The sequence below is a fragment of the Centruroides vittatus genome, unplaced genomic scaffold (assembly GCF_030686945.1).
Source record: "Centruroides vittatus isolate TY-2023 unplaced genomic scaffold, ASM3068694v2 contig_426, whole genome shotgun sequence".
NCBI classification, from domain to species: Eukaryota; Metazoa; Arthropoda; class Arachnida; order Scorpiones; family Buthidae; genus Centruroides; species Centruroides vittatus.
This window is the reverse complement of record NW_027122232.1, coordinates 1395363-1467451: the sequence shown is the minus strand read 5'-3', so window position 1 is coordinate 1467451 and position 72089 is coordinate 1395363. Positions and strand designations below refer to the sequence as shown.

At 28.4% G+C, this 72089-nt stretch overlaps 1 protein-coding gene across 1 annotated transcript; it reads right to left on the bottom strand.

Moving 5' to 3' along the window:
* Positions 1-33654: 33654 nt before the first annotated feature.
* LOC136976900 (annexin-B12-like) lies at positions 33655-54718 on the bottom strand. The gene is made up of 11 exons (XM_067272271.1): positions 54653-54718; positions 53160-53235; positions 52222-52316; positions 51942-52055; positions 47823-47879; positions 47693-47726; positions 42881-43029; positions 42539-42719; positions 37350-37462; positions 37089-37280; positions 33655-33898 (listed from the first exon to the last, which is right to left on the bottom strand). Exons 1-10 carry the CDS (start codon positions 54671-54673, stop codon positions 37158-37160), a joined length of 963 nt encoding a protein of 320 aa, XP_067128372.1. The 5' UTR covers positions 54674-54718; the 3' UTR covers positions 33655-33898; positions 37089-37157.
* Between the last annotated feature and the right edge of the window lie 17371 nt (positions 54719-72089).

Genomic DNA, 72089 nt, shown 5'->3' with positions numbered 1-72089 from the left:
CATTAATTTATTTACTCTCAGATAGAGTGGAAATACCATATTTTTCCCTAATCTCTGTACAGCCTCTGCATGAACATATATGGAAGATCGAAATTTGCTCTTGACATATTTTGCATGTTTCGTTTCTGATCTTTATATAATTCTGATCCACTAATATATAAAAACTGTTTAGTCGGAGCTGCATATAAAATTTTTTATCATAAACGGTAGGTGAAAATTAATATATTCGTTTGAAGGAGGAAAGTTTAAGTTCTCCATATACCAGGGATGAAATTTTGAACTCTGTAATTTAACTATTTCTTGATGGATAGAGTTGTTAAACAAATTTTCTATTAATGTACAGTTACCAAATTGCCAATCTTCTTCTGTGTTTCCAAATAAATGGGAGAAATTCCGTATTTAGCCAACAGTTGACTAAATTTAGTGAACCAATTGTTGACATAATTTTTCTTTGTTTCTGTTAGACTTTTCAGATTATTTAATATGGTATTAATCCAAGGGTTTTCACTAGTAATCAGTCTTTTATAAAATTTTTGTATTCTTAATACCAAATAGGGCTCTAATTGTAGTCGGTTTGTGTCGTGACGTATGGCATATCCAGGGACCGCTCTGTCTAACCCATATATTTTCATTATATATTGTAATTGTATTATTTCAAAACGAGTTATCCAATCAATTCCCCATATTGGAAAAGCATAACATATTGAGTTCATCACTATTGCCGAAAAAAGTTGCATTTGTTTTTGAATTGAATTAGTTTTTATTTTGACCAATAGATATATAAGGTTATTGATTAGTTTATTAGCTTTATTTCGCATATTTTTAACGTGGGCTTCGAAGGATAGTGTTGAAGTTATGTTAAGCCCCAAGTAAGAGGTCTCCTCTGTTAGCTTCAATTTCTCATTTAAAAGGAAAAAATTATGGTCTTGTTTCGCCAGTCTTCCTCCTCTTCTGAAAATTTGAATATAGGTTTTGCTTGGGTTAATTTTCAGTCCAAGTTGTGTAAAGTACTTCTACATTAAATTAAATTTTTCTCTGGAGACCAAGTTTTGTATTTGAAAGTAAAACAATATCATCTGCATATTGTATTGAGTGAATTATAGAATTTCTAATCCTTATTCCGTCCTCTGCTTTATCAAATTGTTTATTTATGTCAAATATGAAAAAGTTAAACAAAAATGGCGATAATGGGTCACCTTGTAAAAGACCCCCAAAAATATCAAAGGGGGAGAAGACAGTTTTGCCAGATTTAATAGTAACATGATAATGACCAAATAAAAATTTTATAGCATTTATGTAAAAGATATCTGCTCCATTTTTTCCTAGTTTTTCACACATTAATTCTATTGAAATTGAGTCAAAAGCCTTCTCCAGATCTAAAAAAGCTGCATAAACTTTATGCCTTTTCCTAGATTAATGTATTTGAATAATTGAAATCAATATAAAAATGGCTATTTCTGTACCACCGTTTTTAGAGAAGGCAAATTGGGTATCGGATGTCAACTGTGTTTCTTCTAGCCATTAAATCTTTTTGCGAGGATACTACTAACAACATTATGTAATACAGTACTGTAACAACAATAACGTTATTACTGATAATTATTAGCAAAATATTTTTCATAAATTCATATAGACTACTTAATTTATGCCAACAGCTTACAAATAATTATAGTCACGACATTATAAAATTAAATATTACGTAATATTAATTATATTATATGTGTTATATTTAGCTTCTTCACTTTTGAAACCGTGTCTTCCTTCTTGTTTGTTTATTCGACAACAAAAAAGTTGTATTTAGGTTTAAAAAATAATTTTTGCTGTTAGATTATAATGAGGATATTTACTCTCTTGTTATACAATTATTAAAGGGAAATGCTGCTATGGTAATAGCCTCCCCGTTAATATCGGTATTATCTCAATACTGTAAAGAATAAAGAATTATACTATATAAAACGATATAAACTAAACACTACTATAATTTAATAATTTTACATCAGATTATAAATATATTAATGTCATAAATTTATATTTTAAATTAGCCTATGCATAGTTAAGTTTTATTATGATGGAGACTGCTTAAAATTATTCTATACTTTAAAATTAAAATATAAATTTGTATTTAATTTAATAACGAAAGAAAGCGTTTAATTACAAATGCTTTTTTTTGTTGTTGTTATTGTCGTCTAGGCCAGTGGTATTTAAACTTTTCGATTGGCAAGCCAAATTGCGCAAAGTCGTAAGTAGACGGGGAGCAAATATTTTGTATATTCCATATACAGTAAAAGTAGTCACTAAAAGTCAGAAAATCACTTATGAATGATAAAAATAGTTATATCATTTATAAATGAAGTGCTAATTATGTTCGCGGGCCGGATTTGGCCCGGGACATCAGGTTTAGAGTACAAAATACTCAAAATAAAAAATACAAAATGTAAGCCTACTTTTTAATATAACAGTTTAGGAATTTCGATCCTTTATTCCGATTAAATTAAAGTGTATATACTATATATTAGAGCATAAACATATTTTTGATTTTGATTATTGTATCAAATATTACTGTATAAACACCTTACATATATTAAAAGTATTTATAAACAAGCCTAAAATTTATATAAATAATTATCAATTCATCCATTTTTTTTTTGTTTTTTTTTCAGATTGTACTTGCCGGAAGAAAGATTTATCAATTATTGCATTTATCTTTAAATCTAAGTGATCAAATTAAAGTGAGTATAAAATATAATTGTGGAGATAATAATATTTTCTTAATGAAATATATTTTTCTTTTTTATTTAGATTTTAACATTTATTCAAAACCATTGCAAAACCCAAAGTGGAGTTAAATTATTTTTTTATTTTCCGATAACCAGAACCTTTGTATCCAAGGTACTTAAATCCCATAATAGAAATAAATTTGATTAATGTTTTAATGCTTATTTATTAATATTACTAATTTATTTATTTAGATATATAGTTTTGCAATATCCACTATTATAATTCTCATCCAAGTTTATCAAGTTAGAAATCAGAGAAGAAAGATGCACGATTGAAAGATCAACTTATGAAACGTTATTTTTTAAATAAATTGTTTGAAACTATTATTTATTCTTTTTCGTTAACGTAACATATATAATTATATATTATTTTTTCTGGATTTTTGGTTCTTTGTATCCTCGCAGATTTAATTAATTATTAAGATTTAATAACCTCTATTACATAAATTCGAATTTTTTTAATATAATCTATAACTTACTGTGGATTCTTTGTATATACTTTAAATTTTATTTAAATAAATTTGATTTTAAACCTGCAAAATGTTGTTATTATTATCTACTCGTACTAAATGATGCGCTTGAAATATTAACCATAAAAACTTCAGACGCTTTATTTTGGAATTTTAATGCTTTAGTCGAGTGTGAAAATCACGATTTAGCAACGTAATATAATTCCTTTGCTAATATTCATTTTTGTTAATTTTTTTACAAGTTTGATGCCCTTCAGCCGTTGAGATTGTGATAAACTATGCAAGATTAATATGTACAAAGTATAAAGTATTTAATGTATAAAGATTAATGTGATAAAGTAAAGATGAATAAAGCCTAATATAAAATTTAAAATATATTAAAATTAAATGTATATATACATAACTCAAAAATGTCCGTATAATGACAAAAAGGTTAGAGAAAACTTGCATTAACTGGCAACATATTTGTCTTTATAGATTGTACTGTTAATTTCACAGTGTAGACCTATATATTTATAACTTTAATAATTAGGCTAAAACGTGACTGAGACGAAGGTCAGTTTTGCTGTTATGAAAACATATTTTAATTTAAAAAATTATGTTAAATTTACAGTGTTAAATTGTCATTGTTGAGTTTATTTTTAACCGAATACCACAAATATAAAATTTATTATTGCAGAATATGTAAACAATGAACTTTTAAAACTTGTTGCACTAAATCGACATTTTCTTCTAAATTCAGATAGCTTTGCGTAGATTTAGATAACATTTACAAAATATATTTTAAAAAATTTTAAATATAAACTTATAAAATTTAAGAACTTATGTATACCTCTTAATCGTAATTAATAATAATAATAATAATAAAATTGCTTACGCAATGTTTGTAAATCTTTAATGTTAAATTTCTTTGTTTTGAGACTAGAATTATTTTTTGTGAATATTCAACTTAAATTTTTATTAATATTCTTGTATAGTGTTAATTGTTTCTTTCCTGAGTTATTTTTACTGTAATTATCTGTACAGTCTAAAACTATTATTATTATTTATTAGTCTACAATATTCTTTTAATAAGACTTTTGATTAATATATTGAGAATTCAGATATTTTTAAATGTTTTGCAAACGTTTTATAATAAAACTTTTTACATTTGCAGAGCATTAGTAACAAGGCCAGATTTGCACACAAACTAAATAACCTGTAGCTTAAGACTTCACATTTTCAAATGTATTATTTGATGAAAGGGATGAAAGGGAACGTTTTATATGTTATAGCTTAGAATCACAACGAGTCTAAGCCGAGTTCTGATTGACAGTTAACTTATATGTTTTAACACATTAGTTATTTATTGACATTACTTGTTAAAAATATAGTCTACTAATAATTTCGTTATATATTAATATACTATTTCACAATATAATATATTAATTTCATAATATAATCATTAGAATTGTTAATTTATTGATTGAATTTTCATTATATTAAAACAAAAATATACACTCATAGGAGTATTTAGTGGTCCATTTTCACCAATCCACCAAAATAACTCAAAAAATATTCATTCTACAAAAAGAAAGAAAAGAAAAAAATATCAGAGACCATGTGTCAAATTTCATTTCTTTTAAAAAACTTATTTATTTATTTATTATAAAGCTATTTTACCAAGACATAATAATACGTAACTTTCAGAAAAACATTATCATTTCAAATATTTAAAACTACGTTTATATTTATTAATTCACAGCGTAAAAAATCAGTCTTGTAAATCTTTTGGAGAAGAATTACTATTACTATAGTCAATAGTATAACACTTTAACAGTTAAGATTTGATCATATCATGATAACTGATTGTCTCATAATCAATCGTTTGTAAACTTGTTAATCTTTCATTGATCAAGATTAACATTCCATATCAACTATATGAGATTTATATCGTATGATAACATGGAAGAGTAGATTCGTGCACAGGATTTTTAAAAGGGTGGAGTTTTAAAAGAAACATATTTTTCATTATGTAGTTTATTAATTTTTGCAATATAATATATCACAATGCGATAAACTATCAATAAGAAGGAACTGAGCTGGTATAAACTAAATAGAAGTTATATACAATATACTGTTTAAATTTAATTTTTTACTTCTCCCAAATGGGAGGTTGAAACCCCAAAACCAATGTGTGCACGGCCTTTGGAGAAGAATAAAATCGGTAAGTGCATAATATGCTGTGAGTTAAAGAAACTCATTTCTAATGGTTATGAATCTCAGAGTTGCTTGTTATGAAAGTTGCCATATTTTAATTTAAAAAATTTTGTATACATATAACCTGTTTAATGGCCTTAATATGTTTTATACAAGACGAAAGATCTTGAAGATTTTGAGTTCGAATACCATCTGAACAGTCGCGATATGTTATGAATATTTCATGCTAGAATATCATAATCCATCTCATTTATGCTTTCAATTCAATGAGAACCAAACTCTCCACATTTGACAAATATTGAAAAGGGCACAGATTGATTGTGAGCAGATAACTTTTGTAACGAATCCAAGACAATAATTTGAAATAATTTTTCCATTATAATTCATATTCTAGAGACTATCATAATTGTATTGTTACGATCCTTTTTGTTACAATCTATAGAGAGTGGCTTACCGGGTAGGCTCAACGGGTGCAAAGGCACAGAACCGAGGACTAAGGAGGCTTTAAAATGGGGTAAAAGTGATCAGTATTATATTTTTAATTTAATTTATTTTATTTTTTATTTTCAAATTTTAAATTTTGCCACTCTGGAGGCCGATTCAGCAACGTTTTAGTTAAAATAAAAGAATAATCTACCGAATTTGTTTCTTCATACTTGTTCCAAAGAAAAGAGATCCAAAAATAAAATTTTGCTCAGAGTGCATAAAAGGCTAGTTATGGCACTGAGGGGATAATTGGAAATAGTATGCAAACAACATTTTTTCAGTTTCACCGTTATGCATAGCGCTAATTTCTCCCTGGTGGTCCACCATTTTAATATTTCTGTTTTTGTCACTCATTGAATTCCGTTTGCATAATCAGATTAAGAAGTTTAATCACTTGTTATTTTGATAAATATTTAATAGAATAATTTGAATTTTACATATTTATGCCGTAATAAAATTTTGAAACAATAATTGAAAACAATGAAACAAATGTGTTTTAACATAATTGGTCAAAATAAGTTTTTCTATTAAAGTTTATAAAATCAACATTTCATTAAACTCTGCTTAAATTGTTAAAATTTATATTTTAAAAACATATTTACCTATCAAATCGTCAAAATTTAAAAATAATCGACAACATTTTAAAGCTAAACACTTTGGCAAACAAAATTTGCTTAATTAAATGTTAACTAATTAAGAATAAATTTTAACAAATTATTCCTTCTAATTCTTCACCAGTTAACTGCTCTTAATTATTAATAATTAGAATATTTATTTTGAAATCCGAAGTTCGTAACACAATAGATTTGTAACAAAAACTATTTAAAAAAAAAAACAGATAAAATACAGCCTAAATATAATGCATATTATTTATTAAATAAATACATTTATTTTACTTGGCTGTTATACGGTAATTATATCACAGAAGGAAAGTATGGCGATCGGTCAAAAAATGAACCCCCCAAAAAAAATTTTTACATTTTTGGACTTAGGACACCTTGAAACGTCGAGAAACGCAGAAGAATTCGAAGGTAATTTCTGTATGTAATGAATGTTAGTGTGTGGGGGGATACGATTTTTTCACCCTGTTTGAAGATTAATAACTCCTGTGCTTTCTGTCAAAAATTTCTGAAAATTTGCAGGGAGATTTGTTTATTAGGGGGTTGATGCTATTAAATTTTTGTGTTTATAGGCCGAGGAGGTGGGGAGATAATGGAAGTCGTGTGTTTCCAGTAGGGTCGGCTTAATTACGATTTTTACTGGTTATTACCATTATAAATTTCTTATAAAATTCATGCCTCTCTTAAAATTAAGCATCTTGTCATTTTATAATAGTCAAAAATATAAAATTTTTTAAAATAAAATATAACAGATGGCATCACAAAAATTTTAAATGTTGCCGGGAAAGTTGAGCAACTCGTTGCTGGTTTATTTTAATTTGTACTAAATATTTTCTATTATTTCCGGAATCTAAAAAAAATAATATCTCCAATATTCATCATAATTTTGTATTATTTTAAACATTTATGATATTAATAATAATAATCTTAAGAATGTACAAATGTAACATTATTAGAATTCACTTATTTATTCTTAAATTTTAATATTTAATTTTATTGTCAAATAATCAGCAAAATATAAGCTTAAATATATATTATAGTACTTCATATTATGGTTGTAGAAATTAATATTTAATAAATAACCACTTTCGATATATTATATGATAATTTTAATCAGTTTATAAAATTTATTTGCAAAATGCACAATGCTCTGGCGATTTCTGGGTATAAAACTGCCCATGGTATATGGAATATTCGCCGTTACTATTACGGCAGATCAGCAGCGATGGTGATCTGCTGTAATAGGTATGTGGCTTTTCTGGTGAAGTTGATTATAAAGATGCATGTTTCTTGGTGTTCCAAAATCTTTTATCGTTATCCGTGATCTGCTTACAGTTTTCACTTTTTTTTAGCGCTTGCGGCACCAAAAGTTCTGCAGTGATGAGTTTTAGAACTGAATTTCCCCGAGAAAATCTGCATATTCTGCACTGTCAGCTTACAATCCTTCAAGCCAGCGTTGAATAGGAATATTTTAATTTTATTAGAATCACCCTGCATAAGAATTCTACCCTAAATCACGAATTTTATCGTACTACATGCTACAGCCTGCTTTTTCTTAATACAATATATTTATTTATTTAAATTGCTGTTTATGCGACTCTCAAAAATCTTGGATCGATCTCAAAAAATCGATTAATAATGGATTAATCATTGGATCGATTAATAATGTTATATCATATGGCATGTTAAAAATGACATTCAAAATATCGATATTTTAACTAGCATCAAGTAATTTATTACAGTAGATTAAAACTATTTTACTAGGTTAATATCCTCAGTAAATCAAATTATTCTAATCTGATTTACTTAAGCTACACCATTTTGCTTACTTTACTAAAATTAATAACCAAAGAAAACTAAACAAAGTAAACCTAATTACTATTTTGTTGTGATTATTAATCATAACAAAGTATTAATTAACGTTACTTCATTTTCTTATTTTGTGTAAATTAATAAATAAATCAGTTAACTGATTTATTATAATGTTGCATGCTGTTACTGCTTTATTGTGAACCATAGCAAATATCATCAACAAATTGTTTCTTGCTTGTAAATAAGTAATCATATTTATACAAAAGAACGTTTTAAAGACGTTTGTCTTATAAAAATTTATCATGTAATATTAAATGGTAATTAGAATAAATATATCGATACGTCTAAATATACTGTATTAAGAAACTACAGTCAAACCTCTGAACAAACGGCCACTGACGAAAACATAAAAAGTAGCCATTGTTTGTAGGTTATTTTGTGTGCATTTCAAAAAGAAACGTTCTTGAAAAAATGGCCGCCATTTAGAGGTGGCAGCTGTTGGAAAATGGCCATTATTAGAGGTTCAACTGTAGTTAATACATTTTCTATTCAAAGCAATTTATATAGGTGTTGTATAAATAGGCCTACACATATTTTACAAATATTTTGTTTTAAAATAATAACTCATCTAAAACTGTTATAAAATAATTTTAATTATGATAAATTTGTCCGGTATTTATTGATTTTTATTACCTACTTAAACTGTTGCATATAACAAGGATGCATTTACTTGAATAGTTTAATTAATTAGAGTAAATGAGGGTTTGATGGTAAAAGAGTTCTGAAAGCCGTGATTGTAAAAATAAATTTTATTTTAAAAAATTGACCAAACTTGATGTTTATTTATCATACCAAACAACATAATAACGAGCAAAATAATAGGTTTTTCCGAAAAAAACAGATTCAAAAACAAAATATAATTTTTTGCTAATTTACTATCTCATCCTTAAAGGTATGGGTTAGTTGATAAACAGTATATTTATAAGTCCTAAACCAGAGTCTATTCTGTTATTTTTGACCGATTGCAAGTTAGATTCATTATTCAAGCTTCTGTAGTATTATTCTGTAGTATACAAAAAACAAAAGTCGCCTCTATTCTTAAGATTTTCGAGGCTACAGTAGACATGAGCTTGATTTATTCAAGCCTATGTTTACATGTTATGTTATATGTTTTACATTCTGCAATTCAGAAACAGAAGCATTTGATTTTTCACTAATTTTTACAGCAGTTGCGTGTAAACAGCACACATAGTAAGCACGACTTTCGACTAACACAATATATTAATGCGAGGCGCTACTTTTTAGTTATTACAATAATTACACGTGTTTACCATTTAACCCTTATTTATCCTAATTAATTTTTTTTCGTCACTTATTAAATAAATATTTTAAATTATATTTAAGTTTATTATTAATTAACATTGATCTATACAGTTTGTGAGATTTGTTCCTTGATAATTCATGGTAGGCACAAAAAATGAATGCAGTTTTCTATCATGCAATTTTCCCACAATGATAGAAACATTTCAAATTTTTTCCATACATTTAGAATAAAATCTTATGTAACCTTTTAATACCCACCAATATTATCCAGAGAAGATTAGGCCTATATAATATGTTTAAGAAGGGACATAAGAAAGCAAAAAATTGAATGGTTTGAAAGTACAATGACAAAATGGATAAATTTCGAAAACAATGCGTTTAATTTCTTTTTATAGAGAATTGATTTCAAAACTATTTTTGAATATTTACTACAAAATTCTATAAGTTAAGACGAGCCTGGAAATCCACTTTTTGTATTTCTATTTGGAGCACTTTCCTGATAACCTTTATGCACCGAATATGCGAGAATAGAATGCAAGATTTCACTAAGAAATAAAGGTAAAAATAAAATAAAAAGGAACGAACCCTAGCTGAATTTTTTAAACTTTTATTTTAATATTATCATGTATTTTCAGTGTTGTTTTTTTCTTTCTTATTTTTATTTAACATTCTAATGTCCAGAAATATAATATATATAATATAGGGCCTATATATTATATATAATATATATAAGAAATTCATATTTTAGTTGACAAATTCCATTCAACAATTTGTTATTTTATACTATTTTATTAATAAATTAAATAAATATATTTTATCTTAAATATTGAGATTTTGAAATATTTTTGTTTAATCTAATAATAGGAATTATCTCGAAGAAATAATATAAATTACATAATTAAATTATCCATAAAATTTTATTTTTATTGTTGTTTTTTATTTTTTAATTCAATAGTTTTATATCTTACAAACGTATATTTTTAAATTTTTAAAATTTAATTACGTTCAATAATAGTTTATTGATATATTTATTGACTTTATTAATGTTTTATTTATTTATCAATTAACAAGATTGAAAAGCTGTTTCTAGAAGGTTCAACAGACTGTCTGTATGTATCTCATTTATCTAGTGGAATGATTTGCGTGACGCTTTCTTCTTATGTGAAAGAAGTTGATATAAAATACATAAACATATACATAGCCAATGATTATTTTTATTTAAATATTTAATTTTTTTATCATACATTATCATAATTTAATATTTTATCAATTTCTTTTTTATACAAGAATTTAAACTAAATCTAAATATTATTAGCGAAAATGTATCGAATAATAAATATACTTTATATTAAGTGCTGTCATATATTATATGAAGAAGAACGTTTGTGTGTCTGTTCTTTGTTTATTAGAAAACTGGATCAGCAAATCTAAGCAAACTTTTCAAAAGTTATCCTCTCATCTAGAAAAGGGTAAACGAATAATTTTGGTCTGAAAATATCGGTTGTCCGTCTATAACAGGTGGCCTAGGTACTCTGATCAATAAAACTGACATTCTGTAATAATATTAGAGCAGTGCTGAACATCATACTGGGAGCAACGTTTTCCTCATGAGAAAACTAAAAACATGTATATCAATTTCTTTATAATTTTTGAATTTAAATTATCTTTTAAAAAGTTTCCTACAATGTTAAGGATGCAACATCAAATTTTCTCGGGCAAAGGCAGGTCTTTCCGACAGTTATTTTCTATAAATATTAGTAAATTTATCAATTTTAGTTGAAGAAAAGTTAAACAGTAAAATGTAAATCCAATCAGAAGAGATTGCAAGAAAGGAGAGCAAAAATTTCTTTAAAAATATGTCTTCTTATAAAGTTGTATATAATGAGTTTAGTGAAATTTTATACAAGAAAAATATATAAGCTGTTTAGATTTTTGCGAGGAAAAAAAATTAAGTGGAATAGGAAAAAAAAGTGAAACTTTTTAATGGAACGAACATCGAAATTACTGGGTAATAATTTCGATAATGTAGATTATCACGCAAATAACAGGAAGTTTGAGAAATTATTTAAAACATTAAGTAAAAAGTTTTCGACAAAGATGGACGTGAATTTCGCGATAATATACTCACGTATGCCGGAAGTATCAGAGGAAAAAAAGATGATAAATTTTCGATATAAGGAAGATAACGTCTTCTATCCATAAATGATAAAATATTATGAAAAACAAAACGTTTTAACTTTAATTTCATGCATAAGTTAAATCTAAATCTCAGTTAAATGAACTTATATAGGCCTAATATATCTGTATATATTCATAAATACTAAACGAATTTAAATTATTTTTTAATAAAATAAACTATAAACTATGAATGAAAGACATTTACTTTGGAAAATATGCTAGTAGCAGTAACTGTTCGAACAATTAACTTTAAAATGAAATTTTAAATTTTTATTTTAAAGTAGCTTTTATTTGCTTTTGATTTTGATAAATGAATAGCATTAATGATTTTTTTGTAATGAGGTATAATAGATAAATAATTATGGGCAGATTTAGATATTTATGCTAAAATAATGAATAAGATTGTAAAATAATTGGTATATATTTCCAATTTATTGAATTTATGAATGTCTCAATCATTATTAATTTTTCTTATTAAAGAACTTTATATAGATTTTATATAAAAATGAATTTTTGTCTATAATTTATGAACTTTTTTTATTTTTCACATATTCATGTATTTTTTAACTTCGTGTTTTTAATTTTTTATGATAATTTTATGAATTTTTTATGATAACATCTGTTGATGGCCTAAGGATCGATTTAATAATACATTTAGTTAAACGATTCGTTGGACAGATATAAATATCTAAACATTTTTTAACATTAATTAGTGGTTATTTTAATAACACGCGATTTTTGATTTCCTGTTTTTGAAAAACGATTTGAAAAAAATAAAAGTTTTAATCTGAGAATAATTCTGCGATGACAAAGTAATTGGAAACAATTAATGGCGTTAAGTTTGATCGGGGTCGAAAACCTTTATGAGGAATATAAGTCTTTCTTAATTAAAAATTTTAAAAGAAAAAATTAAAATATTTATTTAAATGACATTTCAGAATCAATTCTCTTAATTTTTTGCAATTTTTCATGGTTTATAGCTATAGAAAAGTAAGAAAATCCTGTCAAAAATGATATTTAGTACATTAAATCAAAAAATATAGCGTATAAAATTTACTTTAAATATTATAATGAAAATTTTTATTGCATTATTATAATTAAGTATCATGTCACGTACAATTTTTTAATGTTGTTATAGTCGATAAAATAAAATGTTATTAAATAAATTGAAGAGTTGAGAATAAAACATTAACAAGTAGATTCTTCACTTGAATAATTACTAATCTGATAAAGTCAGTAATTAAGAAACAAAACATAGAAACAAACTAAATTTTATTTAATTATAATAAATCTTATAAGATTGGATAGCATGAAATAGTCGCCGGTTTACTTCATAAAACAGAAAAAAACTCATGTAAATTTCAAATAAAAAAATGGTTGCCATTTTGTTTTATTGCAATAACACGAAATATTTAATTATATAAAATGCTAAAATTTTATTTGCATCAATTAAAAAAAAAATTAAATGACCGTTTAATTCTTACAGAATTACAAAATTTCTATACTACGTATGTTGTATAAATTTGTATAGTCATAAATACAACTAGGACCGACGAGAGGGAGAGAAGTCGGGTCTTATGTCTACATAGAAGCCCAGGCTAGAATTTGTAAAATAAAATTTTAATCTAGAAAATCAATTTATGTAGTTTCGAATGCATAAAGTAACGTGAAATGTGTTAGAAGAACTAAATACCCAAACATTTAAAAATGCAGAAAGAATTCGGACATGGCCAAAGTTCAAAGGTCCTGGCCAAAAGTCCCAGGCCTATTATCGTTCTTTACAGTCTTGCATATAATTTGAAGAGACGTAAAAATTAAAAAAATGTATGACATTTTGATTAAATCTCTTCAATATTTATATGTTTATATAATAATTAACTGATTGTTTATTTGTTTAATTTTAGTTTTAGAAAAACATATAAACAGGATTACAACATTATATTGCTATTCAGAATGGTAAATAAGAACTCAAAATAATATATTTATATGAATAACTATATATTTTTTACTTGTCACAGATGTAATTGGATCAAAATAGGCAAAACAGAACTAATTAAAATATTTTATATTCTACTAGAAAGTCATAAACATTTTTTTTTAAAAAAAACTATAACAGTAGAATACACATTCCATTTAAATGTTATGAATTGAATAATAATAACAAAATCACGTCAGGATTTTCTGTGTTTTGAATGCAATTTACTGACAATTTTACACTTGACAGTTGCTTATTTCCTGAATATCTAACTTGAATCAATGTGCATCAAAAATAATGAGCGTAGTTCAGACAAGAAAATAATGAGCGAAGCAACATAAATTAATGACGAGAAATTAATTCCATTAAAAAAGTTCAAAATATAAAATTGCAGAAGAAATTTTGTAGTTTGATAAAGTGGTATTTATTTTAGTTAGGAATTAACTAAGAAAATAAATGCATAAATAAAGTATATAGAACTAACAAGTGATTCGTTAAGAGAGATGTTTTATAACACTTTACAATACTTTTTTAATACAGTAATTATGAAAATTTAAAATAATGAGTTTTTAAAAAATCTATAAAAATAATCGAGAACATAAAAATGGCCGTTGTTAGAAGGTTATTTTGTATGCATTTTTGTTCGATGTTCCTGAAAAAATGACCGCTGTTTAGAGTAGTCGCTATTGGAGGTTTGACTGTGTTTAAAAATAACATCTCCTCTTATAATAAAAATACTATATAAAAACTTTTTGACAATTAAATACTTAAATGTAAAGATAAACCTTGAAATTCCAATGATTCCTTTCTGTTTATATTTTATATCATTTAAAAGAAAATAATATCATTGTTGTCGAGAAACTACTTTTGTGGAATTACAAACATGTTCTCAATAAACTCGTTAGAAATATTTCCGCCTAAATTGCCATACAAATAAACCACACCTAAATGTCGGCGCCTGTTGTGCTTCATATTTATTATAAGAATACTTTCATGTGTTTAACCTTTTGGCTTTCGGTTATGAACTTTTTTACATTTTGTTTTACATAAAAAAATTCCACGAAAGTAAGATCATAACATGATTGCACACAGACATACACACGCATATGATATTATTAATATTATGCTTATAAATATATTACAGTAATATTTAAATAAATGTAGACCTTGTGCGTAACTCAATGCTATTTTATTTTATTTACAAGAGAATATATATATTATTTCAAAAGTAATATGATGTACAGTACATATCACTTTAAAATTATGCACAATTATGGGATTTACTTTAAAACTTCTGACATTTTTTAAATATTTAAATAAAGAGATTTACTAATGTTCATAAATTTTACGAATTTTAATGGAATTTTAAATACATTAACATTTAAAGGTTAATCCATATGCATGGTCAAGAATATCAAGTTTCTTTTTGATGTAAGACTTTTCTGACGTAGGTCCGGGGCTGTCGACAGCTTGTGTGGGGGTAGAGATAGAACGTGCCTCTTTTTCCACTTTCTTTTGAACCAATGGTATGCAGAATATTTCTTTATTAATAAAAAGTAGTCTTGAAAATTTTTCTATTACCGAAAATAACATTAATTTATACAAGTAGGAATCACTACACTAGAGACCCTAGTTTTCTCCGAGCCAGGGGGAACCCTCCTCTGACGGCCCGGATAGGTCCTTAGATACCCTTGAACAAAAACTATTTATCTATAATTCCTTCTTTCTCATATTTTAGTCAAATTATCTGTCAAAATCTCACGTAGAAGTTTCAATAACAGGGTCAATAATCCTTATCTCACTTCTATTAAAAAAGTGGAGAATCCCGTGAGTATTTTCAAACTTCTATTCCTCTATAAAATCTTGTCCCCAATCTGAGAATTTCCTTTCTAAAATTTAATATTTTGCTAATTTACAGATACATGCTATAAATGATATAAATATCTATAAACCTAGATGAATCTGTTTAAAAACAAAAATTTTTACATATTCAAAATTTTTATTTTATATATAAATTAAAAGAAACTAAGTTACCGAATTCATTTATTAAAATTTAAAATTACTATTATTATTTTTTTTTAAACTTAATTCACGAATACTTGTTACATAATTAAATTATTTAAAACAGCATTATAAAGTATTCATTTACGAAATATTTTAACAATATTACATCATGCAAAACTCGACATATTTTCCATTCGGTTTACGTTTTATTTTATCATACTTAATTACAAACGTCAACTCATGATTAAAGACATAATTATTGGGCTTTATGCAAAAATTTTACATCATCTCATGCATTTATATTATTTAAAAAGTTGCAAAATCTCTGTTTTTTTTTTTTTTTTTTATAATAAGTTGTTTACCCGATGGAAGATCGTTAAGATATGACAAATTAAGGAACTTTCTAGTAATTAAATTTAATTTTCGAAAGTAGAAAACAATTTTTCGGCACTTGAAAGCGTCTGGACTTAAGCGCTTCGCCTTAGACCTTGGATTATATTTATACATCAGATTCCCGGAAATGTAAATTTTTTAAAGCGCTCGGTCACGGGTCTTTAGGTGCTAATTATAGCGAGATGCAAGAAGAGTTAGGGTGTAACCGAACGTGACCACAAATAACCCTTTGGCTAACCCTAGTACGACGCCACTTTGTAATTTGCCTACCTTTTACCACGCTGACTTAACTCGTGACGTCATTTTCACACCCATCCGGAGATCATATTTTATGTTTGTTAAGTGAGCCAATAACAGATTTGAAAAGGTGAGAAAGAGCGAATATGTTATTAAAAATTTCTCCGAAAAATTCATTGTTTTTTTAAAATATTATTTTAAAAAAACTTATGCCATCCTCTTCATTTACATTACGTAACAACAGATTAATTTACTAATTAATTAAGTTTAGGAGTAATTAATTATAATTATTATGGCTTTTTAGTATTTTATATGAAATTTAGAAAGTTATTAACAGTTAGAATTAATAGTGATTACGTTATGATGTGAAAATATTACATTTTACGGTTAATAAAATTGTTAAAATAAGCAATTATTCATTTGAAAATTAAGTTATAACTGATAAAATATTAAGTTGTTATATTATAAAAAGTATTAAAGTTGTATCTAAAAGAACGAGTTGCTGAAAATATCAGAAAACATCGTGGAATTTTAATAAGAAAATTATTAAAATAGTAAATTTATTCATACATTACCTTAAGTTATCCTCATTTCTGGAGATTTTCTGGTCACATACGAGGAAAAGTATTAGGAATTAATGTTGACAAGATAAAAGCCTACTTAAAGAAAGAATAAGGTTATTAAAAAATTATTCATTCGTATTAAGGTAATTTGATATACTTTCATATTAAGGTAATATTGCAGTGGGAGGTAGCTCTAGTTTAAAGATAATATTCAGATTAATCTAATAAAACGTCGAGAGCATGCACTAAATTAGAGCGAACTCGATTTTTCATCAATCAAATTGAAGAGAAAAGTGAAGATATTTTTCAGTTAAGAGCAGCGTGAGGAATTTTTATTGTTTACTACTACAAAAGACTTTTATATTGAACATTTTTCTGCTAAATTGACAAAGAAAGAGCCCGAAGGACGACTCGCCAAATTTCTTTTTCTATTTCGTTTTGCCATAACTACTTATACAACGTCATTACACTCGACCGCCATCACTTGCCAAAAGGTCAAAGTTTAAGGGCGTGTACCGGTATTCGGAGTTAAGCCGGTCTAGTAACCGGGTGGTAAGTTTGTAGCGGAACAAATGGGAATCGCGGCACCCATCACGTGATGTGCAAACATCGACCAAGAAAATTTTTCTTGAATCTCATCATTAAGATGCCAAATCTTTGAATGGAGCCAATTTCTCGATACTATTGTAAATGTTTGGGACGCTTTCTATTGTTAATATTCTTCTCTTAAAATTTCCTAACTGCAAAATAGGGATGCCAGATGCAAAAATTTCATCGTCGGGATGGAGAAATTAATCTTTCTTTGTAATTGTGTCGTGATAAATAAGATTTGTACACGAATGCTCGATGGTTGAATAACGAGTTTCCGTATCGACTTTATCTATAGTAGACAGCACTTTAAATAAATGACCTTTATCACTGAGGTTTGCCGTCAGTTGCAACATTTATTTAAATCAACCGTCACGTTTGTCTGTCGGACGAGAGGCACCACAGTCAAAATTTCCTAGTTGGTTTGATAAATGAATGAAGGTCCTCCTATTGAAAGCATGGCGAATGTCATCAAGAATCTGAAAAATGTCCTTTCGTGTAATTTCCATCCTTGTAACTCTATCTAGAACATGTAGGATTTAGTTACAACGTGCTTAAGAATAGAAAGCTTCGAGCGATCGTAGTTTAATTTTCTTATATAGTTTCGTTTCTGACGTCGAAATTCATACGACATTTTAATGGATATGTTAACAACTCACGAAATTTAATAACAGTCGTGATGGATATTAAAAATCTTTGGAAATTATCTTTTGTTTATCGTATAATAAAAATCTACTCGTGACTTTTTCCTGTTTGTAAAGTTACGTGATCGAAACTCTTTGATTGTTTTCCCTTTTATAGTATTTAACATTATATCTATATTAAATGTTGTGCGGTAGGTTTTTTTTTTATATTATGAAAATTAAAAACCATTAAGTTCTTTTCTTATCATCGACATAATTGTAGACAAATTACCGTTTTTGTCGACTGCGTGGAGTTTGTGTATAAAGGAATTAACCCATAAAAAGTGGAAGAAAGATAAATAAATTTGAATAAAATTAAGAATTTGTAACGTTTTAATCAGATTTTGAACGATTTTAATGTGGATTATATCAACTTTTATATGTTTCTCTAAGAGCAACACGATGTTTAATTGAGGCACTTAGTACGACCAGGAGAATTTTAATCCAAATCCAACCAAACCCCTGATTTTTCTTGAGTAATTTGGATCGGAACAGCATATTCCAGAGTAAAGTTTGTAAATTCGATTAATTTTTAACGAGGAAAATTAAATCTGTATGCTAAAGTATAATCTTATTTGAAGCCTCCGAGTTTGATGCCCCAACAGAAATAACTGTCTACGAATAAAAAATATTCAAGAGGTCTCGAAAATAACTGTCGCTTGATCTCCAGGTTGCATTCATCCTCCTTTTGGGTGCCTCGCGTTAACAAATCAATCAATCAATCAATCATTTTAACGTATCTTTAGTTTGTTTAATACATTTATCTATATTTTAGGTAGGGATTGAGCCAATATATTGTTAGATGTAATTTATATAACCAATTTCTGCTGCCTGCAGCCATTTGTCTGACTTTTGTTTCTCCAATGATGTATAACTGGAAGTAAATAAAACTTGATTGAGTGTTTTAAGTCCCGTTGGCTCCAAATCTCCTTCTAAACGATGATACTTATAAATTATCCATTCGATAATACTTTATTTTTCTAGTTTGTTTTCTCTTAAATTTACTTAATAATGACACTTCTATACATTCTAGAAGAATTAATTACAACACAAGAATAAGAGAAAGCAAAGATTAGAAGTTATGTGACTTTTCTATAATTATTTAACGGTGTTTCCGTGTTATTAAAGACAAAATTTGATGGAAAAAATGAATTTTCTACCGATTAAAAAATCTTATTAAATTATAATAATACCATAAAATAGAACATTCAACTAATTATACGCTTCAAAATTGTAGTTAAATGAGATTAACATTAATCGTCAAAGCATAAAATTGATTTTTAGGTTTTATTAAAATATATTTTAAAAAATATAGGCCTATATATAAAAATATCCACAACAAAATTAATTGTAATTAAATTAACTTTTTAAACTTAAATTTAAGAGAATTTTGTATTTTTCTTCGCGTAAAATTATTATTAATACGTTGATGCCATCTACGAGATGACTCGTAGTTACCGTTTCTGCCTAGGACGCCACCTACGAGTTATATCGTAGTTTGTTTCCTTGCCATATTTGTGCAGCTACGATGTAATTCGTAGTATATCAGTGTAAATATGAATAGATAGCTTCAGGGGCAAGAACAAAAAATCAAGTTTGGCTTACATGAACAGAACATTTATTAATTAATGAACAGAAAATATAATCATAAAAAGTTTATTCAAAATCAAAAGCAAAACAATATTTTTATTGTTTGTGATAATTTATAAAACAAAAATATAAATTTAAACGAACAGAAAATATTATAAAATGTTTATTCAAAATCAAAAGCAAAACGATATTTTTATAGTTTGTGATAATTTTTAAAACAATCTTCTACGCAAAGGGCTGGCTTCTCAAGACAGATTGGACAGAAATAACGCGTTTCTCGGCGTTTTTTAGCTTTGGTACAAATTCGACATGGCTTTGTCGGATGTTGTTTTTTCTGAGTAGATGGGATACTCTGTAAATAGTGAAGCTTCTGCAATTTAATTTTTTTTGAAACTGGTTGAATCTCTTCTCCAATCAACGCTTTGACGAATGCTTCTCTAAACTTTTAGTTTAGAGAAGCATTCGTCATAATGAGAAGCATAAGTTTTATTTTAGAGAAAAAGAGAAGCATAAGTTAGCTTATAGAGAAGCATAAGTTTTATTTTAGAAGAAGTTGCTTTTTGAAAGAGTTTGTGTGCATTATGTATATATATTTCTATAATATGTAATGCAACCTTTTTGAGCCATCTAATAGTCTTTCTTAGAGCTGTGTAGTACGATAGCATTTGATCTGATCGTCAATGCCAGACGTTCCATGATTATAATCTCGAATTATATTCGGTTTCGTCGAACATTTTCCATTGCGATTGAACACCTCTACCATTTCAACAACGTGCATGTTTGAAATGGTAAGGACTTCTCGTTTGTCTTTCCATTTACATACAGTAACAGGACCATTTCGCTGCCAAATAAACTCCCCCATCCTCACCAAAAATTTTGTCAGATTCTGAATCACTTAGATTAGTGTAGTAATCAAGTTGTTTTTTAGTCAGTGGTCTTTTCTTATCCATTTTGGGATATTTATAATTTGATTATAAAAATAAATAAAAAATAACACTCTCAAAAAAGACGTAAATGTGATGTGCTCGCCTCTATATCCGATTTATTACTAATGAATTTAGACGCACATCTCCGATTGGCTGTAGCGAAGTGACAGGACGAATCGTGTCTGTGCACGAATTAACTCGTAGTTTGGCTTTAGCGAAGAGCTTTCTGTTACATAAGCCAACTACGAGAAATTCGTAATACGCTTCATTTTAATGAGATTAACATTAATCGTCAAAGCATAAAATTGATTTTTAGGTTTTATTAAAATATATTTTAAAAAATATAGGCCTATATATAAAAATATCCACAACAAAATTAATTGTAATTAAATTAACTTTTTAAACTTAAATTTAAGAGAATTTTGTATTTTTCTTCGCGTAAAATTATTATTAATAATGCTTAAACATTTGATTCTAGATTAAATTTAATTTAAAATTAGATTATTTCAAGTATATTTGCAATGAAATAAAGAAAATCATTGCTTAAATATATATATATATTTTAAATAATAATTTGTAAACGAAAAATATAACTGAATTTTTCGTTTAAAGCATGATATGTTCCAGCTATTTTTCTTGTTATAGCTACTTTATCCTATTATTTACCTGATAATAGATGGCTCGGTTATCTAACTCAAAGATTTATATCTACATTTGCATTTTTGATTTTGTCAGTTATAAATCTTGTTTATGTTAACCTTTCAGATTACATCCCGAACTATAAAATATATTCCATACTTTAGTAGTCATTTATATTTCATATACTTAATGAATACTTTTTACAAAAATTTCAAAAATTTCCGCAAGATACGATCTTTCAAACGTAATTTTTCATCAAAAATTAATGATTTATCTTCATATTTTTTATATTTATACATTGTAAAAGATGTAAAAATATGTGGAATCATAATTTTAATTTATTTTTCTTCAAATATTTTTATAAATTCGATTATAAATTGCTTAATATAACACTTATAACGATGATAAATTTTAAATTTATGAGTTTAATTAAAAATGTGTTACTTTTTATAGAAAAAAATATTTTGAGATGAATTATAGATTATATTTTATATATATATATATATTATCTAACTATTAATTGCTTAATAAAGCTAAAATATTAGAATTTAATCTATACGTAAAGTAATTTATAATCAGTATTTTAATTGATGTTAGTCTGATTTAATGTCAGATTAATATAGATTAAAATAACGCTTCATAAATTATTTGTAAGATAGATTTATTTTTAAAGGCAATTATTGATAGAATTTAGTTAAAAATATTTAATTAAGATAGGAAAAACTTTATAAAATCTCAGAGTTTTACAATTATTTTTGATAAATTACCTGTTTTTGTAATATTCTTTTTACGAATGTTTCCTTTTCTCGTCTTTTCATTGTAAATGAGACACGTGTTTCATCGCAGCATTCAACATTAAAAAGAATGCTAAAAATAATTCGGGAATTTCCATTTCTTTGTTGTTAAGCCGACTTCTCAACATTAAGCTACTGCATTGATTAAAATCTATGCAGTACACAAGATTGTACATTTTTGCTGTTTTCTTGCATAATCAAGCTTCTCATCTTATAAATTTTTATATTTTTCTGTATATAAACATTCTCCTCTTAATTATATTACTAAATTTTATTTTCTTGAGAATAATGTATTTAATTTTAAATAATTCAATTATTATAACGTGCGTATTAAAGTAATTGAAATAATAACTATTCAAAAATTACTAGCACATTTGTATGTCTACTGACTTACGTGTGAAGTAATAATAATTATTATAATAAATATACTTAAATAGCTTTAACAAATATTTATTTATTTTTCTTATGCTATATATTTAACGCTAACTATAGACAATTGTTGCGGTCACGAAATTTCTGAAGGGCTTTCTAACGAGATTTGAGTGATATTTTTGCTTTATTCTTCGTGATGCACCCACTCCAAATTTTGTATATATAACATGTACTCTTAGTCGTACGACAAACACAATAAATAACGTTTATAGTTGAACGATAAGGGTTATAAATCACACAATTTTCCTAAAGTTACATCCATCTGCCTAAAAATAACGAAATATTGTATCAACCATTAAAATAACCGAAAAATATTTGCTGATATAACGAAATCCCCCTTAAGAATAAGTTAAAATATAAAATAAAATTTAAAAAAATATGATAAAAATTATATTTGACAGGTGATACAGAGTGCATATTTCTTTGTTACTGCATCCAAAAAACTCCATTTTAAACATCTCACGACATCCGCCGCCAGACTGGCGTCTTTTGAAGTTCCGGTTTATACTCTTGGAAACACAAACCAGATAAAATATTTTCTAGAATGTAGACGAGAAGAAACGTACAAATAATAATAATAATAGTAATAATAATAATCACTTTCATAAAGTGAAATCGACGGGAGTTATTTGAAAGTGAAATTGATCCAGATGCGGATTTCCTTATGTTAAACTTCTAGAAAACAGCGGGATATATCTCGACACACTCGTTATTTCAGTTTGAGTACTACTTAACCGGATACATCTGTACTTTATCGAATATACAGTATTGAAGAAGTTATTCCCCTTCCACGTACTATAGTACATCGAACTCCTTAATGGTTCCGGATTATGTTTTTAAGACAGCGTGGAAATAATTGAGGGAACTAACTTATGTTTCTTTGTTATATTTTATAGCAAAGTAAGGAATTAAATGATAACGATATGAAAAATTACTTTTACCTCCTCTTTCTCCAGTATAGCATAAAACAAGTTTTATCTCTAAACAATAACTTTATTGATCAGATTAACTTATAATTCTATCCTTTATCTCTGACTTGTTAGTTATCGTTTATCTTATCGTTTTTAGTTAATGATATTACATTGCCTTCTTTTATTTTAAAACAATAATGAGTTACGCGTGTACTTTATGAAATTTGAGGTTTCTTTTTTCAAAATTTGCTTCCTTCTTTGTCTATATTTTTACTTTCATGCTTAATGAATGCTGAATTTAACTTGTTTTTTTCACATTAATTCGAATTTTTGTTTCATTTACATCATAAAAATTACGCTAAAAATACAAAAACAAAAAACCAAATTTTTAGTTAACAAAAAGTTATTTTTATTTTACTAAAAACATTTTTTAAAATATTTTCTCAGTCCTTACTTAAGAAATATTTTAATTATTACCTCAGCATTAGGCATATCTTCCTAGCAGAGCATCGCGTTTTAAGAACAAAATACAAAAATAAAAATTTTCAGCTGTGTGTAAGCTTCTCTTTCTGCTAATAAATCCCTAAAAAAGTTTAAAAATTGTTAAGAATGAAAATAATAGGAGGAAAAAAAATAGTCATGTTTTCAAGCGACTCTTCTTTTATTAAAACATCTTGCCATTAAAAAATAACAAATAAAAGGCGAAAATAATAAAAATTTCCCTATATACCGTATATGGGCATCTCTTCTTATAAGCCTGTAATTTTCACCTTTGTAACAAAACAATTTAAAAATGAAAGTTACGCGCGGTTTTAAAGATCGAAATTCGAACTATTGGAATAAAAATACATTTTAAAAATTATATTTGCATAAAACTCTTTTAAAATTCGTAAGATGTGAAACGGATCATTGAGTAAACTTTATGGCAATATATGACTTGAAATTCAGCAAGTTATAGAGGAAAATTTTATTTAATTTAACCTCGAGATAGAAGAAGACGATCGATGAATCGTGACATAATTATATCCCGGAGGACGATTTTAAAAAAAGAATTATAGAGTCGTACGACTATATAATTCTTTCACTTAAATCGTCCCCGGGACATAATTACATAACGATTACCAGATACTGTCGCGATAAAATGGGATTCGTTTTATCTCCATTAGCAAAACTTCCAGACAACTTTCGACTAAATAAATAGATATTATACACGAAATTTTCATTATAGAAAACAACTTTAGTGATTATAGTCGAATTATACCCTCCATTCGCTACTGTGCCAACCTTTTCAAGGTCTTCTTTACACTCCACCTAAGTTCCATCAAGGACACCCATTGTGTCCAATAGGGGGAGGAGATCGAGCTATAGAGAATAAGGTCAATTTTGTCATCGTTCGACATAGAACAACTTTTAAATTCGAATGTTTCTTATGTTATGTTATATATAATAGCATATATAGAAAGACCGGAAATTTTGTTTTCGATTTTCACGTGTTCATTAATATTCAAGATTGATATTGTCTTTGAACAATGGAGAATTAATGATTCATTCTTTTAAAAGTATGTTTAGGCATTTCGATGTCGAATTCTTTCTTGCACATTTTGAAATTTTGAGAAAATTGGATTGGATTTAGGTTATTGTGGACTGCTTCAATTTTGGCTGTTACAGGTGGGCCAAGCGACAATTAAATCGGCCAGTATGAGTGGAGGATGGAGAATAATGATTCTTTCCGAATTAATTATGAAAATTCTTGATAACGAGAATCGGATTCGAATCCGGATCCCTCACGCGTTATGTTGATGTCTTATGTCATGAAATCCAGGATTTTGGCATATTTGAGTATTCAGTAGAATATTTCTAGAAACGAGCCATTTCTTATCATTAAAAAAATTATCATTTTAAAGGTTACTTCGCTGAACACTCGAATACGCACGTCTCTTGAATTTTTTCCATAAAATTAAAGATTTCTTTCGAGTTCTATCTGCATTGCTATGTTCCTTCTTAGAAATTTTAAATATTAATCTAATTCTAGTGCAAATTTTGTATTTATATTCAATTAATAACCTGCGAACATCCGCATATTTTGGAAAATTTCTCGGAAATCCGCCCACTTAACTCGTGACGTATATCACGTGGTATAAGACGTCGTTGCGGGATAAAGTCTTACAAAAAGAGAAGACTAACGGCCATGGACAGATGGTAAGCCTACGTGCGTGAATCGTGATCGTTAACATAAAATTAAATGCATTTTTAGAGGAAAATCCATAGTAAAATAGAGAGCTGGTTACATCACGCTCGGGTCAATGGTAGATTTTTTAAAAAAATCAAAATTTAGAATAAATTCATAATTCATAAAAAATTATAACCACGATACGGCTCAACTTTTGCATTTTACTAAAAAAAACCACATGCGTGACCAGAAAATATCATTATTGACAAGCGGACATTTTACAAATTCTTAAAGATTTATTATAATAAAAAATTTTGCTAATATAAAGGGGAAAAAATAAAAATTAAGGACACAAATAGTAAAAATAATATAATCGAGCCAATCAGATGCCCTGAGATAAGTTGTAGTTAACGTGTCCTTCGTTTTTCCATTGTTTGGGAAAGTAGGTTAGAGAAAACAGAACGGACATCCAAGTAACCGATAGCCAGACATACAAACGTAACACACTCTTATCATGACGATTCTTCACTTCTCTTGGTTTAAACGAAACCTTCTATGTCATTACACACATCACAATTAACAAGAGCATGCGGTTGACCACAACAACCGCTTCGTCATTGTAACACGAGCATGCGTTTATTGTATACAGCTGGACTATTTATTAATAATATCCAATTGTTATTGTACAAAACTATTGTTACATCATCTCACGAACGGGCGTTGTCCCCGAGTCTACGATTTATTCGGTGTTAACGAACAATCCATACATCGCGTGCCAATTTCGACAGTTCAGACGAATTTGTAAAACAAAAAGTCGATTGTTCGCGTAGTTTCTCGATTGTTCGATTGGAAAAAAATCCTTGTTTGTTATCAGCAATTCTTATTCGGAAGTAGAAATATTTTAAATTAAATTTTTATTGATTAATTATACACGGTACATTATGTTTTATTTAAACTTTCTAAATTATACTTTACTTATCTAAGATTTATTTTTGCATCTGCACAAGAATTTAATTTCAAACAAAAAAGTTTCGAAACTTTCTTGACATTTACAAAGAATTAAAAAATTAGAAATGTAATTTCAGAAACTTTCTAGAATTTCTAGAAAACGAAGTTCTAGAAATGTTCATGAAATTTCTCAAAAAGTTTATAGACCTAATCCTGTAAAAAATTTCAAATTCGAAAAGACCATTTTTTTTATTGATTTGGTTTATAGAAGAAGACAACAAAACACATGGACGATCTGCCAACGGGAAATGCCTACAGGGAGGAGTTTCCATGAGAAACTGGCCCTTACTTGCTAGACGTTAGACACGTGAAGAGAACCTGGAAAACTCCACATGGTTAGCCTGTTGTTCAGGCGCAATCACCACTGAATACATTATCCATTCGGCCACTGGTAGACCTTTTGAACTTCTGATAAAATTTATGTCTATAGTTTTAGAAAAATTCAAGAAATTCTAGACTGAAAAATTTAATAAAACTTTCTTGAACATTCTTACTGAAGAATAACAGACAATTATGTAATAAATACAGAATTTTACGCTGTGATATTAATTATCCAAAATTAAATTTTATTTAAACTTATGTTTTATATTTGTCCAATAAAAGTATACCCGGTTCAGTAACGAAAGGGATGCATTCAGAAAGCAATCAAATCGACCCAATTCACTCGGCCTACTTGTCAATCGAACCGCAAAATAATTAGAAAAAGTTGGGTGGGCGTTAACAGTTAAGAGCGAAAAAACTGCCATTAACTGTTTATCTACACTTAAGGAATTAAGAATTAAGCATTAAATCATTTAACCTTTTTAAAGTTTCGGAGTTTCCGCTCGACGAAGCTGGTAATAGAACACCTTGGAGATTCCCAAAGAACTATAACGACGAAAATATTCTCTGTTGCAATATATATGCAATCGGGGAACTTTGCACAGCATGAAAGCATTGGCTATTCTTATTTTACCTGTTTGAAGGCGGGAGTAACTGTAACTTGTTCCAAAAATTACTCAAGACTCGTTTGATGTCCCGTTAAAAATGTAAACGCCTGTTTAACACAAACAGGTGGGGGTGAAGGAAAAAAAACTGTTTGGGAGGTTCAGAAAGCAATACTTCTTCACTCGGATTTTAAAAATGTCTTATATCAATCATGGCGGTTTGTTATGCATTTTTGAAATTATTTACCGGAAAAATTTAATAAATTATTCGTGGGTGAATACAATGAAGATCTTCTATATCATTCATTCTCATCAATTTTAAAAGGCATTTTCTGGTATACACCCAAAGCATAATGGTATAAGGTTACTAACTTTCTGCATTACCTCCGGGTGACCAAAAACATCATCAATTTGTACCGAAAACAAATAACTAAGACGAATTTTGACCTCGGTCCACGCCCTTGTCACGATACAGATCAGTTATTTGAGTAATTGGTTGGTGTACGTGGTTCGTACCCACCTTTCCTCCTACCTTTTCTTTCATCATTGACAGACGGTAGGCCTTATTTCTCAACCCACATCGCTAAGACAAAACAAAGGGGTGGATTAAATTTCGATTTAGCCCAGTTTACCTTCCATGTTTGCCGTTTTAAAGGCAAGGAGAAAGTTTTAATCCGTCTTTAGAGTCTATTTTGTTCCGTGTTCCTCATCTTTGTTATAACAAATTGTATGGATCATCATCAGGAGACGTCGCGCGCGAAAACTCGCGATGCGTGCTTCACAGAGATGTTTTATTAAATATTCACCCACTTTACACAAATTAAATTAAAATAAATCAATAGCATTTTTAGTTATGATTTTAGAGTATATTTCAGTGATTATTATGGTTGATCTTGTTTAGGCCTATATAGGTTCATTTTGAAAGAGAAACTGATGAATTGACAGGTCTTGGTTATGTTATGTTATTAATTTGCATCTTTATAATGGAATTCATTTTTTCCTATATACGACGCGAACTATCGCGTCGTTTCATGTACTTGAATTATTCAATCCATAGTATTTATGATTTACATTATCGACACCCTTTAAAAACCTTGATGTATTCATTACTTCTGCTTATAAATCATTCAAAAATTTCAAAACATTTGTGTAATTTTAACGGAGATTAAAAATAAAAGTCGAATTCCACGTGCGAAACAACTTGTTCTGTCGTATAAAACTGTTATTAATATAAAATATAAAAATCTGAGTTGGTAGAGACGTGTCTTAATTTTTTCAAGTAAGAAAGGCACCGTGCTGCCCTCTCCCGGAAAATTTAAGTACTAAATAGGGCAAAGGAAATTACATCAAGAATTATTCATGCGATAAAATGGTCCAATCAATACTGAGAAAACAAACCAAGTCCACTTTAAAAAATTCCACTTAACGTGTCGCAAAGTGACAAGACTCCAAAAAATGATTTTCGGTTGGATAAATGCTGATTGCCTTTGGGATCAATAGATCATGGCTGGTTTGTTCACGTGTCTTTTTCGAAACGCTTAATTAGCTTCCGATTGAAATTCTTAATCGCATTTATCTACAATTCCCTAAAAACTTTCGTATTTTTTAAAACCTCATTAAAAATAATTTATCGAAATGGAGACGATAACAGTTAGTTGAAAAATTATTTCGATCATGTAATTTATGTCGATATCATTTTATTTTATTTATCTTGAAATTTTCCTACATCTCGCCTTTCTTCTTTATAATTTCCGATTCTTTTCTATTTATATACATATAAAAATTAGGCTTATTGCTATAAAATATATACGCTTTGCTCTATTATACATTAAATTATATATTTTACATGCAATTTAAAAAAAAAAAAAATCAATTTCAAATAACTTCTACGTAAATTGGGCTATCAGTGTGTATATCTGGAACACATTCAGTTTTTATAGGACCGTATAAAATAATATTTAAAAAATATATGTTTAATATAATTTTATTAGTAATAGTGAAAAATACCTCTATTTTTTAAATGTTGTCATAGTATTTTGCAATAGTTTGCCTGTTTTTATAAATTTAACGATATTATTAAGTTTAAACGTAATTCTGGCATAACATGGAAATTTATATAGGCCTATAGTCAAACCTTCAACAACGGCTACCTCTAAATGACGACCATGTTTTCAGGAACGTTTCTTCTTGAAATGCATACAAAATAACCTCCAAACAACGATCCTTTTTTTATGTTTCCGTCAGTGGTCGTTGTTCTGAGTTTTGACTGCATAGTAAACTCGATCAAAATAACAGGAAAAATTAACATGACATAGAAATTTAGGAAGAATTTTAAGCCGATTTATTTATTTTTTATATAGCCTAGTCAATTCTTCAAATATATCTTCGTTTCTCTTTTAGAGCATATTAACCGATAATATTCTAATAATTAAAATAGATTTATCTGCGAGCGAATTTTCTGCAAAATTTATCGATAAAATTGCTGTTTAATTCGGGAAAAAATGTCTAATTATTAAAATATTCTAAATGAACTAATCAATTCTATAGGCCTAACGTTACATAAGCTTTCTGTAATAACATTTGTAAAGTTGCTATTTAAAATAAAGCTAGATCCAATGCTAATACTACACATTGTTTCTAAATTCTTCTTCATAAATAAAGAAATCGAATTTTTAATGTTGAAACTATCAATAATAATTTAATTTTTCTTTCTTGATTATATTCTACAAGATAAATTTTACTTTTATCAATTTAATCATGCAAAATTAATAAATCTTTATAACTAAACGAATGTGTTCAGTGGTTATATCAAATATATAGAATATATGCAGACGATTTAAAGATTTGAATATTATTTTAAAATACAATTTCTTGCATTCTAACTTAAAGTAGACGATTTTCGTTAATAATCTACATTAACATGAGTAGTAAATTTTACATTTAAATTGTAAATAAACGAAAACTCCGCATAATTTGCCACTTCCTGTTGAGTTTATGTCTGGGTTAGAGTGCAACTTTAATCATTTTGATACGTAATAAAATCATCATCAAGAGTTTTTTCTTCAATTTCGGTTAATCCAGAAAATTGTAGGCAGACATTTGTTATCTGGCTATTTATTAAAAACATCTATTGTCAAAGTTTAAAACATATAATTTTCTTTAATGATGTAAGAAAAATTTAGTTAACTATAGAAAAAAATATTTTTTATTCTGACAATGAAAAGCGAAGGTAAACAGCCTCATTTGCATTTCCTATGATTTGCATACTGCCATTTGCCATTCCTAACTTGGAAATAACTGATGCAAACAGTTCTCGCGTGCGTTAAAGCGGATCGCTTTCCTCTACAAACGAACTCATCGGGGCAGAACAACTAACGACCTTGACCTTCGACCGAATGACTTTGACCCCGTACACGATTAACCCAAAATAGATCGAAACTTTTCAATTTGCTCTGATCCAAAATTGTACAGAAAACCCAACTGATAACAGAAATCCCCATTTTAGAGACTACTCTAATGGTGGCATTTCTTAGAAATCGCAAAAATTTTGGCAATTTTATCATATTTCTCCGATTTCCAATATCGGTATAAACCGAAATAGAATTACAATGCTGAATATTCTTCGTATTTCAGTGAAGGAGTTCACTTTGGGTGAACTTTTCAGTCAATAACCCGAAATGGGACTCGCTACTGACATATTCGCGCCAATTTGCATGGACCAGCGATCCAGCAAAGTGGTCCTCCGAGTTCCGAAGTATAAAGCAAGGTCCTGCAATGACCTTGTCGTGATTGGTTCGTGTCTGTTTTCTCGAGTTCTCGCCTGGCTGGCGTCGTCATTTCCTTTCTCGCTCGTGTGAATCTCGTTGATCCTATTTATCTTCTTATTGGACTTAGAATTGGACAAAAAAGCAATAAATCCATAACATTACATCACATTGAAATTACATCATTTCTGTTGAATGTGCTCGTGCATGTTAATGAAGAATCGATTCTCTACGGAGGAAGCAGAAAAGGGCTTCTATATCTTTTCTACCTAGCTGATTATATTTCGCAGTCATCGACCTAGAACTTTAGTTTCCGCACGTATGAATTTTCCACGTACAGAGTGGGTCTGTAGGCCTGCAAAGTTCGTCAATCGTCTCTGACCCCGCTCCCAGTTCGTTCTCGTTTGGCATATTTCTCAGTAGAATATTTTTCCATTAGAGTCTCTGTTCATAGAGAATATTTTTCTCATCGATAATTCAAGATGATTGATAAAAATCATTCTTCCTTCTTCCGGTGTCTATTGGTTCTTGGTCAAGCATTCAGCTTTTTTTTGTTTTTTATTAAGTTGTGTCTCAACATTAATGGCTATTTTTTAATTTCGAATTAATAAAAAAATTATATAATTTTAAAAATGCTTTAATTGAAAATTAAATGCTTTACATTTTATTTATACGAAGACATTTGATCTTAATAAAATGTTATTCAGGTTATGTCAATCATGTAATGTTATCATTAAAGCTGGATTAAAGGTGATTTTTTAAGTCGAAATTAACAATTTTGAGCTAGTTTATTCATGGGAAAGATTAACGAAAATTTAATAAATAATTAAATTTTCGTTAATCTTCTTTACATTCTATGGCCTTATTCACCTTACTGATAAGGGTTAATTCCGTTGAACTAATAGAATTAAGGTAATCTTTTTGTTAAATTGTTAATTGAGTTTTGTTCTTCCCCATTCATCATTGAAATCATCGAATTCTGGTATTTTAAATTATGAATTTTAAGTGCTTTTTGAAATCCATTTTTTTAAAAATAGTTTTTATACTTGTTAATAGTTTAAAAATTTCAATATTTAAGAATATAAATATAAGTTTAAAAATATTGTTTGCTAGTTTTAGTTCTGCAAACTGAACAATAATTTAAAATGCTTTTTATTCTGCAAATAACTTAATTATTGTTCTTGCAAAAATTAATATGTAACTTCATCCAAAAATATGTAGCCTAATATTATTAGGTAAATTTACATAATAATATTTGGTTAAAAAAGGAGTCATTTTTAGGAAAACTTTGAATAAATAAATAAATTTATTCTAATTTATTGAAATACAATGAACCCATAACGCATAAAAATGAATGAATATTAATGTTTAATTTTTAAAGTATTTTTCATTGTACTTCCTATACTAATTTATATACTTTTTTTAATAGAAAACGCTTCAAAAATTAATTATCAAAACAGGAATTTAAATAAAAAATACACTTTTATTGAAGAGAGAGCTTTATTTTTCAAATTATTCTTCACTTCTAATTGTTTAAAGGAATTCATGTAATGAATTACCGAAGATTAATATTCTAATTATCAACAAAAATAGTTCCTTAGCTTTCGAGTATTATCATTTAGAAAAATAAATTATATTTAAACAAAAAATCGAATTAATTTCTATATGAAACGACTTTTAATTATATATTTCATGTTTTAACTTACGAATTTTTAAAGTTTTTTTCCTCTCTCTTTTTTAAATAACAGGATAAATTACAACAAATAATTTTAATTAAACACAGTGCAACATACAGCATATAATTAAGAAAGCTTTAATAACGATTTCTTCTATCGTTTATTTATGGAAAACTTTGATGGATGAAGGAACGAATTCCAATAAACTTTAGCGGAAAACGTCCAAGTTCATTAATATTACGCTAAATCTATTCTTAGTTAACTGGTTCGATCGAACTAGCAACACTTTACTATGTTTTTATTCCACACGAAGCACATGCATATGCTGTTATGTGTGCCATTAGTCTGGACGATTTTCTTTGTTTTCTTTTTATATTCGAAAGAATTTTAATTAACGAAACACAATTTACAACGAAAAGAAAACCTTTGTTCTAATACCAATTTTATTTTTATTAGGATACAACTATAATTATCTCTTTTAACACATCTGTCACCCGAATATAATGAGACATATATTATACAAATACTGCGAGTCTATTTTAATTCATAAGTTTTGCTTATTTCTGTCCTAGTTTTTTAAACATTTTTAAAATGTTTTGTTATATTCTGCTTGTCAACGAAAGAAACATTCTAAATATTACGTTAATATTTATTGCTACACGACAATAATGATTTTATTGCTGTTTTTTATTTCGTTGAAAATACCGAAGACTACATATAAAATACACAGTTTGCTTCTACAGGAAAATATCATCTGGAAAAAATTATATATAAGTAAAATCATTTAAATTTAAATATATTTAATTATAATTAGTTTAAAATTTTATACTATTATAAATATATTTAGTTTATATCAGAATTATATGATATTTTCGTAGACGTTCGTTCACAGAACCATAGGATTGAGCATTCTCTTCAGTAATTCTTAGATCCAAAGAACTTAAATTTTTCTCTTAAATAATAATGTCTACAGAACATTGTATTTCTGAAAAATGTTCATAGATGCATAGAATTTAGCCATTCACACGTCCATAGAATATTGATGTTTATCAAATTTTTAGCATATTTGCTATAGCCTAAATTCAAGTATTTTTAGTCTTTATAAAATTTAAAATATTATTATTATTTATTTTCTCATCTTTAACAGTTTTTTAATTATAAGAGTGAAATTAAAATAAGTAATTGTAAATAGTTCAATTGTTTTTATACCATAAATGTAATTAAATTTTAAGATATTTATATTATATTTTATATAAATTAAAATAAATTTAAAAAATCAACAATAACATTTTAAGAATTTAATAGTTACAAGTTTATTATATTTTTAAAGATTATATTGCAATTAAGATTTCTTTTCTACTGTCTATATTAGAAGAGATAGAGCGACAGTCCACAGTACTTTACAAAAATAAACTATGGCTCTTTGAGTTTCCCTTATTTTTGTAAATAAATCAATGAAGAAAAAATTAAATAAGTACTCTGAGAATTGAAAAGCGCATATATATATATATATATAATATGTAAGAGTTTATTCTTCATCCACAATCCTAGTGACTACATTCACAGTGATATAGAGGTGAATGTAAGTTTCACGTGTTAATTCGGGCTCCCACTAAAATCGGTTCTAATTAGACTATCGTTCATGCGTTTAAATGAGTAAGATATTAGAAATAGAAATATATATATATATTAAGATAAACATTCAAATAGGCCTATGGTCTTGTATGATTTTATTTATAATAAAATAAAAAGGATAGCGATGATTGAATATTACCACTTTGCTTCATCTAGTTCCTAACTAGATGACTAATTCTTCGAAAGATAAATATGTCTTAAAAATACACTCATTTTTAATAAATTTGATTGAAATTGATGCATACAACACTCATCTTGAAATGCTAAAAGGAATAATTTTTTAAAGAAGTCTTAAAAATCATAAACTTCAGCACGAAAATTTGAAACTTTCCAACTTTTATATGATTAAGTAAAATTAATTAACCAGTATAGAATTAACAGATAAATAATATTAATCGTTAAATAAACATTAACAGAAGAGTATGATAATTTTAATTTATTACAAATATATGTTTACATACATTATTATGTTTAAGTATTAATTTTTGTTTAATATAATAATATAATTAACGAACAACGCATATCCTATATATCAGATGTTTCTCCACTTTTAAATATATTTTAATCACTAAAAGTTTGAATTAAATGGAATATATTTCACATTTAAAATATATCAATATATATAGGCTAATTTTTGCTATTTGATTAAACCAGAATTCATTCTCTATAAATTTAATCTGGATTCAAGATAAAGTTTTATTTTTTTTTTTTTTTTTTATATTTACAATTCCTGATAAAATAACCGAACAATAGGTAGATATATCAATGTCAATTAAATGTCAAAAATTTCACTACTATAGATTGAGCGATCGCAATTTTTAATGAAGAATATAATATGCCAATTATCATATTTAACTGAACAAAATATAAATAATGAAAATGTTGATCTAGCATTCTAGGCAAATACCAAGACATTAGCTGATTAGTAAAAGGAAATCTCTACAAACATGCTTTATCTAATATTTCTAGTTTTAAACTTTAATAACAGATATATACCGTAGGTTATTATTATTGTTGTCTTAAATCTTCTGCATCTTAGACAGGAATTAAACAATTTTGAGCTCCTTCTCTCATTTATTATATCGTTTTTAGATATTATTTAAAGTAAATTTCTATTTATTTGAATGTATTTAAAATTAAATGAGAAGAATAAAATATTAGAATTATGAATCCTTTATGATTTTGCAACTGATCTAAATATTTCGAGAATAAAAAAACAAAACTGACTACTAAAAAGAAAATCTTAACTAAATCAAGTTTTTATTATAAAATATATTAAATAAAGGGTTTATTTATTATGTTTATTATTATTTGAGATCGTTTGATACGCTCATTACATCAAATTTCAATCAGTGTCTTATCTCGGTGTCGAAGCGTTTAAATCTAGTTGTTCGATAATGATCTTGAGTCACATCCGTGCATTGTGACAATATAATTCGGATTTATGGCAATCAGTTTTTTTGTAATGTTTGTTTAATATCAAAAATTCAAAGATTTTTAAGAGATTTTACGATTAAAAAACATCACATCTACAATTTACAACGATTATTTTCAATAACAGCCTGAAGCTCTGTCTGAAAATCCGTATCACGTATAAAGATATTTGAAGATAAAAATTTCAAAGCAACAACTTATATTTTTTCTTTTATGTCTATGTCTTATTCTTTCTTCTTATTTTTTTTCTTACTTAAATACGTTTTTTCTTTATAAATGCTTAAATAATATAATGAATGAATTTCTTTATTTTAATTATATTTTATCCTTTATTTTTGGTGTATATTTATATATTGTTGTATATATTAAAAAATATTTTACGTTTTATTTGTCTATTTTCGTGACAATATTAAGACTATTTTATAGCATTAATAAAAACGATAAATATGAATCAACGTGTATCGATATCCTAAAGGAAGAATGAAAAGTGATGAATAGAATTGAAATTTTACCAATTTAGAACAGAAAGGTTTTAAAAGCGAGATTAAATTTCTTTATTTATAAAACTTGGAACTGTAATATAAAAGAATCTCCAACAATGCAAAGTATGGAGAAAAGAAATCTAACATTTTAACAAAGGAATTATATTTTAAAAACAATTTTTAACGTAAATAAATATGCTTTATTTATATTTAAATACGTTATGTATAAACATAATATATTATTATTATTTATATGTTTAGCTGTATATAGTTGTATAAATATGAAGTTAAATTACTGTGTATTTATTTCAAACTAACAAATGATCTTATGGATGCGTGTCGCCCTCTCTTATCGAAATTGGAAAGTATTCACATTATCGCTAATAAACTCACCTCTATATACTATATTGAAATGCTTTATAAATACTCCTACACTTCGTTTTAAAATTCGAAACTTTTGTATTAATTTCTGACTATCCTCAAAAGTATTTTTCTATAATCACCACTTGTATCTTCAGCAATAGCTTCAGTTAAATCTTTCTCGAATGTCTTTCTAAAGACTCTCTTGATATCTTCTAAATCAATCTTTATAGAAAATAAACAAATTAACAAACAACCCTGAGAAGTATTATAAGTTTTCATTAATGGAATTACCTCGGATCTCGATACTAATATACGAATTAATGTTCGATCATTGGTTCCCGGACCACTCATACATTCGTTCAACTGATGAGCGAAATAATCCCACGTGTCCGTTATGCTGTAAACTGTAAAATAGAATTTTGTAATAAAAAAGATTAAATTTATTCACAGGCTAATTTATTTAATCAATTTACACAATAAATTTTCATATCAAACTAATAAAAGCTTATACATATTTTTTCGAAGCTTAATTTTAATTAGTTTTTATCCTTAATTCTAAAAAAATACAGCGTAGAACTATATAGCAGTGCTTTATGCTAAACAGCATAAAATATTTTAAACTTTATAAATAAAACAACATTAATTTTTAATTTAAAATTATGTGAAGTATATTGTAAAAAAATTACATTCTTTGTACAACTCGTATATATTTTATTTATTTTAATACCGAATTTTAACATAAAGAAAACCAGATTGTATGGGTAAAATATGTATAAATTAATTAATCAAAAATTCAGTAAAACAAAGTTAAGTATGAGTTTCCAAATAATTTTTATAAAATATATATTGAAGCGGAGTGTTAGCGAAGCCTCTTCTATGAGACTTACAGAATTGTGTTCGTTCTCAAAATTCGTTCGGTAGATTTTGATTAAACTTTGCCATTTTCCATTAATTGCGACGAGGAATACAAAACTGCAATAAAAAATGAGGGTCTACGACTTCGTTTTCGAGATATAAGGTCGTTTCACGAGCGCGCGCGACAAAGCGATATCGCACGAATCTTGCGACTTTGTCCTGCGATGTTTTACGTCTTGTACGGGCTTACAGAATCGAGTTCGTTCTCAAAATTTAATGGATCGATTTTGATAAAACTCTGCCATTTTCCATTAATTGAAGCGAGGAATCCAGAAATGTAATGTTGGTACATTTAAATGTAAAAAATCCAGCAACGAATCGCTTAACTTTCCCCGCAACATTTAAAATTTTGGTGGCACTATCTATAAGTATTACGATATTTCATTTAAAAAACTGTTTACATTTTTAATTATTATAAAATGGCAAAAACGCTTAATTTTGAGGCTAGGGATGAGTTTTATATATATAAAAAAAATTGTATATGCTAATAACGAGTAAAATCGTCATTAAGTCCGACCCTACTCGAGATATGACACACGACCACCCTTTATCTCTGCATCTCGTCGACCTTAAACCATCAAAATTTAATAGCATGCATTTTTCTAGTACACAAACCTTCTAGCAAAATTTCAGAAATTAAACTCTAAAGAGAATCGTGCCACAGACAAACACACGCACACATTAACATCATACAGAAAAACCCAAATGTTTTTGCATTTTTCGACGTTTCACGGTTCCCTAAGTCCAAAAATATAAAGATCTTGGAGGATCATTTTTTTTAACCGATTGCCATACTTCTCCCTCTGTTAGCCAGGAAAGTAAACATCGGAGTCCATGATTTCGTTTTCGATATACAAAGGTATTACAGTGACAACGTCCATGCTCTCTCATGCGACGAGCGCACCTAACGGAATTTAGGCCTATGGGTCAAAAATAAAAACCGTATTACGTGCGCCTAACGGAAAATAGGTGCGAAAAACGAACAAAACACAAGAACAAAGTAATCTCTATCGATTGCTTTGTTCTTGAATCGTCTCTCCGTACTTGACCAGACAAGGATCGTGTCTCCTGTGGCCTGCAGGTACGAGGATAACCTTTTATGTGGCGGAAAATGCAGAGTTCTCCAGTCCGCATCCATCAGATACTGTACAAGAAACGCCTCTTCTGTTAGGGACAGAAGAGGCGATTCTTGTACAGTATGCGGACTGGACGCTTCAATTCTATCGCGATACGACAAAGTCGCGCGATATCCTACTTAATAATATACATCTAACATTTAAAATAATCCGAATGGACGAATGGAGAAAATTAATATATTCTAAATATAAGTTTCAGCAAATGGATAATTCTAAGTCTTTATCGATATCGTTTTAATATGATTCGTTTTAATAAAAAATAAAATTAAGCAGTTAAAATTTGTATTACCTCGTATATAAAATATTATATAATACAGTTATTGGTTACAACAATAATAATTAGCAATAATAATTATAAGCAAAAAATAAAATTTAAAATGTATATAGTTTATAAATAAAATTGATATTTTATATTTTTATTTAGCATTTCATTTAAATTAAAATTTTATGTATGTACAAGGTGGCACAAAAGCTACTTAGGTTTAATTCATTTTTAGACTGAACGATGTTAGATATACAGATCTTATTGAAATATCATTCAAATCAGTATTTAACGTTATTTATATGTCAATGGGTTTAATTTGTTTGCCTTCAACTTAAGTTTCGATTTTCCTCGCTCATATCCCAAAGTTTGGCATTACTTTTTGAAGAATCTTTCATAATTGCGAAGATTTCAATTCAATAAATGACGTGAGCTCTTCTAAAGTTATCCAGTTTGTTTTATGCACTGTCCTTCAGATATCAATGTGAAAAGAAGTATCGAGGACTCATATCTAGAGAATTTATTTAAATGGTCTTCGCATTATGGCAAGCAACATTCAATTCTCTTTCGTGGTGCTTACTTTAATCCAAATACCGTTGAAGTAGAGAGCAAATATATTGAGCACATTGTAATTAATTGTTTTAAATGTTTATTTAAATAAATTTTTGAGTAAGATTTGTATATCTTGTCGTTTAGTCGCAACATGGCATTAAACTTGAGTACTTTTCAGTCATCCTGTGTTTTTATTCTTAATATTTCATTAATGTGCAGTATCAATCTTTTTTATCATTTTATTAATGCTTCCATTTAATTGTATAAAAGTAATAACTTGATAATTGTATAAAAGTAATAACTTAATATAAAGATCATTTCTCTTTATATTCATTCACTTTAAAGTTTTTTCAACTTTAATCATAATATATACTTTATTTTTATTATTTTAATATAGTAAATTCTTATAATTTAATTATTTGCTTTAGTTTATCCATTATATAATTTATTCTGTACACATTTTTACAGATCAAATTTTACATCACAAATTACAGTAGTCATTTTTTAAATATTAATGTTTTCGTTTGCTACATTAAACAACGCTCTAAATTCTACAGCACGTACCTGTACAGAAAACAGAAACAATAATAGTGATTAAAGCATATATATACTAATCACGAATATTAAATATTTATTGTTGACGTGTTAGATACTAATAACATGATATTTTACTGAATGAACTATTTAGTTTAATTATAGTTTTTTTTTTTTTTTTTTTTTTTTTAAAGCACGAAAGTATAATTTCTATATCGATTAGTGGATTAGTGGGAATTATAATCAAAGCTACTAACAAATTTACAATGTTAATTTAAATTTATAATAACATTTAGATGCATAACATTTTATAGTTTTTTAAATTGAAATTAAAGAACTTCGTTTTGTAGTTCCCTCTTATACAGTAGATATTCCTCACTTTAATTTAACTTTTGTTTTTTAATTTCTCAAAAATAATTAGGGATTAGATTAAAATGATTACATTGAAATCTTTTAATATACGCAATAATTTTAATAGAATATATTATATTCTATGATGAAAACTATAGAATAAATGGTTAATGTTACCTATGGTTCCAAAATGGCGACACTGATTCCAGCAAATAGAAGAAAGGAAACAGTGGGGACGCACATTGTAACCTAACCTGACCTATTCTAATAATTTTTTTGGTAATAATTATGGTAATTTATTAGAATAGGTTAGGTTAGGTTACAATGTGCGTCCCCACTGTTTCCTTTTTTCTATTTGCTGGAATCAGAGACGAGCCGCCATTTTGGAACCGTAGATAACATTAACTGAATAAATTATACAATGTTCATTCTCAATAATGGATAACTTTAATGATTGACGTCAAGCTTATGTTTTTGAATTTGATAGTTTGAAAATTGCTAAAGTAAAGTTATGATAAAGCTAATCGATTAAAATTATATATTAGCCATAAGTATAATCTCTAGAAAATCATACTAATCAATTTATCCATATAATAATGTACGCAAATAATATTATAATTCTGTTGCTGTTTTTTACTTATCTAGAGATGATGAGGAATTCAATTAACTGTCATAAACGGTTTAAATCCAACTAATAATTGTAAAAATAATTATAAAATCTCTTACGGTCTTACAAATAACTATACAATTTATAAACTTATAAAAATATACTGTAATGATACTTGATTGGAAGTGAAATTAACACTGGAAGTTACCTGATTGATAAATCATTTTATAAATTCTCATCCAGATTTTCCAATTTTCTATAATTTCTTATTGCTTTTGTGAGCAAATACATTAATTGTTTATTAAATAATTATATATGATCATTTTATATTTTTATGGATCAGATACAATAAATTCGGTATTTTAGACATATTCTGTGAAACGATAAGGACAATTATTCAAAATTAATTCTAAGTTTATAATTTAAATAACTTTTTTAAAAATCCGTCTCAGACAGTTGGTCGATATAAGCGTATATTTTAGATGTGAAAACAAAAGACTAGTCAAATAATATTATAACATTACTCGATTAGTTTTAACTTACCATATTCAGTTACTGTACCTGTATTAGAATCACATAAAAGATATGACGTTTTATTAAAGAAGTTTATAAAACTTAAATATTTTCGTGTCCACCGATAATCGGATGGTTAATTAAAAGTTTACATTTAATATCAGGATTTCATTCATATAAATATATGAAATATTTTAAAAACTTGTGCTGTAATCACAGATTTTTCAATAAATAAAACTACTGTAATAACGAATTAAAAAATATATATATTTCTTAATTTCATACCTTTTTTTCTATAAGTACACGTTTTTATGTGGTTCTAATTTCTGATAGACTTTTTTTTTTTTTTTTTTTTTTTTTGTCAATTTCTTCAAAATTTGATAATTTCGAAAGGACATAAGATTTACTATTTTTATATTTCCTAAATTTGGAGTTAAATACTCTAAATGCACACGTTTATGAATTGTTGAAAGCGATGTTTTTTAAATGACATGTTACCATTAATATATATATATATTTATTTTCTAAGCATATAAAAAGAATTTATGTAGACCATTCTGAAGATATAATTTAATCAATACATTTAAAAGAAAAGCTAAATTTTCCTTACCTATAGCCAGAAATACTCTTCGAACGTCTCCTTCAAATTCGTTTTCGATAGCAGCCGATAAACAGTGACCGGAAATTCTTTCGTAAGCTTCGAATGTGAGACGAAGTTGAGGATAACTTCGAGAACAAAGAATGGGAAGAAACACTTCGGTATCTGTGCCCCAAGATTTTCCTACACCGGCCTGAAATTATGATAAAATTTAATAAATTACTATTCGATTTCCGTATACTTGAGGATATGGATTACCTTCTTGCGTTGTCATAAATATATGAGTAACTACTTTCCGTATATTGATTAATACAGTATATATAGAAGATCAATAAGAGTGATTAATATACATACATCAAAAAGTTTCTGAGCTTCTTTCTCGGCTAAATCGTCATCGACCTTATCCGCTTCTTCTCTATTGGCATTGGCCAAAGCCTTGATGATTTTCTTGAAATCACCACTTAGATCATGGCACAAAAATTTTATCAGATCTTCTTCATACACTACATGTAAATTGAATGTTATTAATATTACAAGTAGTAACAAAGTACTGTATAATTTTAAAATATTTTTATTATTAACAACGTATCGTATTACTTGCGTAAGGTTCGAATTCGAGCAAGATCTTTGTGATTTCATCATAAACAATTTAGATCTAGGCGTCATTTATCATCTATCATCCATGTTGGCTGATCTTATTGCCGATCATATACAGTACATAATTTACCATCGCATTAATGAAATTAATCAATTTTATATTTGACAGAACCTTTCGAATAATTTTATGAAAGTAGTGATGTATAGAAGGATGATATAGATAACTATACCTTTACTTTTAAGTTAAACACACTTTGAAAGCTAACAAACCGATAAAATCATGCTGATTGTCATGATAACGATACACAAGTGTATTTAGTGGCTACTTCTTTATTTATGTAATATATTTTTATATTAATTTAAATAAAAAGTTTAAATAATTATAACGAAGACTTTGGCTCAAAATAATATACATTTTCATATAAGTTTTTTATAGTTAAAAAAATTAAATTCGTAAAAATTTACATAATTCAAATAGCAATTTCTAAATAAATGCTTTCTTTTTTTTCATATCAGAAATTATAAGCATAAAATTAATATTTAAAGGATAGAAAAGTTGACGAATCAGTTCTATACTCAGAACAGAAAGAAGAGAAGGTCATTAATCATCTAATAATGTAACGTCGTTTTATTATATTATTATACTGCAGCAGAAATAACATTGATATTAAAAATTTTCACAAAACTATAATTCTACTTTTAAAAAAATATTGGTCTTGTCTATAATATAAAATAACGAAAGTGCAGAGTTAATTTTTGCATTCTGACATTGAGATTTTATTATTATCTAAAACGACAGCAATGCATCCCCCTTCATTGAAATGCTTTATAATTACCGGGCGTTACGATGATTGATTTTTATATTAACTTTAAATGACTAAAGCCATATCGATTCTAAAACTTAAATATTTAAACAAAATAAACATTGCATTTCATAAAAATAATTCAACACGACAACACAACAATGTTTTATTTATATGTAACGCAACTTGATATACTTATAATAAATTGAGTTAAATATGAATTTGTTGTATTGCTCTGTTGAATCATTTCCTAAAAATATACTTTTTATACAGTTTTTAATATTTAAATTTTAAAATCGACATGATTTTATTCATCTAACGTTAATGTAAAAATCTGTCTTTGTAACGCATAATAATTACAATACGGGATATCTTTCTTTTAATGTTGAATATGCATCATAAAAAAATAAATTATAAATGTTTCATTTAATATTTTATTCATAAATCTTTGATACTTTATAATTGTCAAATTTATTATACAGTATTTTAAAATTAATTTATGGAATTATTGATACAGAAATATAAAAAGATTAGTAAATTACTGTTATTATTTAACTGAACATATCAACCATATTGCTATGCTAAACGGTGGTGGATTAAGACATTCCGGTGTCCCTAAGCACAGAAGATTGAGGACCTCTCTATATAATTTTACGACATCATAAACTAATAACGTCTAATTGTAGTTACAGAAATATTTATATCTATAAATTATGGTATACAATTGAAACAGAAAAATTAGTTTATTATAATTTTTTTAATTCAAGTCCTCCAGGTCCAGGGCCCCTAGACGTGTTCAGCTCCATGGAGAGACAGCACTACCTTACTCTGGCACTACCTTGGTAAAACATCCGAGCCCTTCAGCCTCTCTTTTAACCTCATTTTGTGGTAAAATGAGGTTAAGGGAGACCCAATCTAATCCAACCCTCCAATCTTTTTATTTAGAGATATTTCCATGCTTCCTTCTCCACACAGTGATATGTCTTTGCAAACAAAGAAATTTACTTAAAAATGAGCTCTCGAGGGTCTGGACCATGGCCATCTAGATACTTACCAGGCCATCATAACCTGGCGTAACAATAGGTCTTGTGATGTAGAGGGGTGAGTGCTTTAAACCGTCATTTTAACACTTTCCAAACGCGAATGAATTGAAGTTTTATTTTTGTAAGTTTTATAATTTAATAACTAATATATAATTTTATATTTTGTATATTAATTACTTTTAGGTATAATTATGTTGACGTTTCTATATACAGAAGAGTGAAAAAAATCAAACATAACAGCTGATTTCCGTTTTATTGCTATTATATAATTTCATTTTCCATTATCAATTTATTAAACACTTACTGTATATAAGCTAAATATTATTTTTTTTTAGTCATATTTTATTAAGAACAGCATTTCATTGAGCCTTATATATTGCAATAATTTGTATTTTAATTAAAACTAACAGTTAGGCAAATATACCTATATATATGTAAAGGAATTTTCAATATATATGCAACATTATTTCTGTTTTTTCTAAAGGTTTTTGAATTTTAAATTAATTGCATAGCTATAACAGAATATGAAGAAGAGTTTTTGAATATAAAAAATCAAAGAAATACATTAAAACATTTATATATTGAAAAATGTGAATTTTATTTTAACTACGATACTATTTTTCAGTGTTAGAAAGACACGTTAGCTAAATGTATAACTGTTTTATGAAAACAATGGAAGTGTTACATAATAATGAAATTGTTAAGAGAAAGCGACGTGCAAGACGCAGATGCAGTTTTTTCGTTTTTGCGGGAAACTGAACATATTTTTAGACCATCTAACAATTCTCTAATTAGTCTAGAAACAGGGGAACCCAATTCTTGCATTCTGTGAAAACGGGTAAGGTTAACTATAACGTAATAATCTTAATCTTTGCTACCGTTACTTTTGCCCGAGCAACGCCGGGCCTACCTGCTAGTATTATAATAATTGTAAAATTAAAAATGATGTATAACAAACGAAATGTGTGGGGGAAAAAAGAAAACCTCCTACTTTTAATAATACTGGGAATAAAAGTATGAAAAATATTAAATGATATAAACTAAACGCACTTAACTTACAAAAAATTAGAATCTTTTTTAATTTTAAAATTGTAAAGTTGTTAAAGCATAATTTGTAAAGTTCACGTACCTTTGTCATAATAAAGTTTATTGTTTGAAATTTAAAAATAAAGTCTTGAGTTATGATTTATGATAATGTTAATATAAAAACTCGCAAATTAAAAAAAATTAATTTCCGGTTTATTAAAAATTAATTAATGTTATTTAAGATATATTTTATGATAATTTTGACAAAAAATGAACTTTTATTCTCAAAATATCGAGTTTTTACACTAGTTAAATAAAATAGTTATTTGCAATATGCACTCTTCCTGTGACGTTCACGCCTGGTAGGTACCGTGTCTGGACCCTGTTGATATAACAATGTCTTCCCCCTCAAGTCAGGGCTGTGCCTCAGGTGCCTAGTGGGTAATTCGGCACTGATGCTAAAGCATTATATTAATTTTGAAGTTTTCGCTTTAATATCGTAGAAACAAAACCATTCGAATTATAATTGACAACGTTGGTATTTTACGAAAATTAATTAAAAGGTGTACGTATTTATTGTTTCTTTTTGATTCTTTCAAGTAGTTCTGCGAGATTTTTATTTTCCCGGCTATTATATATAAGAGGGAAAGTACTGCTATCAAAAAATAACCCCTTGAAAATTTTTACACTTTTGGACTCAGAGGACCTTGAAACGTCGGAAATGTAGAAAAATTTGAGGTTATTTTTCCTATATCTTTGGATGTTGGTGTGTGTTTGGGGGGGGGCACGATTTCGTTCACCGACCTTAAAGATTAATAAATAACTCCTGTACCCTTTGTCAGAAATTTCTGAAATTTTGCAGGGAGGTTTGTGGGGGATTGATGCGATTAACTTTTAGTGGTTAAAGGTCAAGGAGGTATGGAGAAGGGTCATGTGTCATATCTCGAGTGAGGTCGGCCTAAACAAAGATTTTACTCGTTATTAGCATTTACATTTTTTTTTTTTTTTCTTTTTGTAAAACATCTCTATCATCAAAATTAAGCGTTTTGTCATTTTATAATAATATTTTATTTTAAAACTTCTATATTATTAATCATAACAGCGCCACACGCAATTTTAAGTGTTTTGCCGGGAAAGTTACGCAACTGTTGCTGTACTTTATAGAAATTTTTAATTGCGTGATAATTTCTACAATGCGTCTACTCTGGCCATTTTATCTTTAACAGTCAACTGAACGTATACTTAAAATTTTTAAAAAGTAAGTGATTGAATCTATTAACTATAGTTACTAACCTTAACATTCTCCTAACAACCACACCCAGTTTGATTTAAATGTGAAGCATCATCTGTCCCTCTTCCAGTGTCATACATCATTGCTGATCCAACTAACTGTATATTATCATTGCTACTGACCTTCTGGACAGTTATTTTCTGTCCTGAACACTTGAGTTTTGTGCTCCAAATTGTTGTTATGTACCATTAAAGTATAAGTAAAATATGTAACCGATTTGTGAATTAAAAAATTTACAATGATTTTCTCATTAATTAGACCATAATTGTTTTTAATATCGAAACATATACATATTTTATCTGATAAAATTATTTTAATATTGAATAGTAGTTGCCTAGCACGAGTAAGAAATAATAATAACAAATAAAAATAATAATATTAATATTGATATTATTATACTACTCACCTTCGCGAAAAATTTTTCGAATTTCTTTTATTTCCTGAAATTTAAATAATGATCCATATTGAAAATACGGTATTTGAAAAATAAAAAGAAAAAAATCAGTACTATGTAAAAATGTTATAGAAATACTAACCCAGCATTCGTGAGTACACAAAATTTCAATAATACAGTTTTCGTCTGTACCAGCCCCCTATAAAAATAAGTTAAATATTAATGATAATTATATCTCATTTATTAAAAGAGTTAAAATTATAACAGTTATCTCATTTATTAAATGAGAACTGATTTTTAATATAGATAACATTGTTATACACTAAATCAGTGGTCGCCAACCTTTCTGACTTCACGGACCACTAAGCTCACAATTTTGAATCCCGCAGACCACTCGTGACTTTTTTAAACGCTAGAATAATGATCATAAAAGTTTCATTTTACTTTATTAATTAATATGAAATTCATTTGTTTGTTTATAACAAATTAGTGTGAAGTTTGTTGCTGCTTGTTTGAAATAAGTTCATGGATTCTTGGCTCTTTTCCACGAAGGACAATCGCACTCACATTATTTATTGATTTATTGACATTATTATTTATTGATAACAGTCATTTTGTGTTTGGTTTATAATTCGAATAATAAACCCCCAATGAATAAGAAAATTCACCAAGCATTTTGAATTTCTTTCGTAATACTTTGCGTAACTTTGATTTGATCATTATCCAAAATTTCTCCACGGAGCCACCAAAATTTTCTCGCGAACCATCAGTGGTCCACGGACCACCGGTTGGTGACCGCTGCACAAAATGATCAGTAAGAGGAGCAATTTAGCCACAGAAAAATCCTTTTCTGTTCAACAATAAGCCTAAAGTGTGTTTTTACAGAATAAATTACACTTAATACACAATATATTTTAAATAAAAACTTTTCCATAACGTATTAAAATGAGAAGCAATTTTAATGTTACATTTTCTTTTAAGCAGGAAGGATGATACATTGTTTATGCATATAAAATGCACAACAATACATTATTTACTTATTAATTATTAGTTTTTCTATATAAAATTTTGATTGAGAATACTCTGCAGAGGTAGGTTTTACATTTTACTCTTAATTATTAGTTTTCTAATTAATAGATCAAGATTATTTATAGATCTGCTGATGTCTGGATTTTAATAATAGAAGTACTTAGGCAGTATTTTTTAACATTGAATTTGCCCATGACACTAGCAGACTAAATTATAAATAAAAATAATTTAATTAGATTTTTTCTTATATCATTTTATATTTAGGAAATTTTTAATGAAATTATCATCATTTATTAATTTAAATATCACAAATTAGAAACACTACGAAGATGATAATTTTTGATGAATGTTACAATTTCTGACTTCAATTTGTCAATTATTGGATCTTTTCAATCAGGAAGTTTTCTTGTTGCCTGTCTTCACAGTTTAAATAGTAATAATATCGTTAACTAATGCTTTATAACAATTTAACAAAACTAAGATTTAATGCATTAATTTTGCCTAATATTTTGTTTAACAACATTTTTGGAAATTTGTCTCACAAAATAAAAACATTTTCCATTTTTACAATTAAAATACACAACTGTGCTATTGCATAGTTATTTTTTTACTTTTTATTTTTACCTTTTTATCGACATACAGAATATTTTAATCTAAAGACGAGATGGGCAATGAATATCACTTTTCTCGAATTCAAATATTTTAGAAGCCCCTTGTTATATCGCTCTTGTCAGGAGACAAAAAAAAAAAAAGCAACCCGATATAACCGAGTACTTAAAAATTCTGGGCTTTTGCTAAACATATTATACATCTCTATTATACTCTCTATCCTCTGTTCTTTCATCAATAAGTATTTCTGATATAAAATAAGCTTATTTTTTCAATATTGAATTTTATTCGTGGTTATATCGTATTAAATGACGTTTAAGTAAACATCAATACCATCAACGCCCGTTTAACATTATTGTTTCTTTAACAATGACATTTAAAGATAAATACTGTCAATATAAAAACAAAATATCAGTTGCGATTTTATTTCATAGTGCTATATTTTATAATAAATCGCTTATTAAAAATTCGTGTAATTTATATTTTTCAATGAAAATTATAAATACAGTTATTGAATGTTTTAAAAATAAATATTGAACATATAATAGAACATCAAAACTTATAAAATTTCAGAATGAAAATTCTCTAAAAAGCAAAATAAAGTTACTACTGTATAAAAATTTTAGAATTTTTTGTTCAGAAATAAAGTAATCTTTTCCTTACAAATTACGCGGCGAATTCGAAATTTCACAGAAACTTGTAAATGAGGAGACGTGCTGTCTCCTCATTTACAAGTTTCCAAAAAACCAAAAAAATAAATAACTTTTAATATGAAAAGGAAACATAAATGATAATTGACCTGTCCGCCTGTTTTACTTTTATTTAGATCTTGAATTTATTGTTTCACTTTCAGTGATAGTTTCAAGGACAATGGTAGGAATAAAAACGGCATTTAGTTGCAAAAAAAAAAAAACAATGGCAATTAATATTTTAAAATTTGGGGGGAAGTGCGATATATCCGAATCCGCGATATAACGAGGCGAATACCCCAAACACAGTGAACTTAATTACTCCATACAAGCTTAACATATTTAGTTAATTTATTTAATATTTATTACTCAACTTGTTTTATTTATTTCAATATATTAATAAAAGTAAAACAGTTTAATAAATTTTCAGAAATAAATAAACTTTTAGTATTGACTTTAAGTTTGAAAGTAGCTTTTTCGGATACTAATTATTCAAATAGTTTTCGTTTTTGAGTTAATCCCACCTCTTTCGGGTACTTCTGTATCTGCAACTGTGTAGTATGTATGGGTATTGAAGGTTTTCGTAATACAGTCAAACCTGTTTTTATGCGCTCTTTTTATGTGCGATTTTTATTTGTGCGATTTTTTTAATGCGAATTTTTAATTTGTGCGGTATAGTTGGCGACTAGTCTCGTGCGATTCGTCATGTCTTACGTTGACTTATTATAGCTAAATAAACTTATTATAGCATAAATGCACTTATTATAGTAATATTATTGCATGAATATGCGAAAAATGAAATAATTTACTTTTAAAGTCAACAAAACACCACCTGGACAAAAATATGTAAAACAGACGATAGACCAGACGATGCAGTCAAGTGCTGACATCTGTTGTCAATAAATTCTATTTCGTACGGTTTTGAGTTATTTTCTATGTGAGACTTTTTTTATGCGGTCCCTGTTGACCGCATAAAAAAATATTTTTAATTGTGTTGCGAAAACTATTATTTACAGCCATTCGTGAAGTTTCGTGAGATTTTTTTTATGCGTTTTTTTTAATGCGGTCCCTATCCCCCGCATAAAAACAGGTTTGACTGTAATCAAATTTATTTCTTATTAATGTATTATTTGAGATGTATTTTTAGCATTCGAGTATTCGCCCACCTCTACGCGTACTAAAGAGCAATGCAATGCGAGCGCCAGAATAAAAGTGATGCACACGAGCGTCAAATTAAGGCAACACTGAACGTCAACAAGTTAAACAAATAACCTATTTTAATTATTAAGGTCGAATTAGACAACTGAGAAACCAGTCATTGCTGTTCAATGTCTCCTTAACAGGGCAATAAGCGCCAATAATAAGTCCAACCAACATCTCTATAGAATGTCAATTTCAAAAGAAAATATCGGTAGAATGAGTTTTTGACTCTGTTTTCCTCATAGTTCCTAATTCATTTCACCGTTCACTTTTGTATTCGCTTCCTAGTAATTTTTATTACACGTTTTCCTAATCATTGAACAAGAAACTAATTACAGTAAATAACCTATGTAGTGTAACCAAAAAGTTTTTCATAGTCATTATGAAATTAAATACATAAATTAATGTACCATAGTAAGTTATCATTATCGATGATAAGCAAACAACGACGAACGATAAAATGAAAATATAACTTACAGTGCGGGCGATTGAATGCTTTCATTGTAAATATTAACCAAGATAAATTACGTTTTATATCTATTAGTTTATTGTGATGAAGAGAAGATAAATCTTTTAAAATATAAACACAAAAAAATATTAAATCAGTTAAACTTTAAAATTCTAAGCCGTTAAACTTAGCTCTACTATTATTTCAGTCTACAGATCTTGAAGCCTAAAGATTTTGAGCAAACGTTTGATTAATCTATCAATTTTGAAAATAATATGTTAAATACCTTGACGGCCCTATAAAGACATTCTGCCAAATATTCATATTTCGGAATTAATAAAGCTGTGCAAACATCTTCAAAATGACCACCAAGCTCGGCTCTTAGATCTTCGATTAGATCCTAAATGTAATAAAAATTGCACCTTTTAAGATAAGTCTCGATAAATCTATAACACGAATATTCTACAGATAATTTTAACAATAGAATTATATAACTTACTTGATTGATTACATTTATGATCATTTATTTGTAATCTTTACAAGAAAAGAAATTATTATTAACTTACTCGACCATACATAGATTGGTATTTCGCCTTAATTTCTTGTCGTTGATCGTTACTATGATTAGTTAAAATGTCGATAACTATCCTTTCATCTGTACCTGAAGAAACCATCAACATAAAGTATTATTCTATAGAAAAATATATTTTAAGTCAATGGTATTCAAACATTTTAGCAGTGCGACCCAAAGGTAATTTTTCGCGACCCCATTTGGGGTCGCGACCCATAGATTAAATAGCACTGCTTTAAGTTATTGAAATTTTTTATTCATTATATTTGCAATAACATAGATTATAAATTTTGAAAAATAATAGCCATATATAGAGAAAGCTTATATCAGTCATGAGCAACCCACGAACTTCATGCGGTCCTTGAAGTCCAAAATTGTGCCCCTAGAGCTTTATCGACGTAATTTTATTTTTCTGTTTTCTACTTAGTGTCGTAGTGCAACCCTAATTAAGCCGATATTCGTGACGAAGAACATTCAAACTAAACATGACCAGTGAAATGATGAGAATACACTATAATAGGCCTATATTACTAGTTAGCATTTATTATTTTTGTAGCCAGTGTACTGGAGTACAGTGTACTTAGCAAATATATTGGTACTCAGCAGGCTTAAAAGTCTAACTCCGTAAGAAAAAAAAAAAATGCATGCAACCTGCATCCAGAAAGGGTTGCTCATCATTAATTTAGATTGTATATTTCTCAATGTTAAACTTTGTCTGTTTTTAATGAAAATAATAGTTAATTTTTAAAATCTGTTTATCTGTCTGTTCTTATCTAACCTCACAAAATATCAAATTTCTTGTTTATTGGTATAAATAAAGCATTTGATATATGATATTTTTTGCCAAGAGCGAAGCTACTTATTTCTTTCATTATCAAGTTACAATGTCACAATTACTAAAATTCCAAATTAGATTCTTATTTCAGAACTTACCAATTCCTTTCATGGCCCTCCGTAATTTAGCTGCTGCTCTTTCTGCATTGAAATTGTCCGATGGTTGAATGGTACCCTAATGAATATAATAACATCAAGTAATATTAAATAGTTAAACATACATTAAAATACTCTCAGATTTTCTGAGAATATTCATCAACAACATCAGAAAGTTTCTACATATATAAATAATAATTTCGTATAAAAAGTAAGAGAAATCTTTATCCATAACACAATTTTATACTGAATTACGGAGAATACAGAATGAGAACCAAAATCAAAAGTTTTATTGATTTCCATTTCAGATATTGAATAGATCTAAAATTTGTTAATAAATATTAATAACTATAACGAATTGTTTAAAAATTTTCTCCAGTTATAAAAACGCAAAAACACGAGCTTCAATAGCTTATATTTGAAAAAAATTAGAATAGGTAGTTGTATATTTAATATAAAATTTATAACAGAATTAAATTTCTCAAAAGCTAAACTTTAAAAAGCATTAGAAACAGCTCTTTAAAAATTTACATTCGTAGCTTTAAATAGTATATAACTTATTTAAATGATTTCCAGAAGAATCGATGACGATAATATCTGAAAAGGTGGAGTGCTGGCTTATTAAGCAAAAATAACTTAACAAGATATTTCACTCCAATAAATGAACTTAGTTAAGCATCAGCTCTTAATTAATTATGTTTAAAATTATCATCATTGTTTTAACCTTGTATTAATGAGGAAAAACGTTTTTTTCCCTCTTTTTCGTAATGACAATTGATAACAATTCCTAAAATAGTCTAGAAATTTTAGCCTTATTTCTGAAAAGACTTTTAAGTGTAACTGATTAATATCTCAATAAAACTTTGTCGATACATTTGCTATAAGTGAGTAGGTTATTAAACCGAGCGTGTCGTTTCTGATCGTTAAATGGGCTCGACGACCTCTTACACCGAATGACTATATACTTAATGCTTAAAATGTCCTCTTGTTTGGTAGAATTCCACTTCTTTGAAGCCTACATGAGAGAATATCCAATGGTTAATTATCTTATGACCAAAATAAACACTTGCTCAAGTTGTCAATCTTAAGGGGCCTTAAATAAAAGTAGTCATATATACAGAGGATTAAGAAATCTTCGAAATTGGTTGGCTTTAGACTTTCTGATGAATTAATCCGCCATGGGAAAATTGATCATGATAATGAAGATGCAATACACGTGAACATGAACACATTCATACACATAGCAATGTATTCGCAATCATTAATTATTCACTAAACTGAAATTATAATTTAAATAATAAAACGCGAAATATATCAATTTTAATTTATAATACATAAAATAATATTAAGATTTTCTAAGTAAAATTGTAGAGAAATATATTATTTTTGTCTTTATTAATAAAGTACTAACGCGACAATGAAACACGAAAACAAATGAATTATTTCATCTTCCTTATATTTGTTTAAAGGGGGAAAATGAAAACAGTGCATCTTACCCTTCCGTAGATGGATGACATATCTGGCTATTGTCAGTATACCTCTTCGTTACCTTTTCAGATGCCCTTGGCCGGCACGTGTCGGTTGTCATAGCAATGGTTTATATAACACTGTACCGAACTTGCGCTACCTGGTGATACTGCTCATAACTAATGTCGAAAGGGTAATTTCCAACAGATAAATGTAATTGAACTATCTTACTCATATACCGCTACAATTAATACTCATTTCAAATTCAGTCTTTTAAATAATTGTAATTGTTGTGAGAGTGAAATAATTCTTCTTTCTTTCTTTTATTAAATACTAATCGGTTTAAAAATTCTCTAAACGCTTTAAAATTGCTGTAAAGCAATTATTTTCCTACATTCTATGCACATGTTTGTTTAAATCCTACATAAAAGTTTAAAAATGTTGTTGGCTCACGCTAACCTGATTGAATATGAACTACAGTAAATATTTATTACAGTCAAATAGTGGGACAATTTACATAAAATATATATTATATAGATTTATGTAACCATCTGATTGAGATATTCTATTTAAAGAGATACTTTAGTATATCGATAAAGTATTAACTTCGAATTGACAGGGGATAGAATCTATTTATCTGGAAAAAAAACTTTCTTTTTTGATGTTGTTTCCGGTTGTTTATTCTGGCGCTGAAGAGTAAAAAATGATGGAAATAAAAAAAACTAGAAATGTTTACGGCATTTATTTTATATTAACTGCTTTAAAAACTATCTTCAATATAATTTGGAGATTCTCCAATTTAATGAGTATGTTAATGAGTGTATTTTTCATTCTAACAAAATAATATTTGTGTGGGAATTTAGTTTATTTTGGTAATTTAATGTCTATAAATCCAGTTTATATGTAATACATTTATATTCATTTGCATTATTAATATACTGATCATACATATGCGATAATAAAAATAAATGCTTGTCAATATTATAGTATATAAAATTTTTATTTTGGATTGAAAATTATCGATTAACGATTTTAAAAGTTTGGAATAATCATTATATTAGATTTTTAAATTTTCTTATTTAAAAATAAAATATTTTTTCATACACAAAAGTTACTGAGATTAAATTTTTTACTTTGATTAAGTCTATAGAGAATAACAAATTCAAAGAATTTAACTATATTTTTTTAAATCTAAAATATTTCAATTAAATAAAATGTCAAATTTATATCAATATTTTTATATTTTTCACTAATATATGAAATTGGTAGACATATGAAAATAAAAATATTGTGTGAAATTTGGGTTTTATTGAATTCATTCAAAATAACTTTTTATCATTTTTAAGTACTGTGTTTCTTAAAGTTTTTACCATTATTAGTTAATTCACTAATCAACTAATAATAATAATAATAAAAAATGATGAAATTATTCAAGAATAATTCAACAATATACTTTAGCTAATAGAGTAATAGTAATCAAATCTATTACTTTATGATAGCAAATTGTTCAGAAAAAAATTTAAATATTTTTAATAGGCAAAAACTTATTCAAAATGAATTTAATTTAATATATATTTTTATATACAGAACAGCCACAAAGTAGTCCTTATGCATGTCAATTGGAAGTTATTTATGTATTTCCTTCCATTCTATGCATAAATTTTAATTTATCCTTGCATTCCGAACATCATCTTTCATGTTACCAGTTGGAATATTTTAAAGCCAATTTCCGATAGCTGTTTTTAGATTTTCACTGTCTTAAGTTGAGGATTTGCAAAATTTTGTCTTTCAGAAGTCCCAGAGAATTATCGTGTCGTTAAATCTGGATTTCGAGAAGCTAAACATAATTATCTTTAATATCATTTTAGTGAAATCCTAACAAATTAAAATAAACGATTAACAGACAAAATGTACTGCATAAGAATTTTGTGGTCTTTATAATATACAAGGTATTGTAAGATAATATAATCAATAACATTACATATTTCTCGTGTAATTTTAAAATTAAAGCATTTTCTAAAGTATCTGGTTTTAGACCTACAGATTTAAAATGATAACGGCCGAAAATACATTAAATATAATTAAAAACCGTAATAATGTTTTAATTTTATAATTAAATCACGTGTTTTCTCAAATAAATAGTTATTTTTTATCATTTATTTAGACAAATATAACAAAAAAAAAAAAAACAGAAACAAATCCATTAAAAATTGTAATGGAGTTATGGCTTTACTATACATTCTTTATTAAGAAACAAAGAACAAGATACTGTAACAAACGTAAAGAAACAAATAATTACATTTAATTAAGAAATTGCGAATAAAATTTAGATTCTTGATTAAAGTAATATGCAAAAGTATTAAGTAATTTTTAAATGTACGATTACATTTTTATGCTTATTTTTAATAATATGGATTTATAATACGAGATTTAAGATAAATTGTTCTTTATGTACTGTACAGTTTTTTATTACTTAGTTATAATAAAATGTAAGATATTTGTTTGCTAAATATGAATGAAGAATAATCTTTTTTAAATTTCTGAATTACTTCTGCTAAATCTACTGCCCGGCACACGGGCTGTGATTGGCTCATGTATTTAAGTGACTCGTACAACACGGGATTCATATAACACGGAACTTATCTACCGTGTTATAGGGGGTCTACTGTACTTAAAAATAAAAAAGTGAGTCTTATACGCCAGCAAATACGGCAATATTTTCATTTATTGTGGGGACCAGCGCCGTAACTAGCCTTTAATGCGCCCGGTGCGAGCATCTGTAACTACGCCCCAAAACTATGACCCAAAACTTGGTCCGGGTCATTTCTGCGCCCCTCCCAGAGTCTACGCCGTGCTTGGGCACCGCTGGCACCGCCCTAGTTACGGCACTGGTGGGGACCCATTTTTGTTGACCCTGGTTCAGCTGCACCATTTGCAGTTTTGTATCTCTTGGTCCACGGTAAATCAGGCAATAAAAAATTTCTGTGATGCCCATTTCCTTGATGCCCTAAGCGCGTGCTTATTTTGCCTAATGGTTAATTCAGCCGTATTGTAACTTCATTTATCAGCATTGAAATTTAACATAAAACATTAAATAAATAAGATAATTATTTTGAGTGTTAACAAAATCGAAAAAAGACTGTTATTTTAATTTGAAAAATGATAATCAAAAATATTATCAAGATGGAATTTTCAAACAATCATAGATAATGGAAAATAAGAAACAAATTCTAAATTTATAATAAACAGAGTAAAATTTAAAAAGAATAAAATAATTTTGTATCCTTTTTAATAACGTACTTTACTGTACATAATGTTTCGGCTGTTCTAAAATGTATCAGTTCGAATTTGAACATTTAAAGAAGTAAAATTGATAGATAGACATTTTATGTTAATACAATATATTACGCCTTAATAGTTTGTCCAAATAAATTTATTACCTCCTATTTAGACTGTGAAAATGCGAAAATATGAAATTCGAAATATTTAAAATTACTGTGCATACTTTTTCAGTATACAGTAATTGTTTTGAATAGATAAACTGTCATAAAACAGTTACTAAATATATATATATATATACAGTGTATGCATAAGTCTATAACTTCTTAAATTGAAGGAGATTTCTGGGGAGAGATGCATTATATATTTTTTCTTCTTTTATTTTCTAAACTTTACTTTATAAATTCGTGATTATGTCAAAAATATCGATTATATTTTCAAAACAAATAAAAAATATATGTTGAATTTTATTAATCTATCCTTTTTCGAGAAGTTCAAAGAAATAAAATTGATTTTTCTTTAACGTAATTCTTTTTACAAAATAGTAAACTTTTATAAATATCCAAAGATAATAGAAAATAATTTAAATATAAAAAATAAATGATATATTTATATCGAGACCAATTCCAATTTTAAATAAATCATTATTTTGTTCTTGAAGAATGTACAAATTTAATTTTCATTTGAAAGGATTGCAATACAGAAAAAATTCTGAAACTGATCACGTTACAGTTGCCTAAGATCTTCAAATAGTCAAAATAAAATAAAATACATTTTTAAAAATAAGTTTATATGTACTTAATTTTATTAAGCGTTTTACATTATGTGATTTAATATGATATATATACTGTGTACTTATATGAATATAAGCATGGACGTCTGTACAGGGGCAAATGGTGCACTTCCCCTCCCTGGGATCGAGTAAAACGTCGAAAAAGTAACCTAACACCCTCGACCATAGGACGTTTTGATGCAATAGTGTATTCTATAATCTACTTGTGAAAAAACTGCAAGAAATTAAATAATTAAATAAAAATTTATTAATGTAATTACTTGTCTCCAAACTTAGCGCCCGGAAAATTTTATGCGGACGCCCGTGTATATATACTCGTATATTTAAGAACTTAAGACAGCAATTTATTTTATTTTTGACTCAAATAAAACTATTATAAATAATTAAATAGTTTATTTTGAAATAGAATTTTTTAAATATCAAAGACGTCATCTCAAATTTTCGTTTATTTTTTAGAAGAAAATCGTAAGTTACTATTTTTAATTTGTTTTTATGTTTCCATACTCTTTTAAGAATTTTATCTACAAATTTAATGGTTTTTCAATATTTTAAAATTCTCTAAAAATAAAGAATTACAAAGAAATTTTGTCTATTTATTTCCTTTTTATTATTTTCGATTCTTTCCATCCTTTGGGCACTAACAGAGCCTTTTAAATCATATCTATCGTGAGTTCGGCAAATCCAACAGTAAAGACGTCCGGATGGTGAGGTATAGAACACAAATAATCTGTGATAGACTAATTCCTGTCGATTCCTACGATTCAAAATCCGAGCCCTGGAGCGAGTTGAGATTTTAAAGGGGTTGAAGCTACCAAGATGTCAGCCTAAGTTCTGGGTCTTCCAGAACTTAGGCTGACATCTTGGTAGCTTCAGCCATCTGGTTGTAGCATTCCTATAACATTCTGCTTAAAAATTAAGCCATTTTGTTACTTTTATTGGTTGGATTCCTTCAAAATTTAACATGATTTACAGTAGATGTAGTAGAGTGATTATAATTAAACAGAAGTTGCCCAGTCTGTATATAAAAAATAACTACAGTATTAAACGAAATGCGATCAAATTTGGTGCGCATACTTTCCTGGCCACGAAATTTCGATTTCGTCAATAAAAAGTTTAGTTGCTAAATTTATCGTTAGAGAGGCATTTGTCACTAATGTCGGGAAAATTTGCAACCCTTTAAGTTTTATAAAGGGTTGCAAAGCGTGTTCAATGTGGATTAACAACAAGGCATTATTACTTTTACATTACCTGATCTCGCATTTACTCGTTAAACTTTATCAAAGAAGCAGCAATAGCGAGGTTGAGGCCGAAGTTTTAAACGCGAAAACGTGTACGTCGGACGTTCAGCGTCGCTTTCCTGTAAGCCTAGAAGTTTGACAATGGCGTTTGGAATGTCGAGCATGATTCCACTGACTTTCCAAACACCATTGTCAAACTTCTAGGCTTACAGGAAAGCGGCTCTGAACGTCCGACGTACACGTTTTCGCGTTTAAAACTTCGGCCTCAACCTCGCTAATGTTAGTGCTTCCTGCACCCAAGGAATTTCGATGTTTAAAGTCTTTGAGAAAAGCTACTCAGACAATCACTAATCTCAGTAAAATGATTTTACGTTTGGCGTAAACTGGAACTTTCAATGCAGGGGTGCATCCAGGGGAATGCTTTTGGACTACAGCTTCCCTTGTTCTCAAAGCAATCAGTTTTATTACTTTACAATAAATACAACTATAATAATGCATATTGGATTATTTTAGTTCGGTAAGATTAGATAACTAAAGTAATTCAAAGGTAATTGAGAAACATTCTCCGAAAAACGACAGGAGGAACGTGCCTTGGTTCCTCTAATCTACTTTGAGCTTCACCCATATCCTCAAAATCCTGGATATGCCATTATTTCAATGTGAAACCAGGAAGGAGTCGCAAACCAGTAGAACTGGTGAAAGGAAGTTATAACCGCTTTAATGGAGCAGTAAATGGAGAATTATGAAGGGAGTTGTAATGTGTAATTGGTCATGCTCTATCCTATAGGACGAAAAATTTTCTGGCAAATATTGTAGTTTTATCCGTACAGGATATTTCATAGTCACAAATTGCTTTTTGATAATTATGCCCAGAGGAAATAATTTCGTACGTTGATTGATGATTCATGGCTCTGGCAAATTCTATGAATCGATGAAACACATTCTTATATGAATGGTATGGTTAACAGTTACAACTGCCGTGTTTGGTCTGGAGAAAATCCACATGTTTATCAACAAATTCTCTTGCATAAACCAAAAAATCATAAGTGGTGCAAATTCACGGCATCCTTCATCATTGGCTACCTATACATATATTAAGAAAACACTGTGTCTGGGCAATGGCATGTTCTATCAATGCCATTAGATATTGAAACATGGGTTGAAAGTTTGTCAGCTTTTTACTTTATTAACAAAATTGTTTGGACACCACAGTCTTTATGAAGTACCTCTTCATCTTGGCGTAAATGTGCAAAAATTATTGCATCAGCACTTGAAATGAAAGAGAGGTTAGTCGATCATTTCCAACTGCATGGTCACCACGATCACGAATTAATCCCTTCTGATTTTTTGTTATGGGGATAATCTTGTTTATCACGGCAATGTTACTAACTTAGCTGTCTTAAAAGAAAATTTTGCTGCATGTGAAACAATTGCATTTAAGTCAGTTACATTCCTCCGTCGAGTACGTTGTTTATTCAATGCATGCTTTAGAACAGAAAAAATAGAGGGCACGTACAGTAGAACCATCAATCTGATTTATTGATTACTCGAACATTTCCATGTGTGCAATTTGATATGTGCAAAATTACCATGTCATATTGTAGTCTGAGGAGAGTCACAACTCACGAAATCTGTAATTTCCACACTAGGCTGCAATAAAATTGTTGCCCTTTGTTTCAATTTACTTTTTTTTTCTTTGATAACCTGTCTAATTGCAGCGACATTGGCGCCAAATTTCTTCCTATCGGGAAATCTTGGAACTAAACTTTTTATCTGCCAAATCGAAATCCCATGACCAGGAAAGTATGCAGACCAAGTTTGGTAGTTGCTCTATTTGGTTCATTAGTTGTTTTGAATAGAGCACTAAACATCTGTTTACTTAATATAACCACTAGTTAATTGTTATTATATACAGTAGAGACTCGTAAATCGGAACCCCGGTAATCGGAATCGCCGGTAATCGGCACGATTTTCAGTCGGACTGTGTCGTGCTAAATGAAACTGATACTGGACGAAAATGATACTGGACTTATTTTTTACTCGTCTAAAATGACTGTGTCTTGAACTTTTCAAATTATTTCGCATATGTAATAAGAAATTAAATCTGCGAAATTTAATTATATTGACATTTATAGGAGTATATTTTATAGTCCACTTTATTGCTGAATAATTATTTTAAAAACCTCTTAACGAAATTCTATTCAATTTTTATTTATTATTTTTATTAACAATGTTACAGAAAACACGATTTAATGTAACATAAAAATTGAATTTACGACTAAATTTAACAATAAAAATTGATTTTTCCGTACTTTTTTAGCATCATTTCTCCCTAGGGAAGAGGCGCGCCCTCCAATTTAGGAAATTTTGAGTTAAGAAAATTAGAAATTAACTAATTTTGTACATGTAAACTTGTGTATAATTAATCTTGTAGCTATAAACCGTTGTAGCAAACTTGCCACACGCGAAATATATATGATATTGTTTGCACGCTAAGAGACTATAAAAACTTTGAAACTGGAATAAAATTAATCGAAATTTAAACTTTTCTGTTTTATTAAATTAATAAAAGCATAAATTTTTGAAAACTAATGATAAATAAAAATATATTTTTAATTATTTTATATAAAATTAAGAAAAATTTTCTTGCTAACTTAGTTTTTGAAACTTTTTAAATGTTTTTTCTGCATAAAACACAAAATTAAATTTGAATCCCTGCATTATAACATACTGTATCAGTCGAGTAACATTCCATTCTGTGCTCGCTTACCACTCGACTGGCCGATTGGATAAAACAATTGAACAAAGGTTCGAGCCTCACCAACTGGAGTTTTCCGAATTTTCTTTACTTGACTAACATCTAAATAGGGGAAACCGACCCTATTTAAATGTTAGAAAGTTCTCCCGAAAGGCATTCCCTTGGCAGATCGTCCCTGTGTTTATATTGCCTTATTCTATCAAATGAACTAACCAATGAACCATTTCTGTGCTCAACTGTTTTAATTTAGAATAGAAAGAAATGAATTCGAAAATATAGATTGCATTTATAAAATGTACAATAATTTCATAAGGACAATTTGAATTTAAAAACTTATTTATGTAAAGCTTTATTTTTTGGAAATATCACAAAAAAACATATCCAGTTTTCGGCTAATAAGTTGTTTTGCATTTTATCATTCAATCAGCAAAGAAAACCATTTTAAAAAGACGACTAAAGTATTTGATTTTCGTAAGATAACAATGATTGGGTAAAGTTAATATTCTGTAATTTTTGAAAATTGTTTCAATTATAAAAATATTTAAAATTTGATCAAAACATATCAAACCAGATATAATTTAATTTAAAAATATTAGCCTAAAATGTAATGAGTAATGGTTTCATATTTTAAAGAAATATCACTCAAATATTTTAATTCATGTAATTTTACTCTTAGTATTATTTAGAATTTGTTTTAGGAAGCTTCAATAAAATTATGTACTACGTATTTGGAAAAAGCATATTGTATTATATAAAAAGGAATTATGAGAAAAGGCGCAAAAAAAGAAACAAAAAAGAAAACCTCAGAAACAATGAACAAAATTATACTTTCCTTAAGCCCCCAAAAGGCTAATTTATCAATTAAATAAGCTTCCTAAAATTTATCAATTAAATTTTAGGAAGCTGTTAAAACAAAACTGCACTTGGAATCAAAGAGGGATGGCTTTAAATAAGTTATAAATAAATTGACTATATAATGTAAAGTTGAATTATTTAAATCAAGAAATAAATTTTAACGCATAAATTAAATAATTAGAAGATTTGTATAATTTAATGATCAAAGCAAATTATTTTCTTATAGTTTTTGTGTTCCTGTGAAATCAATCTTTAATTCTGAAGTGCTTTGTTGTTAAATATTATAAAATCTATAACAAAGCAAATTCAAAGAATTGACAAAACTTGCAAGTATTTATCATCATGAATAGAGAAAATCCAAATTCGATTTCTCATTTGCTTCATATAGGTAAAAATTAAAATATAAAAATAATATACAGTAATACCTCGACTTACGCTATCCCGACTTACGCGAACCCGGAGTTACGTGATTTTCAAATCTCGTCGATTCTGCATAAGACGTCTTTTGTTTGAGCGCCACGCAACTCTTGATTACTCACTCCCCCCCACTATTGTTCAGCTTACATGTTCGGACATGTCGCGCGGAATCGACGCATAGCTATAATTTATTTTGTATTATTTATTTCTGTGTTTGTTATATCTACGGAGACTTGAGAGACTCTACTATGTCATCCAAACGAAGTAGAACTGATTCTTCTGCATCAAACAAGAAAAGAAAAACTTTATCTTTGGAATGTAAAGTTAACATTATTAAAGACTTCTATACAAAAATGAAAAGGGGTTACAAATTTTAGAAAATATAGACGCCAACGAAGAGCGCATTTCTTCTACAAAATGAAAAACAGAAAAATTATTAGCAGCGGCGGCCTTAATGATTGCGAGGCTCCGAGCAGCAGATCTTTGCGAGGCCCTTGTCCTTTGTGCAAAGTATGTGAATTGAAAATAGATATTTCTGATGATTGACGAGAAATGCAAAAGTTATAAATAAATAAATTTAGAGTGTTATTACATTATATTAGAAGATTTATAAAAGTTAACAGTCATAAAGACGACAAATTAGTAATAATGATAAACTAAGGTACAGTACATAAATGCCTTAAAAGATATACACAAGGATTTAAAAATGATGTTTGCAGCTTATAACTAATAGCTAAGGATAAAAAAAAAGTTTTAAATATCAACTTTTTTCTACTCGAGTTGTTGCGCGAGGCCCCTGCAAGAGCGAGGCCCCGGGGCGATTGCCCTGCTCGCCAACCCCTAAGGCCGTCACTGATTATTAGTATACTACGAGGAAATTTTGCGGAAGAAAAAACAATCTTTGAGCCGTCAGACGAATTTGTTAGATTATATAAAGCCTTCTACATCAAAATAATAACTTCGGTATACGATTTTAATAATATAATTTGTTATACATATGTATTATCTAAGATTTTATTAAACATTTTTTTCTAAATTAGTGTTTTCTTTAGTCTCTGGCCCCAATTAAAAATAATTTGTATGTATTTATATGCGAAATTATACCCCGACTGACGCGAATTCGACTTAGGGTTGTTTCACACTATGACCGACTGGGCCGACCGGTCCGACTCGCCCGAGCCTATAATCGGGCCGACTAGTAGTAAAAGAATTCACACTGAGTACGATTATGTCGGTGGCCGACTCGTAAGGACCAATCGGAACGCGTCTTACAGATCAGAACACTAGCCAATCGTGGTAAGTTTTTCAATTTAAACAGAAAACATGGCCGTCTTTATAAGGTTGTCGTGTGTTCGCGGGCTAACGACACCATTTTAGCATTTTTAATGTCGCTTTCTCTTGTAAATGAAATGTATTATGGTGAATTAAAGTAATTCGTTTTGTTAATATCGATGAGTGCCTGCGTATTTCTTAATAAAGTTGTTCTTAAACGAAGCAAATAGACGGAAATAAAAAATCGTTCGTAACTTTTAAACGGTTGATCGTAAGTAATATTTTTTTAATACCAATCGATTCAGCGTATCAAATTACATTTAGATATGTCTACGTCTATTCGTTAATATGAAGTTTAAGACTATTTTTTTAGCTGGATACCTTTCGCTTTACTCTAACCAATTATTTTTTTCAATGTCGCCTTTATAATCGACTCGCCGAATATCATAAAGCCATGGATATTTTTTAACTTCGTTTATTAAAGCTTCCGAGAAACTTCACCTTCCGCCATTTTCTAACTTCGGATAAATCTAAACTCTGATTGGTTATAGCTTCGAAGCTCTCATTGGCTGTAGCTCACCGACTGCTCCGACGCGACTACAAATATTTAACTTTTTAAATCTGTCCGACTGGAACGACCAGTCTGTCGACCGACTGCTGTTGCCATGGCAATACGACTAGGAGTCGGACCGGTCGGCCCAGTCGGTCATAGTGTGAAACAGCCCTTACGCGGTTATCGCTCGGTCCCACCTATCGCGTAAGTTCGGGGTATTACTGTACCATATTTTCCAGCGTATAAGACACTCTTTTTCACGGAAAATACAGTCTAAAATGCGGTGCGTCTTATACGTTGGAATGTATATAATGTCTTTTTATTTAGGAAATGTATAGTTGTTGCAATATTGTTTATACTTGAATATTTTTTTTATTTTTATTTTTGTAACTAAATATATTTTACACACTTATTATATGAAAATTACAGTACTTTATCTTTCAATAAAGTAGATTAGAAATGCGCTAAATTAAAAAAGAATGTTTTTGGAAAATGGGGTGAGGGTATTTAATTATCTTATAATATTAATATAGCATGTACTAATCGCGAGAATTCTTACATGTAATAATCATGAGTTAAATGATTGGAATGAAATTACTGTATATTTAAAAATAAACATTTGTTATTTTATTTCTTATTTGTTTAAGAAAGACGTTTTGTTCGACTGCTTTGTTTGTGATAAAATTCGATTAACTAAATGAAGAGATTCGTGCAATAGTAGTGCAGAAGTGAACTAACTCAAAGATATTCGAATAATTCTTAAATACCTTTTATTAACATAATGCACGACGATGGTATTGCAGACAGTTCGATAAACCATAGTTGCCATCATAAATGTTTTTAAAAACAATGTTTTAAAGTTCGAACAAATAAATTTCAATTTGTGTTAATCTAGGGTGCTTGAGCTCCTACAACCCTCTCCTTGAATCTGATTATGAGAAACTTCGACGCGCATTATACGAATAAATATTTAAGTTTTATGACAGAAAATGTTTTTATGTATAGATCGATAAGTATTTTAGGAACTATGTTAATGGATTTTTATTAGCTTTATGCGACAATCTTTTGAATATCACATTTTATTTTAAATTGCCAATAAAACATAAAAATAAAGTTTAGTAGACTGATTTTTAAAATACCTTTTTCGTTTTGTGGTCTTAGCTGTAATAAAATTCTTAATTTGAAAATAAAATAACAAATGCCATTTCAATTAATCTTATAAAGACGTATATCGTCGAGTTGCTCTAGCATACAATTGTTATAATGTGAATTTATTCTATACGGACTAATGTTCAGGAAGTTTATAATTTTAAACAATTTGAAAAAATTGTAGCCCTATGAATTCTCACTGTCGTTCGTCCGTTGTCCATCTGTCTTTCCTTAATCTCAAGAGCGGAGTTAGATGATAGATAAAAGACGAGACCAAATATAGGAGACCCCGATTAACTATATGGAAACTTCCCTTTTGCAACGGAAGTTCGTATTTTCAATTCAAAACTTTTCCCCTGAAATTAGTTAATAGATGACCGGAACGACTTAATTGTTAAAGGGAAAGTATGATGTACAGGGATAAGACACTACTAGTAATTTGAGGTAGAGCGCATACATTTTAAATAAAATAAATTTAAAATATGATTAAAAATTGTTTATTAAATAATTGTTCGTTTATTGTGACATTGTCACAATGCCAGGCTGAAATTTTTAATCATGTTCTTAATTTATTCAATTTAAAATATATCTTCTCCATCTCAAATTTGTAGTGTCTTGTCCCTGTTCATCATACTTTACCTGATAAGAACATAGTTAAGCCAGTCATCTATGTAACTTCATTCAAGGAAAATTTTTGAATTGAATTCACGTAACTTTCGGTCTAGATCGGAAGTTTTATATAGTTAATCGGGGCCTGCTCCTGTGCTTTCCATTTCTGGTCTCAACTTTCTTTTATCTAACACCATTCTCGAGATTAATGAAGGACAGACAGACGACAGTAGGAATTTATAGGTCTACATTTTTCCAAATTGCAGCCCAATAAGATTAACTCATTAAAAATTAATAGGATTAAAAAGAATAACAAATTAAACATTTAAAATCAAAATTACAAGCACAAAAATTAGGGAAAGCATAATGGCTGATTTCCCAAAACTTTGTTTGGACATATTGGTACACTATGTAGGCTACTCAATAAGACTTTCTAGAATTCATTAACATTTTTCTTTTATTTTTTAAATTAATAAACTAAAACTGGTTTAACAAATGCATGAATTGCTTGAAATTTTTTTGTTACAGTTTGAACAGATAAAACGACCTTTTATCAGCCCAAACTGTCATTTCCTTTTGTCAGTTTCTCACACTCCTCGCAGCTAATTCCATATTCTTTTCTTGGCAACTACCGAAAGTGAACTGCTGGAAGCGTTTGAGTGATATCTTCTAACGTTGGCAAATTCTACTGAATAATCGGCAAAAAGCCACGCTACCGAAACAAAACTATATATATATATTTTTTCGGAATTAAGAAAAATACAGCAGGATAAAGAAGGTTATTAAAAACGGGGAAAACGGGGGAAGAAAGCCAGCCTTCTTAACTGGCATTTTGTATAAACAATAGATACTAGCCATAGGTATCATCAGAAAAATCAGCCTTCATACTCCCAAACTACAAAGATAAATGTCTAAATACAACTCTGACGGTTGCTTTTTCATTTACCTGCCTAACAGAATGTAATACGTCAAAATTATCGCCAGGATAAAATAATTTCGAATTCTTATTTCTCCTTCATTAAAAAAATGAACCTTTTTAGTATATTTTAAGTATTGAAACTAAATGAACATAATTACTATAAAGTATAAAAACTATTGTAAATACAATACGAAAAATATGTTCGTGAATAATAAATGAAAATAAGCAAAGTAATAAATGAAAATAAGAACTAAAAATCTTTATTTAATCTTTCATAAGCAAAGTGAAAATGAAATACTTATAATGAAAATTTCGAAAATATATTTATAATAATTTTCCCAATTAACTAACATAATCTGTCTCATAAAAGAATGATTAATTCAATCTCTCACAAAATTTCACATGATGACAAAAATTAAGATGAAATTTTAAAAATAAAATATTCATTCAAAAATGTATACAGTACACACACACAGGAGAAAATAATTTATTAATTTATAAACGTCATTTTTATAAAACTTGACATTTAGAAATAAAAATATTATTGCAAACAATAAAAAAATGATAATCTATATATATAATCGAGACGAGTTGATGATGATGATGATGATGATGATGATGATGATGATAATAATAATAATAATAACAACAACTCTCCCGTGGTTACCACCTGGTCGTGGTATGAGAGCCCAGTAATTTTACTGATCCATAGGGCAATGCAGGCTGGAGCACAAGCTCCTGGTAGGGACACCCATGCCAGTAAGGTCTATGGGGAGAAATGAAGCTAAGAGTGACCACACCCACACTCTGTGGAGATATTTATTATGGTAATAACTAGATCAAAGTGTGATACCGGCTCGGACGTCGCCCGGGTTAACAAGGTCCGCGTTCGTGGGTTAGGCAGAGGCTCACGTTCGAAAAATAGGTCACAGTCTCCCTTGGTTACCGGTGGCGAAAGCAGCACCGGCCCAAGCATGGCTACTGCAATGCCCTCAACAGATGTGAGGAACCAACCCAGCCTTGGTGTTTCTGTGGCAATGCATCCACAGACCACAAAGGCTGGAAAACCACGCCAACGGATAAAATGGACAGTAGAAATAAACGAGTTTATCATCTGTACTTACTACATGATCACAAAACTCGAAACAAACATGACAGCATACAGACAACAATTACACCATAGATTCACACAACAGTATCCTCATCTCACTGTCACCGAACAAAGGGTTGTTGATCAAAAAAGAACAATTATACACAACAACCTTATTCCACAAACAACACTTGAACTTATCAAACAACAGGTTGCTGATCAAATACATCAACAGACAGAAACATCTAACATTAATGAAGATCACGTAACCTGTCAGGATAATCCAGCAACAAGCATTGATACAACAATTACCACTAATGATACTACAGACACTTCCTCATCCATCACTGATAACATAGACATGGATTCAGTTAATACGCTCTCACTTATATTTCAGGAAACACTCACTAAATATACAGGTACAGATCCCACACGAAAACCACGAATACCAAAAATCAACACGTCGAAGGAAGTAGGAAAAACACTAAATTACGTAAACACTCACTTACTACCACACTACATTCTATCACAAGCCTGCCTGGCAGAGAAGAATAGAAACACAAATAAATGACATTAGACAGCATTGTGTGTTGTTAGACAGCATTAGTGTATTGTGTCAGTCTGCATTAGGCAGACTGACACAATACACTAAAAACAACATAACACCCAAATTAAGGAAACAGCTCAAAAACATTTTCAAGAAAATAAAAACACACACAAAACATGAACATCACAACATACACATTACAGAATACATTGATACACTAAAACAAAAACTTGCTGCCAAAGCACGTAGACTCAAACGATACAAAACATGTACACTACGAAAACAACAAAATAAATTATTTACAAACAATGAAAAACTCTTTTACAGACAAATTAATAACAAAGCAAACACTGATACACAGCACAGTGGCACACCAACAGAAGAAGAACTCACAACATATTGGTCTTCTCTTTGGTCCAGTGCTGTCACGCATAATGCTGATGCAAGCTGGATCGAGGAGGAGAACAGAAACTTGCACAACATACCAACTATGCCCTGTGTTGAAATAAACATACATGATTTTCAATACACTGTTAACAGAACACACAACTGGAAGACAGCTGGTGTAGACAACATTCACAATTTCTGCTACAAAAAGTTTACATCACTGCACCTGGAACTAGCTAAACACCTAACACACATCATCATCAATCCACAAGACATGCCAAATTTTCTTACTCAGGGCATCACCTACATGAAACCTAAAAACAACAATACCACAGACCCCACACAATACAGACGAATTACATGTCTTCCAACACTCTACAAATTATTGACATCCTGCATCGCAAACAAAATATACAAACATGTTGAAGAACACGACATTCTAACAGAACAACAAAAAGGTTGCCGTAGAAATCACAGGGGATGCAAAGAACAGTTACTCATAGATTCAGTCATTCTACGGCAAGCACACAAACAACACAGAAACAACATGGCATATATAGACTACAGAAAAGCATTCGACAGTGTTCCACACAGTCGGCTGCTACATATTCTACACATGAACAAAATACATCCATCACTCATTGCATTCTTTCAAAACACTATGCAGCACTGGAGAACAACACTACATCTCAGGGTTAGTAACACTTCCATACAAACAAACCAAATTTTTATTAGGCGAGGAATTTTTCAAAGAGATTCCTTGAGTCCTCTCTGGTTCTGCTTAGCCCTGAACCCATTATCCAACATGTTAAACAACACGCAATATGGTTACAATATCAGACATGAAAAAACAACACAGTTTACACTGTCACATCTCATGTACATGAATGACATAAAACTTTATGCATCCACACAAAAACAACTTCATCAACTCCTACAAATCACACATTCATACACCAAGGACATACAAATGGAATTTGGCCTAGATAAATGCAAAACACTTCACATAGAAAAAGGAATCCTGAAGAAAGAAGATTTTGCGCTTGGAAATGGAGACGTTATTGAATCCATGAAAGAGGGCGAGTTCTACAAGTATTTAGGATTCCAACAGGCCAAACTAACAGAACATACACAAATAAAGCAAAGATTAATTAAAGAATACCAAAGTAGGTTAAATGCTATTCTCAGAACACAGTTAAATGCAAAACATACAGTCAAAGCAATAAACACATATGTCATCCCAGTACTCACATATTCTTTTGTAGTTATACATTGGACTCACACAAAACTTGAGCAACTCCAAAGGAAAACAAGAACTACACTTACTAAGCATAAACAACATCATCCTAAATCCGCCACAGAAAGATTAACCCTTCCACGTAAAGATGGCGGACGTGGCCTGATTGACATAGTTAACCTTCACTACAAACAAATACAGTCACTGCGAGAGATTTTCTACAAAAAACAAGAAACATCACAATTACATAAAGCAGTAACTCTAGCAGACTCAAATAACACACCATTAAACTTACACTCACATCATATGGACACAACGCAACATATAAAAAGTACAGACACCATTAAGCAATCGTGGGCTCGA

What these genes read in the sequence shown, in the direction of transcription:
- LOC136976900 (XM_067272271.1), bottom strand. Translation starts at nt 54,673, where the DNA reads ATGTCATCCATCTACGGAAGG. An exon ending in TGTCATCCATCTACGGAAGG is followed by an intron (nt 53,236 to 54,652) that starts GTAAGATGCACT and finishes TATATTCATTAG; the next exon opens with GGTACCATTCAACCATCGGA. An exon ending in GAGGGCCATGAAAGGAATTG is followed by an intron (nt 52,317 to 53,159) that starts GTAAGTTCTGAA and finishes TGGTTTCTTCAG; the next exon opens with GTACAGATGAAAGGATAGTT.